Source organism: Mangifera indica, chromosome 2 (genome assembly GCF_011075055.1).
Source record: "Mangifera indica cultivar Alphonso chromosome 2, CATAS_Mindica_2.1, whole genome shotgun sequence".
NCBI lineage: Eukaryota > Viridiplantae > Streptophyta > Magnoliopsida > Sapindales > Anacardiaceae > Mangifera > Mangifera indica.
The window spans coordinates 9,457,668-9,529,756 of NC_058138.1; the positions used below are offsets into that span (position 1 = coordinate 9,457,668).

Here is a 72,089-nt window from a genome sequence, read left to right on the forward strand (position 1 = left end):
ATATCGACGAAATTTTTAATTGGATTCTCGAGAGTCAAAGGTGGCTATAATGCTTTATGGGTTATAGTTGATCGATTAACCAAGTTGGCATATTTTATAGCAGTTAGAGATGTACATCAGAGGTCATCAAAATAGCTCTTTACGAAGCTTTATATGGTAGGAGATATAGATCACAATTGTATTGGGATGAGATAGGAGATATGCCTTAGCTCAATCATTGGAACCTAAGCTGATACAGAGGATGATTAAGGATGTGAGGATGATCAAAGAGAAGATGAGGCATGCCTAGGACCATTAGATGAGTTACATAGATTAGAAGAGATGTGATCTTAAGTTTTAGGGTAGGTGTAACATGTTTATTAGAGTAGCCCTGCATGTTATGAGATTTGATAGGAAAGGAAACTTAATGCAAAGATTTGTGTGACCTTTTAAGGTATTAAAGTGTGTAGGTAAGGTTGCCTAGTAGTTTAGGCTACCAGCGAGCATGGATCACATTCATAACGTTTTCCATGACCACTATTATGCAAGTTTAGACATGATTGTGATGATCTAACTAATGAAATATATTTCATATGCCAATAGGATAAATTATATGCAAGCCTAGTTTCTTAATTGTGTGAAGGTTATATGTTTTGGCTTGATAAATCATTGTTCTTATATTTCATGCCATGAGATTTTGTGTATGTGTGTTATGGATAAAAAGATAGTGAAAATATTATGCCTAAGATGCTTAACGACTACTGTTTATACTCTGGTTGTTCAAGTATAACTAGAATCATGATTAAAAAACCATAGAAACACTAGGACGTGATTTCCAAACCACGACACATAGTTTTGTATGGTCTCATACACACCCGTGTTTTGTATTAAAAAATTTGAAGGTCTGAAGATCTCGTATTCATTCTGAGGGGAGAAACACATGGTCATGTGGCATGGGACACATACTCGTGTATGGCTTTCCAAAAGTGGATGATGTTTGCCAAAGGACATATGGCTCATACACGTTGATCCAAATCAACTCCTCATGCGCATCTGTTCTATACACAACCATGTGTTTTGTGTCACACACTCGTGCATATGGTTCAGGAGGCACATAGGTATAGGTTGAGAAACATACAATTGTGTACCTCTAGACAAAGATAAAAGATAATCCTACAGCTAGGCTATATGCATAAGAGGGGAGAGTTATGTGAGAAAAATAATAAGCTAATATAGGATAAAGAATTCAAGAATGACATAGATAAGGTGCTCGACTATGTGGACAATTACACAAACTCAGATCGAGTCAAATTTAAGTTAAAAGTTAACAACCTTAAGGCTAGTATCACACAATCAGAGAGTCACTAGTTATGTGCATAAGTGATAGTAATTGTCGAGGCAACAGGGTTGGATACCTATGAGATGCATCATGTACTTGACACTAAGGCACATAACCACCTAGTTCAGCCTAGGTGTACATGGTAAGAATATAGCTTTTAGATATTCCTCACGTGATCAATGGGATACAACATATATATACCTGAGGTAAGGTTTGAATGTGGCTTTTAGTAGTTCTAATCAACTTAGTTGGTAAGGGAATGAGCTACTATCAAAGATTTCTCCATGTGATCAGAGTATCTCAATTGATAGCCCAAGAGGTCGTTTAGTAAGTGTGCAAGACATAATAATAGCTTTCACTAGGGCATCAGATATGTTGAGTATAGCTTGGATCTTTACCATCTCTATAGGCAATCTATGTTAGGGAACTAGGGTGTTATAGTGTGACCACATTTAGCTTATGAATAAAATACAAGTTTTACCATCAATTATATATATATTATAGTTTTGGGTGTTGAAAGGTCACCACTTACTGAGTTTTACTCACGTGTTCCTTTCATAAGTTTACAGATATAAGTGAGTAGTAGGGTAGATGGGGAATTCAACAATCTAATTTGTAGTTGTATGAGGAGAGAGGCTTTTTATTATTTAGTTGTATCAGACACATAATTTTATCATTATTATTTTTGCTTTTATCACTACCATTGTGACTAGTAATTTCAAATACTCTGGGTCTTATGAGTATTGATTAATAAAGTGTTTTTATTGTATCACCTTTTTGCAAGCTTTGTGTTTATAATCATGCATTAAAGTTTTTAAATAGTTCAATCATACATGTCTCTTTTGGTATATATCTAGAAAGGTGTGTTATATTTTTGGTGATGGTATCTTCTATATTATTATCTCTCCAATTCCGATAAATTCTCTCAAAATGTTCTATTTTCACTGATTATGTTTGGCCCTTTGATATGCCCTTAGTTCCTTTGCCTGTGTAATAGCACCAGTATTATCACATAACATGGTTATCAAATAAGCCATGTTTGGAACTATACCAAGTTTGGATACAAACTTATGCATCCATACAACCTTTTTTGCTACTTCTAAAGTGACAATATAATAGCATACATAATACAGTTAGCTATTGTTGTCTGTTTGGAACTCTTCCAACAAACCTACCCCTATTATAGATAAAAATGAACCTTAATATAGATTTTCTATCATCATCATCTGACTAGAAAGTTGAGTCTGAGTACCTATAAGTGTTTGACTCTGAAGACCCATAATCAAAACAAGATCCTTAGTCCTTATTAAGTATTTAAGGATTGATTTCACAGCTAACCAATGTTTTTCCCCTAGATTGTCTGATATATGCTTGTAACACTTATGACAAATGTTATATTACGTCTCATACATAACATTGCATACATGAGCCCTTCCACTATTGAAGCATAGGACATATTACGCATGTACTATTACTCTTTATTGGTATTTGGACGCATATCTTTAAAAAGATAAAGACCATGAATGAAAGGCAAAAGTCCTTTTTTTGAGTTTTCCATATTAAACATTTCCCATAATTTTTCATGTACAATTTTTGAAATAATCCAATTATCTTTTTTGTTTTATCTCTACAGACACAGATTCTAAGGACATAAGTCGCATCTCCTAAGTCTTTCATCAAGAAGGTTCTAGATAACCAAATTTTAACTTCATTTATCATCCCAATGTCATTATCCATTAATAATATGTCATTTAAATATAGTGTGAGGAATGTTACGACATGATCTTTAACCCATTTGTAAACATAGGGTTCATCTAGATTCTTTTTTAAACTAAACGATTTGATTATTTTCTAAAAGTTTGCTTCAATCTATAAATGGATTGATGTAGTTTGCATACCTTATCTCTTTCAAAAATGGATACAAAACCTATAAGTTATTCCATATATATGTTTTCCTTAATGAATTCATTAAGGAATGCGATCTTGACATCCATCTGCAAAATTTTATAATCATGGTATTTTGCGATAGCTAGCATTATTCGAATGGATTTAATCATAGGCAAAAAAGCTTTCTTTTAATCCAAACTTTGTTTCTAAGTATAATCGTTTGTTACTAGTCATGCCTCATAGGTCTCCACCTATCCATCTTTGCCAATATTTTTCTTGATAACCCATTGACAACAAATTGGAACAATTCTTTCTAGTGGATCAACAAGTGTCCAAACTTGATTAGCATGCATAGATTCTGTTTCAAAATTCATTGCTTCTAGCCATCTGCCTCGATCTATATCTAATATAATTTCCTTATAGTTTCTAAGATCATCATCATGATTTATTTCTCCGACTAAGCAAAATTCAATGTCTTACTCATAAAGAAATCATATCTATTAAAGGTTTAAATACTCTAGAAGATCTTCATGTTGGAATCATAGTATATGATACTGAGAATCGCTGAGTAGATGGTCTAACTTCAATGATGTCAATTTGAGGCTCTTTGGAATCTTTCTCAAGCTCAACATTTCTTCCTAAACCACCATTTTCCAAGAAGTTTTTCTAAATGTGCATTTCTATTGACAATTATTCTTTGATTAATCGAGAAGTAAAAGTAATATCTTAAACTATCTTTAGGATATCTTATGAACCGACCCTTATCTTATCTAACTTTCAGTTTATCTAATTTAATTACTTTAACATAAGTTGGACATCCCTAAATTTTTATATAATTGAGACTTGGGCATTTAGAATACCATAACTCGTATGATGATTTCTAAACGAATTTTGATAGTACCTTATTCAAGATATGCATAGCGATTTAGAGGGCATATCCCCATAATAACATTGGCAAGTTAATGAAACATACCATTGATCGTAACATATCTAATAAAGTATGATTTCTCAAGATTGTTGGGCGAATCACCTTGTGGCGTAGCAAATTCTTATCTTATGCGGGGAGGCTCATTCTTATCAAGGCAGTCCTTTTTAGCATTCAAGTATATTGGTCATCTATGTTTATTCTCCCATCAAGTGTCCATAAGGAGATAGACGGAATCTTAAAGAACTTCCTTTGGAGTGGTGCTGCTATGGATGGTAAGAAGGCCAAGGTTGCTTGGGATGAGGTATGTGTTCCTAAAATGGAGGGAGGCTTAGGTATTATGAGGAGCAAAACTTGGAACAAAGCTGCCATAATAAAGAATATGTGGAAGATTCTCACGGATAAGAGGCATTCTCTTTGGGTGGAATGGGTTAAAACCAACAAGCTAAGAGGAAAATGTTTTTGGGAAATAAATCCTAATAGTGAGAGTTCATGGGTTTGGAGGAAGATCCTAGGCCTAAGGGCGCTTATGAAGCCCAAGTTTAAGAAGATCATTGGCAATGGGGAAAACACATTTCTTTGGCATGACAATTGGCATCCCCATGGACCATTGTTGGATAAATATGGACCTAGGATTATCTATGATTCGGATATTCCTAAGAATGCACTTGTAAAGGAAGTTGTTGAGGAGCATAGGTGGAAATGGCCGGTGGCAAACTCAAGTCACCTTTTGGAAATAAAGGATGCTCTCCCTTGCTACCCCATGGGTGGAGAGGACTCATTAATTTGGTCCCCCAAATCTAGCGGCATTTTCTCCATCAAATCGGCTTGGGAGGTAATTCAGGTTAGGAGGGAGAAGGTTACTTGGCACAAGCTTGTATGGTTTAAAAGACACTTCCTAAGACACTTCTTCATTGTTTGGTTGGGTATTAGAGGCAAAATTATGACAAGGGATAAATTAGTGAGATTTGGCGTTATCTCTCACAATTCTTGCCCTTTGTGCAATAAAGAGCCGGAATGCATGGATCACCTCTTCTTTAGGTGTGTATTTAGCTCCCAAATTTGGAATGAAGTGCTAAACCTTTGTAATCAACAACTCAATCTCATGCCATGGACCAATTTGATTGAGGAATTGGCTAGCAAATGGAAGGAGGACGATTTCAAGAATATTGTGAGTAAGGTGTGTTTTGGTGCAACCGTCTACCACATTTGGAAGGCTAGGAATGATATTTGTTTTGGAAGAGATGGAGTGCCAAAGGAGAGAGTCACAATTCTTATTAAAGATTGTGTTAGAGTAAGGATAAGTTGTTTGAAGAAAGTGAAGAAGTCTAATGAGAATGTGTCAATTGCAAACAATTGGGGTGTCCCTAATTCAATATTTGAGTAGGCAAAGTATGGTGTTTCCATTTAAAGTGATTGTTTTGAGATGTATCCTTTGATCAATATGATCCATTGTTTGTTTTAGAGATTTCTTGTTTGTTATGGCATAACCTAGGGCTTGTCCTAGGTATGCTTGTGTAAAGCTTAATCTAGGGGCTTTGTCCTAGATAAGCATTTGTATATCCTTTATTTGGTATAAATTTATTATTACTTACCAAAAAAAAAAGTATGATTTCTCTTTTCAGATGCACCATTATGTTGAGGTGTGCATGCAACAATAATTTGGGAAATAATTTCATTGTCCTTCAAGAATTCTTGAAATTTTGTACTTAAGTATTCTCCTCTATGATCTAATCTTAGAATTTTAATACTCTTTCTGGTTTGTTTCTCTACTTCATTTCTTAATTCTCTAAACTTTCAAAGGATTCCAATTTGTATTTCATTAAATACAAATACCCGTATCGAGAATGATCATCAGTGAAAATAAAAAAGTAGTGAAAACCTAACCATATGATTAAATAGTCCACATGCATCTATATGTATTAACTCTAATAATTTTGTGGCACATTCCCCTTTACTCTTAAAGGGAGATTTGGTCATCTTGTCGATAAGATTCACATATTAGATAGGATTTAGAACCCAATGAACTTAAAAACTTACTTTTTCCAAGTTGAATTAATCTTCTTTCTCTAATTTGGCCTAATCTATAGTGCCATAGAACCTTAAGGTTTATATCATTTTGAATTCTTTTATGAGTAATAAGATTTATACTATAATCATTCAATTACAATACGTATAGACCATTTGTATTTAGAACTTTGGCCACTACAATATTTTCACAAAATATCAAACTTTCATTTCCATTAAATTTAACATTGTAACCAAGCTTACATAATACGGAAATAGAAATGATATTTTTAGTAGCTTTTGCAAAATATAAAATATTATAGAGCCTCAAAATGTGCCCTGATGGTAGTCTAACTTGGCAAGTTCCCATAGCTTTGGCTACAACATTTATTCCATTTGTCATCTTTAAAATGATCTTGCTTTATGAGATCTTGCTTTATGACCAAACAAAACTATTTTGCAGTGCTACATAGAAACACATATATTAGAAGGACTAAAGATCTTGTTCTAAGTTATGGGTGTTTAGAAAATTTGAAGAAAGCTTGTTCTTATGAGAGAGAAAATGCTCTCCCTTCTCTCTAGAATCTCACCCCTTTATTTTTAATTTTTTCAATATACCGTCATCTTCCCCCACTGGTTGGAGTCCCTTCCGGCATCAACCTCCAGCCCGGAGACCCCTTGTGGTCACCGGCTCCTCCATTTATGGCTGTCCTTTCTTTGTTTTCACTCTTTGGGTTATCCTTCATTTCTATAGTTTTTTAGCTGTATTTTCTGTTTTGTTGTTCTCTTTGCCTTAGTTCTTCGTTTTTTTCATTCATTGATCTTTGTCATTATCTCTCCAGTTTGCTTTTCTCCTGTGATAAACTTGGTTTTCCAGGTTTGCTTTTGTTCCCTCTTTCTTCTTCTTGGCAGTTTTGCTTAATCTTCCTCTCAAATTCAAAATTTCCAGTTTCTCTTTCTTCCTTTGTGTTCTTTTCCTTTTGGTGTATACAGCAGACCCCCTTTTCTTTTTTTCAGAGCTGTTTTTCCATTTTGGAAGGCTTTTTCTGTTGAGCCTTTCTTTTGCTGTTTCTTTCCAATTTTGGCTTTCCTCATGGGAGAAGTTATGTCAAACAAGGAAAGTTCTTTGTCATCTCACGTTACCTCTTGCATGAAACACCATGATGGCCTTACTCTCTTGTCCAGGAATGCTACTGGAAATGCTTCTTTTATCCCCATAAAAGAGTCTTGCATTGAAGGTTCCTCCCTCATACACTCCACCACCAAGCCCACTGAACTGACTTTTCCGGCATCCTTTTCCTCAGTTCCGGTGACTGAAGGAAAGCGCTCTTGGAATAATTTATTCAAGGAGAAACAAGTTTCAAACCTTAAGCTTGAATACTTTCCTCCTTCGGAAAGCCTTGCTGGAGAAAAGTACTCCATTTCCCCTCCTCCTGAAGTTGCGGATGAAGGTGCAAAGAGATGGGAGAAATGTGCGATTGGTTTTTTCATTGGAAGAAGAATGTCGTTCCTCCTTGTCAAAAGGTATGCAATCCGCCATTGGTCTAGCTATGGGCTTACTGATTTTATATCCATTGGAATGGGAGTTTATCTCCTAAAATTCAAGGATGAAGAAGGTATGATGAAAGTCTTGGAAGAGGAGACATGGATGATTGGTGGACAACCTCTATTTGTTAGGAGATGGGAAAAGAACCTCTCAATGGTGGCAGAAAACATAAAGAAGATAGCAGCATGGGTAAAATTCTATGGAGTTCCCTTGGAATATTGGAGCTTAAAGGGTTTTAGCCATATTGCTAGTGTCCTAGGTCGTCCCCTCTATGTGGATTCTGTCACAGAGGAAGGGAGTAGATTAGAGTATGCCTATATTTGTGTGGAGATTAATGTAAACCATGATTTCCCAGAGAAATTGGAGCTTGTACTACCATCAAAAGAAAAAGTTGAAATTCTGCTGGAGTATGCATGGAAACCGTTAAAATGCAACTTGTGTAATATGTTTGGCCATGGAAATGAAGAGTGTAAAAGGAGAGTAGAAAGAGGAGAAGCTGTAAGAGGAAAATATGGCTTATATAAAGGAAGAAAGGTGAATAATAAGGAGGAGGCCTCAGGTGCAAAGGTGGGGATGGCTACTTCTGAAATTCAGAATACGGCTATGAATAACAATGGGAATGGTCATCTAAACTCAATGACCCCTAGTAGTAAGAAGGAGGGGAAGAAAACCTTTAACAATAGTATGGGGATGATGAATAACAACAAGTTTGCAGCCTTAGCCACCACTGGAAACATTGAGATTAATGCAGCTCAAAACGAAGGGGAGATTATCACGGTAGATGAAACACATGAGAAATTAGGCCCTTCAAATAGATTGGAATCTGTTCTTGGTGCCTCTTCCAGCAACGTGACATCAAAAGTGGCCGATCTTACAAGTGTGGAGCAGGTGGAGGAAATTCCCTCAAAAGAAGGAACTTCGGATCAGGAGCTTTGTGAATCTCCAGCAATTAATCACTTTGGAGGCAAAATTAAGGTTGATGAGGTGGATTTCATAAGGGAGAAAGGTGATGCTCTTAGCAAATCACAACGGAGGAGATTGATGAAGCAAAAACGAAATGCTTCCCCCATCAATTCTATCAAATGACCAATATAGCTTGCTGGAATATTAGGGCCTTAATGCTCCTATTAAGCAAAAGGAGGTTAGTAGATTCATTTTGCAAAGTAAGATTGATATTATGGCCATTCTTGAAACAAAAGTTCGAAGTACAAATGTCAATAGAGTATGCTTTAGCATTTGGGAAGGTTGGGAACATTGTAGTAATATGAGTGATGCTTCTATAGGTAGAATTTTGATTGGTTGGAATAAAGCTACTATTAGACTCAATGTTATTGCGGATGATAGCCAATATATACATTGTGATGTGAAGCTTGTTAAGGAGAATTCTAGCATTGGCTTGACAATAGTCTATGGCAGCAATAATCCTATGGAGAGAAAGGTTCTTTGGCGTAATCTCATAAATCAAGCCCATATGATGCAAAATACACCTTGGATCATACTAGGAGATTTCAACACCATCAAACACCCCTTAGAAAAGGTTGGTGGGGCTGATTGGGGAAACTACTACTGTGAAGACCTTAGTAATTGTATGAGAGATGCTGAATTGGAGGACCTAAGGTTCATGGGTCATCTCCTAACTTGGAGTAATTGTAGTGAAGGAGCGAGAAGGATTGCATGCAAACTTGATAGGGCTCTCATCAATGATTCATGGAAGGATCTATTCCCAAATGCCATGGCTCATTTCTTCAACCCCTCCATTTCCAATCATTCTCCATGTTTGGTGAGAGTTGGTACCATAGAAGATTGTAGGAAAGTTCCTTTTAAATTCTACAATATGTGGACACACCATGAAAACTTTCTCAATGTTGTTGCCAAAGTTTGGAACCAAGAAGCACAAGGCAGCCCCATGTTCATTGTAACAAGCAAGCTTAAAAAGCTGAAAGTTGAGTTAAAGTTCAATAAGGAGCATTTTGGCCACATCTCCGAAAGAGTGTTAGAAGCTAGAAGGCAACTTGAAAATGTCCAAGAGCTTCTCCAGATAAGCCCCTTGGATGAGGATCTTGCTCGTGAGGAAAAAATAAGTTTAGAATCCTATAGATCCCTTGCTTTAGCTGAGGAATCTTTGGCTAGACAAAAATCAAGAGTTCATTGGCTTAAGGAAGGTGATCAAAACACAAAATTCTTTTTCAAAAACATCAAAGGCAGAAGAAATAGGAACTCTATCTATGGGATCCAAAGGGAGAATGGAACTTTTGTTTATGGCATGGAGGAGGTAAAGGAGGAATTTGTGGATCATTTCAAATCTGTCCTAAATGTAAGGAACCATTCAAATGTGAACCTTGAGCAGCTCAAAAAGGTAGTCAAATTCCGGCTTAGAAATGAGGAAAAAGGAAATGCTTATAAAAGAAATTTCAGCAGAGGAAATCAAAGAAACCATTTTTGCCATGGATAATAACAAGGCCCCGGGTCGGATGGATATGGTGCAAGTTTTTTCAAGACAGCATGGAACATTATTGGTGATGATGTTATAAAGGCCATCAAACACTTCTTCAAAATGAGCCACCTTTTAAAAGAGGTAAATTGTACCATTCTTGCACTTGTTCCTAAGTTTCTAATCCTACTCTTTGCAAGGATTTCAGGCCTATTGCTTGCTGCAATACTCTGTACAAATGCATCACTAAAATCATGGCAAACCGCCTCAAGGTCATTCTTCCGCAATTCATTAACAAAGCTCAAAGTGCCTTTGTGGGAGGCCGTAGCATTGGTGAAAACATCCTTTTATGCCAAAAGCTTATGCATAACTACCATAAGGACACTCATGAAAAGAAATGTGCCATTAAGATTGATATTATGAAAGCTTATGACACACTAAATTGGGATTTCTTGCTTGCTGCCCTTGATTCCATTGATATGCCACAAACATTCATAACTTGGATAAGGATGTGCATCACTAGTCCTATGTTTTCGGTGGGCCTAAATGGTGAACTTGTTGGCTTCTTCAAAAGTGCTAGAGGTTTAAGGCAAGGAGATCCTCTCTCTCCTCACCTTTTTGTCATTGCCATGGAGGTGCTCTCTTGCATGCTTAGTGACCTAAAGGAGAATGCTCAGTTTAGCCATCATTGGAAGTGCAAGAAGAATAATATCACTCACTTGTGTTTTGCGGATGACCTCATGATTTTTTGTAGGGCGGATGTATATTCCATATCTCTTATAAAAGAGGTATTAGATTACTTCCATTCTTGGTCCGAGCTTAAATCAAATCTGTCCAAGAGTAATATCTACCTTTCCGGAGTCAATAATGCTGAAGCGGAACACCTTAAATCAATCCTTGGCATTGAGTTTGGCCCTCTTCCTTTTAAATACCTTGGTGTCCCTATGATTTCTTCTAAACTAAAGGTTGATGATTGCAAACCCCTCATTGACAAGATTGTGGCTAGGATATCATCTTGGAAAAGTAAGTTCCTTTCTTATGCTGGAAGACTTATTCTTATCAAAGCTATTCTCTTTAGCATCCAAGTATATTGGTCTTCAACATTCATCCTTGCCACAAAAGTTCATAAGGTAATTGATGGCTACCTTAGAAATTTCCTTTGGAGTGGAGACATATCCTGTAGCAAGAAGGCAAAAGTTGCTTGGGATGATATTTGTCTTCCAAAAGAGGAAGGAGGATTGGGCATTATGAAAAGCAAATCTTGGAACAAGGCTGCAATGATGAAGCATATATGGAAACTCCTTCAAAATGCTGGAACATCCTTATGGGCCGATTGGATCAATGATAATCACCTTAGAAACAAAAGCTTTTGAGAGGTTAAACCAAGTGGCAATTGTTCTTGGGTTTGGAGGAAATTGCTTTTGCTTAGGGAAAGCCTTAAAGGAAAAATCCAAAGAATTATAGGAAATGGGCAGAATACTCATCTTTGGCATGACAATTGGCACCCTTTAGGATCCCTCATTGACAAACATGGTCCTAGGGTGGTTTATGACTCAAGGCTTCCGTTGCATTGTAAAGTCAAGGAGGTGATTGAGGAAGAAGCATGGAAATGGCCATTGACAAATTCTACAGCTCTTTTGGAAATAAAAAATACCATTATGCCTCCTCCCTCTCATGGTGATGATATCCTATGGTGGAAACCAAGCACCAATGGTCAATTCTCCATCAAATCGGCTTGGAATAGCATTAGGGAATCCAAATCAAAAGTGTCGTGGTATAGTATCATTTGGTTCAAAAGACATTTCCCTAGGCACTCTTTCATTGCATGGATGGGTATCAAGGGTGGTATGAAGACCAAGGATAAACTACATAACCTCGACATCATTCCAAACAATGTGTGTGGTCTTTGCAATTTGGCTCCGGAAAGCATGGATCATCTCTTTTTCCTATGCCCCTATTCTGCCGCCATTTGGAATCATTTTGCTAATCTTTGCCGGTTTGATAATCCCCCCTATCCGTGGGGCACTCTTGTTCCTTATTATGCAAATAAATGGAAGGGAGATAATCTACTACACATCATTTGTAAGCTTTGCTTTGGTGCCACTTTATACCACATTTGGGGTGAACGCAACCATGTCTTCTTTGGTAGGAGCAAATCTCCAAAAGAGAGGATCATTGCCGCCATCAAGGATTGTGTGAAGGCTAGAACTTCGTCCTTATCAAACATTCCAAGTTCATGCATAAATGACTCCATTGCATTGATATGGGACTTGCCAAGATCTATATTTTGTTAACTCTTTGAAGTCCGGATATTGGAAGTGTTGTGTATTGTGTTTCTTGTTTCTAGTTTATACTTGTGTGATTCCTTGTATGGCTTGTAGTTTCGGTTGGTTTGCTCACCTTAGCCGTGCATTTGTCTTCCTTCTTAGTTAATTCGTTTTGTTTTGTAGCTTTGGTGCCATGAACACCATTTGTTCCATAAAGTGCATTTGCACTTGAGTAGTAGCTTTGATTCTCTTTGTAATTTTATTTGTGCTTTCTTGTGTTGCATGATGTTTCGGCATAACCTAGGGGCTTGTCCTAGGTATGCTTGTTTTAAGCTTAATCTAGGGGCTTTGTCCTAGATAAGCCATTTGTACATTTTTCTCTTTGGTATAAAATCATTAATTACTTACCAAAAAAAAAAAGTTATGGGTGTTCAGAGTTAAACATTCAAGAGTACTCGAATTCTGATTTCTAGTTAGATATTGATGAAAGAAAGTATACATTAGGGTTCATTTTTATTTGAAATTGAGTGCAATTAGTTGGAAAATTTCTAAATAGTCAACTACAGTTGACTTCATTATAGAAGTTGAGTATGTTATCGTTTTAGAAGCAACAAAAGAGGTTATATGGATGCACAAGTTCATACCCAAACTTGGTATGGTTTTAAACATGGCTTATCTGATAACTATGTTCTATGACAATATCGATGTTATTACATAGACAAAGGAACTAAAGGTGTATCAGAAGTCTAAACATATTCAGTGAAAGTATCACATTTTGAAAGAATTCATTGGAACTGGAGAGATAATAATACAAAAGACACCAATAGCACGAATGACTTTAGTGCAAGCAGGAGTTTTGTTATTGTATGCCCTAGAAACCATTTGTCTTGTCAATTCTAGGGCATTTTATCTCATATTTACATTTATTATAACTAATCAATAAAAAAAGTAGTTTTTTGTTCATATGCATAAGCTATTTCATTTATTTATGATAATATAAAGTATTTATGTGAACTGTCTAGATAACTCACTCAACATACAAACTAAGTCATCAAGTTGTTCTATACAGACGTGATATAACTTAGGCAATTATTCACAAAATAGGTATATTGAATACCTCTATTAAATGTCATGAGATGACATTAGTGCAAGTGACGATAATGGTCATGTCATTAAGGTATTAGTATGGATCAATAGTTAGAGAACTGTTTTTCAGGAATGAACAATAACGATAAATCACACAGTCATTAAATCATAGTCAATGATTTATTGTAAAATCGTACTAGTGTCTGAAGTAATCCTTTGACCTAAGACATCATGGCTGGATCCAATATAGATATGTTTAATTGATATGATGTATAAATATGGGGTTAACCACATCCTATATGGAAAACCATATTGGTCATGTGTTATTTGTATATTGAGATGAATGATGATCAAGAAAGGATACGTTGACTCGAAAAGATTAAATTTTAAATATTCGTTGAATCGACCCAGATTTGAGTTCTTAAGCGAATGTCGATAAATATTGGAAATCAAATCTCTAGCCAGAGTATAATATGACTCATGTGAAGGATGTTCATAATGTCACATTTTGAATATTTAAATTGATGCTTCATAAAGAATCAAAAGTAGGGCTTTGACAATCTGTGAGTATGAAATCAACCTGGATTGGACAAATAAAGGGTATTACCTATATGAAATGTACGATTGAAAATATTAGGTTCAATAAAGGTTTCTTCATCACGGTTTAAGGGCTATGACACATTGTCAAATGTTTACCATAGCTGTTAAGTTTCTAGATGCACTTTTAGATCATCCAAAAGGAAACTCACAACTATATCATGGTGAACCTAAAAGGTCACACCAATAAACCAAACTTTTGATAGGGAGGATTAATTATCTGGGGTTGGCTAGCACCTTCCAAAGGATAATAAAAATCATATAAAAGTTATATTGGTGCATAAATAACATCTTAAAAGTTAAAGTGTATAATAGATACATATGCATGACAAATCTTTAAATTAAGATTTTGATGGGCCAAATAAGAATTTGAAAATTCCAAATGAGCCACCATTATAAAAGGAGGCTTTTTAGTTCATTTAGATGAACTAACTTTATTTTATGCATTGTTGGCCCTAACAAAGGTAGAATGAGTTAGATATATGTTTCAAAGGTGCCTGAATATGTGTATAATGTCATGAATAATGTATTGGAGGTGTCTAACTATATGTATGATGACACAAAGAATGTTTTGGGGTAAACTGTGTGTATGATGACATGACCCCGATCAAAATGATTCCAAGTTGAAAACACTAAATGATATATATCCTTATCTTAGCCACAGATTTGTGTGTAATGTGGTAGTGAAAGTATTAGGTCTAGTTTATGTGACCTTGATACACATATGACTTATTAATCATCAGTGCTAGGTGTTTTAGCATCTAGGATGCTCATGGATACACTGATCTAGGTATCTTAGCATGTGGGATACTTGTGCGATATTGGGAGAGGTTTGGAATCTTACTTCTCATGTGATAAGGTATCATTAGCCTGAAGTTTGACTGACAAGTGTACTAGGTGCACTTTATGTTGGATATTTAAGATGTTGTATACTTTTACTAGGAATTTGAGACATCAATGTACATCTTTTAACATTAGTCAATCGAGATGACATCACTATTGGGGAATGTGCATTGGGTGTCAAAATGATTCTAATAGGCATTTGGAATTTTAGGGAAACATCTATAAATACCACCATGTGTTGAGAATGGAATACATGAGTCATTAGTAATGATGTTGTGTGCAAGGTATTGAGAGGTCACCTATTTACTGAGTGTTAATCACTCATCGTATTCCTTTTATAGTTTTATAAGTAGGTTCATGGCTCAACAGGGTAACAGGAGAGCTAATAGGTCAACTCGAGACGTTACATGAGAGAAGGGCATTTCGATCATTATGGACCTATGAACATTATTTGTATTTATTTGTGTTATGATTATGTCTATACACTTTGGTTTTATATTTGTGGATTTCAGACACTGGATTAGTTGTGAATGATGTTATTTAAGGAATGTTTGCATTATGAGTATGATTCATTATGTTATACCATTTTGCACGTTATATGTTAAGATGAATTAATATCATGCTTTAATTATCTATTGTGTATGTGATTAGGAAAATATTTTAAGTTGACACATCTATTCAGGTCAATATTTCGGGTAAAGGTATATATCTGGAGAGAGGTATTATATTTTTAGTACATATATGAAATCCAAAAGAGGTGTTTAAGTTTAAGTGTTTAAATGTGCAAAATAAGAGCTTGTGCAAAAGCCATAAATGTCTGTGCATAGGAAAAATTTCATGCGTTCTAGTTTTCATTCTTTTTTCCGTTAGATTCCATGTTCATGATTCTAGAATTCTAAAAATGTTTTCAAATATAAAAGAGTAATGGTTGTTCATTTAAAATGAATGTCTATCCAAGTGTCTGTCGTGAGAAGAAAATTTGACTGTTGGGAGCTTTGATCAAGGTTGACTGTGTCTAAAAAGAAGAATTACTTTTTAGGGACCCTTATGCATCATGCACACGTGTCCGTGTGCCTATGTTTTTCAAGAAGAAAACATTATTTTCAAATCTCAACAGATATAAATCTCCATCCAACGGTCATATTAGTTATTCTAGTCATCCAAGAGTATAAATTGAAGCTCTTTTGAGTTGGAAAAGGGTAGAGAATATTCATATAAAATCTTGTACTGTTCTTCTCATCCAAAATTCTTTCCTAAGCTCACAACTCACATTCTTGAGAGAAATATCGTGCTCACTTTGTGTATCAGCCTTAGTAGGGACATTTACAATCATATTTTCCATATTCAATCATACATGGGCGAAATCTCAAATAAATTAATGTATTCGGTGTAATCCCAAAGAATTATTGTAAAAAAATGTTATCTTTTATAAGTAGAACTTCAAGCTAGTTCTTGAAGAACTAGACATAAGAGGCTTGAAAGAGAAAACTCCAAACTACTATAAATCTCAAGTCTTTCTATCACTCACTCTTTATTTTATGCATTATATTTGTGTTATATGTTTCTTGATAAATTGTTAAGTAAATTTTTAATTTGCTTTAAATTTTAAAAAATCTTATTCACCCCCTTTAGGATTATATTAGCTATTAGGGTGTTTCCATTATAGAACCAATAGTTTATGATATGATATTTTTACCTTTAATTTGTTGTAGTTGTTCAATTCTTTAGGGGTATAAATGTCATTTTCAAACTATCAAACTTATATTAAGAATTAAAATTTTCAAAAACCCAAACTTTTTTGAATTTTCGAAAGCCCCTTAAATTTTTTAATTCCCCTAATAATTAAAAAAATTATAGTTTGCCCCTAAATATACAATTATGCATCATTGATATCCCTATATTTATGAAGAGAGGAAGAATGGAGTGTGGGTGAAAGGAAAAAGAAATAAAAGAGTTATTTTATATTCTGATTATTTGAAATGTTTATATTTAATGTTTCTTAATTTGAGGTTACATTCTAATTTTGAAAAATAAAATAGAAAGGATAAATGGTTATTTCACTTCTTAATACTTTTTTTATTAACACAATTTGATTTTGGATGTAAGAGTATTATTTATGTCAATTATGGGTGAAAAATGTTTTAAGACCAAACCCTGGGTGGAAAAATGGAGTACACTCTAATATAAAATACAACAACTTCGGTCTAAAAAGGTTTTTTGGCTATGCCCTTCACAATGTTAAAATTTAAATTATGTGATAAGATAGAATAATACTACAAGTACAAAAAGAATTGTACAAACTGAGTTTACAGTATCTGAATGGTTGATTTTGAAGTAAGAGAAAAAATAAATAATCACATTATCTAATCACAAGATGTTATCTTAGTTTGTACAAATTAATTCGTATATATAGTTTTATTTGATATTTGATAAGATATATCAAATATTGACACGTATAAGCTTTACATGGGGTTGTACAAATTGGTAGTTTTGTTTTTTATTTTATTTAGGAAGCATGTTTCATTAATTGTGGACCTTCTTTTGAATTATTATTCATTCTTAAGTCGTTTCTTTCAACTTATTTGATTATATAAAATGATAAGAAAATAATTTGTAAACCCCCAAAAAATTGATGTGATACCATGCAAAAGGCTTCTTGCATATGATTGAATTTCTAGTAGTCGGATTGGATTTGAATCGAATCGGTTTGATTTAAATTGATGTTCAATTTAATTCGAGTTGAAATTTCAATTTGATAGCTTGACTTCAATTCAATTTAAATTTCTTTCTGTTGATATTATTTGTTTTATCAACGATACTATTTATTTCATCGATGATACTACTTATCTCATTTATAATATTATTTATCCTAATGACCTCTAACGGTATCTCAAAATTGTTTTAATGAGTTCAAGCTCAAATTTAAACTAGCACATCTAACACATTATATCATAGTTCTTTGATGAATGACTACTATGAACATTTGTTAAAAATTAGAATACCAATTGTAATAAAAAGAATTACATATATAATGTCAATTTACAAATTTTCATAGGTAGAATGTTTTTAATTGTATGATATGAACATATATACAATAATTAATTACAATATATCATATATGAGCATGGCATTAAATTTGTTAAATCATTTATATATATAGCATATATTGAAAGAAATTGGATGATGCAATTATTCACTTTTTCTCTCATTTCAAAATCTTTCAATTAAATACTACCACCTCAATTTATACAAATATAATTTGTTTATACATGTAGTATTACTATTGAAGGAGATACCTATTTTATAATTGTAATGTTGAGGACAAAAAAGATTATCAACAATATGAGTGTTGACCATAGGGCCTTCAATTAGGCTTATCGAATTAGGCTAAACTTGTTCAAGCTTAGGCCTATAAAAAAACTTGAGCTTAGTCTTCGAGCTTGCACACTCAAGTGTAAGATTTTTCGTTCAAGCCTAGTAACATTAGTTAAATAGTTTCTGAGTTATTAAGTTTTCAAAATGTGTTTTGGAATATAAAAATGTTCAAAGTGGATGATTTATTAATAGTGTGTCAGACTATCGAATTAGAATTTTAGAATTATAAAAGTTACTATGATTGGATTCAATTTGAATTATTTGAATTCAAACCTAAAATTGAGTTTGTTTTCAATAATCCCAAATTGAACTAATTTTCAATTAAAGTGAGAGTGGTTTAACATGAATTTGTAATGAAAGACAAGGATAATAGTATTGTTGATGTTAAAAAAAAGCCCTATGTCTTAATTAAAAATCAATTTGATTTGAATTAGGCTCAACAATTCGAACTAGAGGCATCTATTGGGTCGGATCGACCCTTGATTCAACCTGAAGCATAGTAGAAAAGCCTAGCATGGAAGGGCCCAGTTCACTACTATAACTGGTAGGGCTAGCCCCTGGGTCTTTCGGGTAGGCTACGGGTCAAGGCATAAGGCTCATAGGCTAGGGGGGTACTACTCCTTTATAATTAAAATAAAAAAATTATTTAAAGGACCAAAACAGCTTTTATACTTTTTAATGTTGTGTGGCAAAAGTTGTTTTAGCTTCTGCCACATAGTAGGTAATCATTCAATGACTACTTTGCTTTTTTTTTTAATCTTTTTATATAAACCCAAACCCCCCTCTTTTCCACATTTCCACACTCACATTCTCAATCTCTCAATCTTTTATTATTCTGAATTTCATTTTCTCTTATCAACTCTCTCTATATTCTCATCTTTCAATCCTTGTTACATTAAACAATTTCTTTATTCAATTTCGACTTCAATTTCTCTCTACATTCTATTCATTCAATTTTTGTATGAATTTTTTTTGTCTTTTATTCAAAATTTGTTTTTAAATAAATTAACCAATTAAAATTTACTTCCAAATTAATACAACCAAGGATCATAAATTGCAAGTCAATCCCCTAGATCACACTTTGTTTATATTTTCAAATGATGTTAAATCATTTTGTATTACTATTGTCCTATCTGATTAAACAAAACCTTTTATTTTATTTGCGGTGTCATAAACGGTTGGCCCTATATACATAGGACTAGGCTAAAGGTCGAGGCAAGGGCCTTACATTTTTTGTGACTGGCTCAACCAGTTACTATATGGGCCTTAGGCGTAACCTGACCCATATATATTATAAAATGACAAAAGGGTGGAGCTCTAATTAAAAAGTTTTTGAAAGAATTCAAAGAACACGTCACAAGACGAATGTGCAAGATAAAAAGTATATATTAGAATTAATGTACAACAACCTGATATCAAATTAAAATAAAATTATATATACAAACAAATATTATAAGTTTATAAGTATAAATTAAAGTCTAAAAGACTAATTTCTATTCAAGGTTTAGTGAAATGACAAATTCCCACCTGTTAACTTTTAAAAAGTCAAATACTCCTCTACCATCCAATTTTATTAGTGTTTTATGTTAATCTAAAAGCAAATTACTAATTACCCTTATGAGTGTAATGACAAAATACCCCCATAAATTTATATATATTTTATTGTTACAATCCCTTAATTGAAAACAATTGAATTTTCTTCTCCTCAGTTCATAAAACATCCTTTCGCCTCCGTTGCTTCCCCCACCCCCCCCAAAACTCTTAATGGTACGTGCAGACAAGAAAATATTTTATTATCAAAATTATAATATTATCTTATAGGTATAAATTATTATTATATTTAATAAAATTTAGTAAAAATTAATAAATATAAATAATTATTATAGTTGATTAAAGGTAATAAAAGATTACTAATATATTATTTTAAAATATTTTTTTATATTATCTGATATATTAATTAGAAAGGAGACTTTTTTTTAATAAATAAATAAAAATATAGTTATAATATAATCAAGAATATCTTAATACTTTTTTAATACCTAAGTTAGAGGTGCTAATAAAATTATCCTTTATATTATCTGTTATATTACTATTGGTAATAGAAGATTATTAGAATATTTTATTATTTATAAACTAAACAAAGTAATATAAGTAATAAAAGATAGATTACTAGAGTAATATTTAATTTTTTCAACCAAACGCCCCCTAAAATGTATCTTAAAATTTTGAGAATGCATACCCCAAATGATCACACTCTCACATCATTTTCAAATTTAAAAGCTCTCTTTATTATGAGTTGGATTTTTTATTATTGTATAAAATGTTTGTTATGCCCTGTTCTGACAGTATTACTTAATTGTAACAGTTAATAGATCGGTATTTGACTTTTTCAAAATTAACGTGTAAAAATTTGTCATTTCATTAAACCTTAGGTGAGAAATAGTCTTTTGGCCTAAATTAAACTGATAACATGTTATTAGATAACGTGATAGTTTACTTTTTCTATTGTTTTAAAATCTTCAATAAAAACCTATTATATCATATTATATAAATAAATTTGTAAGATTTTTATTTATATGTAGTGTGATTTTCTAAATTAATAATCAATAATCATGGTAGTTGTTAAAGAAAGACAAAATAAATAATAAATAATAAATATGTTGTGTGGTGAGTTGTCTCCTTCCATTATGGTACAATATTAAATATATATCATAGTGGACCTAATCATTAGATCCCCACCTCTCCCACTATTTACCTCTACCTGTAAAATATCAAAAAGAAGTGGGAAGTAAAACTCAGTAAGTAGAGACCTTTCGGCATTTAAGGTTATTAAATTATCTAGGGATAAAACTTGCATTCTATTTGTAAGTTAACTATTGTCACACTATGACATCTCCGTGTCGTGACATGGATCATTTACTAAAACTACGAAGAACCAAGCCAGAATCGACACAACTGATGCTCTAGTGAAAGCTACTGTGGTGCCTCACACACATGTCAAACGGACTATTAGGCTATCTAACTAGAACACCTTGATCACACAACATACACATAAGTCTCCAAGATGCGATACACGAGTGTGTATGGACCATACACGGTCGTATGTCTAGTTGCACAACTAAGGTAACTTCCTGTTTTGTCACAATCATAATTTGATCTACTAATTGACTCTCTGCTGACCATACATGGTCATGTATGCCGAAATCATTAAACACTGCATTTAAAACTAGAAAAATGACTAAAATGCCCTTGAGCTCATCTTTGGGTGCTATAATCCTCCCCTCCTAATATGAATTTCATCCTCGAAATTCACTAGAACAAATGTGGGAACCTCTACCACATCTCTTACTTAACCTCCCATGTGGCCTCTTTAATTCAGTGATTTCTCCAAAAAATCTTTTCTAAGGGAATCTACTTACGTCTGAGCTCTTTAACTCGCTGGTCTAATATGTTAAATCTTAATGCTTTGATAATGATATAAATGTAAGTTTAATTTGCTAACAAGTTCAAAGAATGTTTGAATGCATTACAAGATGGATAAAGTGTGAAATTTGCAAATAAATCTAAAGGAAGAAAATATTGGTCGTACTTCTCTTATGACCAAGCCATGCATTAATCGTTCAGTCTTCTAGAAATAAAAATGACCCAAAAAGAGCAAAGGTCCAATTGTGCCATTCATCTTGAGTAAAGTCATCTAGCCATGACTTAAATTAAATATTTTTAACTAAGAATGTCCCAACCATGACAAATATGTGCCACCCATGACCATTAATTATTTTTAAAGTCACATGCATTAAATTTCCAAGTTAGGACACTTAAAAAATGTCCCACCTATGACATCTCTTTTCACAAATTGTTGTCAAGTGTGGCCTCCAACCAATGTCTTGCCACCATGTGTCCAAGGAAGCTACCAATTTATTACTTACTACCACGTGTCTAGTTGCATTAAATGTCCTAGCTGGGACACTTGAAAAAAGTTCTAGTCGTGACACTCTTTCATCTGGATTGCTATACGTGTCATCTCCAAGCTGTCCAATAAGTCACTGCCACATGTCCAAACACTTATTATCCTAATTGTGACATGCTAAAAATCATCCCAATCGTGACACAAAATTTAGTACAAGTGTGACAAATATAAAATTTGTCACTCTCGTGCAGTTTCTCAAGTTTACAAATTTATTCCCACTCAAAGTATCTTCTTATCTCAAGTTTTTACCCCTTAATTTTGAAAATCTCAAATACTCACCCATGAGTGGTTACAATTAACGGTTTTAAGGGCAAAATCATCATTTTTATTTGTAATATTAAAAATCAACCAAAATTTAATCTTTTTTTTCTCCTCTAAACTTTAAAAACTAAAAGTTTTCCCCTAACTCAAGTTTTAAAAAAAGATAGTTCCCTTCTAAGGTTTAGTTTCCAAATCTCTAGTGTCAAATCTAATTCCTTCGTCTGCAATGAATATCTCCCAATGCCTCATTTCTCTTTGACGGTGAAGCTTCTCTTGTTTGGAAGCTTAGACACCATCGATTAATGTTGAAAATAACTCAACTTTGTCAAAAAGACAAAGCTGACTTCATCTTCCCTAACGAAGACAAGACTCTTATCTTTGTCAGGGAAAACGAAGATGAGATCTTTCGTCTTCATTGGAGAGATGATGTTTCATCTTTCCCAATGAAATATCATCTCCTATTGGATTTAGGAGCATTGACTGGAGGGGAAGATGGTGAGAGAATGATCATCGGAGGAAAAGAAAGGAGATGTCATCGGAGGAAAAGAAAGGAGATGTCATCGGAGAAGCACTAGAGATGGTGTCAGATTTTGAAAACCATTAATAGAGGAAAATGTTATTTTTTAAAACTAAGCCTATAGGGGAAATTATTAGTTTTTAGGGCTAGGGGAGAAAAAGAAATAAAATTTTAAGGGGTTAGGGTTCTGTTAATTTTAATCGCCTATAAGTGGGTAAATGAGATTTTCAAAGTTAACAGGTAGGAAATTAAGATTAGAGGATACTTTGGGTGGGAAATAGTCCTTCGGCCATTTCTGAAAACTTCACAGGCGTGACATAAAATTCAATCAAATCGTGACATGTATAAAATTTGTCTCTTCTATATAGTTTCTAAAAACTTTCTAGGCATGACACAAAATTCAATCTAATCATGACACGTGTTAAATCTTCCCAACCATGTAGTTTCTGAAAATTTCCTAGGCATGACACAAAATTCAATCAAATCGTGACATATGCTAAATCTTCCCAACTGTGCAATTTTTCAAAACTTCCTAATCGTGCCCCAGTCGTGCCCCTCTTAAAATCAAACTCATACTTCAATCGTGTGCAAGCTGACACATATCCGTTCAAGCTTTTGGATTCTTTTTAACACAGAAATAAAGCAAGCTGCCAGTGACACGAATATGCCTCTCATGTTGAGTATATTTAATGTTATCCATTGCAACTCTGATCGAGGTTTTTTTCTTCGTCAAATTTTTTAGTCAACTCTCGACAACAACTCAATCCAATGAATACAACTAACACTACAAATTGGTTTCAAATTGAAGAGCAAAAGATTTAGAAAAAAATTTAAAAAGCAGAAAAGGAAAACAAAAAATATTATCACTTTGATTTCTTTCTGTAACTCTCATTAAGCTTCGGCTTTTATTCATTGAGAGTTTTGTGTCCTTAAACTTGCATTTACAGCCTTATAGAGGCATTAATACTTTCATATCTTGTAATTAAACATTGTGGGCGCAATCTTATATCAATTACTGTAGTGGGTGCAATCCCAAATGCACTACGTGTATAAAATTTTTCAAGAGATAGTGGAACTCCAAGATGGTTTGCTTTGAGAAATGGACATAGAAGATTTGCAAGAGAAAGCTCCGAACCACTATAATTGAGCATTTATACAACTTAAACTCTTTAAATTTTGTCTATTGTTACTATTATTTACCATTATTGTTGTCGTTGTTAAAATTGTTATTTATTGCTACTATTGTTATTTATTTCTGTTGTAAAGTTTATTACTATTATGCTTCTGCAAAGTTGTAATCTCTTAATAAATTTATTGTTGGTGTTTCTGTTGTGTGTTTTGTAAAGTTTGCTCTGGAATTAGTTATAGTGTATCATTTAATTTATTGTGAAGAACCTACTCACCCTCATCTAGGTTCACATTAGCCATTGTAAGAGTGTTTAACATAATATCTGAACTGGATGCTCCTTATAGACCAAATTATCCTTAAGCTTGACATCCCCAAAGCTGAGTATATGGGTGAGGTCACTAATATACTTGTGTAATAGCAATACATGGAACATGTTATGAATGGATGCTCTTTGTAGCCATTACTCACTGATAGCGCAAGCTAGTAGGCAACCTTGCCTATGTGCTCTAATACCTTAAAGGTTCCCACAAATTTCAACTCTAACTTGTCTTTCTTATCGAATCTCATAACATGCCTATAGGGGTTATTCTGATGAACATCGTATCACTTACCTAAAACTCAAGATCATATATCCTCTGATTTGTATAACTCTTTTAACAGTCTTGAGCTTGCCTGATTCTTTCTCTGTTATCTTTACATCCTCAATTATTTTCTAGGTTAGCTTGGGTCCCAATAACTAGACTAAGGCATCTCTCTCTCTTATCTCATCCCAGTGTAAAGATGATCTACATCTTCTGCCATACAAAGCTTCATAAGGAGCCTCTTGATGGTTGTCTAGTAACTATTATTATAAGCAAACTCCATTAATGACAACGCATCTACCCAACTCACTCCTCTATCTAGGCAATAAACCTTTAACATGTTTTTGATCATCTGATTGACTCTCTCAGTCTATCCATCAGATTGGGGATGATATGTCATGTTGAATGCCAATCTCATACCTAAGGATTTCTAAATACTCTCCCAAAATATTGAGACAAATCTGATGTCTCGATCTAATACTATCATTTTGGGTACTCTATGAAGTTTGATAATCTCTATCACACTGATCTAACCCAACTAGTATATACTCATGGTGTCTCTAATTGCTATTAAATGTGCTAACTTGGTCAACTAATTAACTATAACCCATAATGCATTATAGCCTCCTTTGACCCTCATTAATCCAACCACAAAATCTATTGATATGTGTTTCTACTTCCACTTAGGAATACCAAGGGACTACAAAAGTCTAAATGGCCTCTGATGTTTAGCCTTAACATATTGACACATAAAGCACTTAGCCACAAAGTTTGTAATGTCTTTCTTCATTCTTGGCCACTAGAACATCTTCCTCATATCGTGACACATCTTTACATTCCTAGGGTGGGCCATGTAAAAGGAACTGTGTACCTTTACTTGGATCTTATCTCTCAAATTTTGCTTTTGGGGAATATATATCCTCCTTTAGAACCTTAAGATGTCTTTTACCATACTAAATTTAGTCTCAGTATTCCCAATCATCTTCTATCTAATTTATAGAAATTTCTCATTTAAAGCTTGTACTACACGAATCTCATCCAAAAAGTTAACTGAATCTGAAGACCTGTTAATTGCCCAGTTATTACCTCTATCTATTTTCTCACCAACTGCTATTGTAACTTAAGGTGAGTGGTAATTTGTGATAGGAACAACTTTCTACTTAGGGTATCAATAACTATATTGGTTTTACCCGAATAGTACTTAATCTTGTAATCACAGTATTTTACCAACTTCAACCACCACTTTTGTCTCATGTTTAGTACTTTAGAGTGAAAAAACATTTGAAGCTCTTGCAATTTGTGTATCTATTACTCTTTATGCCGTAAAGGTAGTGCCACCAAATCTTAAGTGCAAACAACACAACTGCTAACTCAAGATCGTGAGTAGGGTATCTAGTTTCATACTTCTTTAATTGGTGGGAAGCATAGGTTATCACCTTTCTTTTCTGTATCATTACTACTTCTAAACTTTGATGTGAGACATATGTGTATAAATTATAGGTTATGCCCTCTTCTGGCAAGGCAAGGATGAGAGTTGTGGTCAATCTCCTTTTTAATTCCTAGGAACTCTACTCGTAAGTCTTTAACCATCTGAAAAGAGTCTCTGTACATGTCAACTCTGTGAAAAGTTAAGCTAACATAACAAATGCCTTAACAAAGTATTTGTAATAGCTTGCTAATCCTAGAAAAATTCTGGCCTTCTTAACTATCTTGGGCCTCTGTCATTCTAGCACTATCTTAATTTTATTAGGGTCCACTGATATGCCATCTGCTGAAACCACATGACCCAGAAATGACACTCTATCCAATCAAAAATACATTTAGAGAACTTTATAGACAATTGCCTCTATTTCAACCTTCAAAGCACAAATCTCAAATATTGCTTATATTCCTCTCGAGTTCTAGAGTAAACCAGGATGTCATCAATGAACACTATTAAAAACTTATCTAGAGAATTTTGGAATACCTTATTCATAACGTCTATAAATACTATCAAGGCATTGGTCAATCTGAAGAGCATGACCACAAAATCATAATGCTCATATCTAGTTCTAAAAGTTGTCTTTGGTATATCTTACTCTGCTACTCTGACTTGGTGATACCTTAACCTCAAATCTATCTTAGAAAACATTGAAGTACCCTTGACCTAGTCAAACAAATAATCGATTCTTGGGAATGGATACTCATTCCTCATTATCACCTTATTCAACTCCTTATAGTCAATGCACATCCTTATCAATCTATCTTTCTTCTTTATAAAGAAAATTGGTGCACCTTATGGAGAATGGCTCAGCCTGATGAATCCATTATCCAATGTTCTTGTAATTGTTTCTTTAATTCCTACAATTCGATTGGGGCAACTCTGTAGGGGCTTTAGAAATTAGTGTTATTCCTAAGCCTAACTTAATGCTAAACTCAACCTCTCTTTCGGGTGCTAATCCTAAATAAATGTTAAGGAATACATTTGGAAACTCTTACACTACTAGAGTATCTTTTATGGTCGAAACTATCTTTGCTAATTTCTGAACTATGTGTACCAAATATGCCAAACACCATTTACTCAACATCTTCTTAGCTTTAATATTGCTAATCATCATGTTAAAAATTTGACCCTCTTTGAATATAAATTGCTCACTATCATCTATACTAAATCTAACTTTTTTTTTCCTATAGTCTATTTTAGCTTCACACCTAATCAGGAAGTCCATACCCAGTATCACATTGAAGTCTAACATGTCCATGATTATTAGGTCCACAACCTCTCAAAGAGACTATCTCACTTACTAATATTAAACTGTTGTGAACTTGGTCCCTATCTGGCATCTTTATTCTGATTGAGGGAATGACTAAAGGCTCTAATCCTAATCTCTCAACTATGTCTTTAGTAATAAAACAATGCATGACACCAGAATCAATTAAAGCATATAAAGGACAAGTATGAAATAGTAACTAACCTATTACAACTATAAGGCTAGCGTTTGCCTAAGTCAGAGTAGTTGACTCTACCTCTACACTTGGGTTGGTGGTGTAAGTTCCTTAACAATTTTTCATCCTTTGTCATACACTACCTCATAGCCTCAGATCTCAAGGTTTGACTAAAGGCTTTTGAAAAAGTCTTGGGAGGATTATCTCTCATTATCATATCCTTAGCTATGTTTGGTCTTAACCCTCCCATGAACATATCTAGCTTGCCCTTCTCTGAGCTAGTCACGCCAAGAGCATACTTGGCTAACAAGTTCAACTTAGTCGAGAACTCCTTGGCCAACATGTTCCTCTATCTCAAATAGAGGAATTCCTGAGCCTTCATATACATAACATCAGCTGAGACATATTCTGACTCAAAGGCCTATCTAAAGTCTACCTATGACATCTTTAAAACTTGGCAAGTCCTACATAATATCCACCATTAGACCTTAACATCATCTCTCAATAGGAGACTAGCATATTATATCTTATCAACATCCGTCATTAAGTAAATCCTTATAACATATTCTACTAGCTCCAACCACTCCTTGACTAATAGTCCCCCTAACATTCCAATACCTCTTAAATTTAGGGAGTGATGACAACTAGACAGTTAACATATGTCTGTCCTCTGCTACTACCTCTAATCTTTACTTGAGGTACTTTTACATTCCCCTTACTCTATTAGGAAGGTACCTCTATATCTAATTATCTCTTTGGCATTGGCGAGGCCAGGGTTAGATACCCTACACTGGTTGACACCTCTCTATTTTGCCTCAAAATCTCCTCTACAACCTAGCGAATGACAACACTATCAATGGAAGGCTTAACTAGCATGTAAGATACCTGTCCCCAAGCCTTTGTTTAGTTCTTCTCCTGATTAGGGATCTCTAGGACATCTCTAATTAACCTCTTAGATCTTCTTATCCTGAAATCACAACAACCTTTAGACATATTTTACTTTTTAATCTAAAAATAGGTATATTATACTTACAACAGTAGGCATACGGTAGCAGTCGGCACTGCATGAGGGGTTATGTTTTTACATAACTCTATATGCATTTTTGAAACACATAAACTTTTCACCTTTTTGGGTACCAAGATTATACTCTGATACCATAAATGTAACACCTTTTTCTAGATACATCCTTTAATAGGAATATACCAAAAAAATTTTGTATAACTGGACTATTTGAACACTTTAATGCATGATCATAATTATAAAACGTGTAAAAAGGTGATATAATAAAAATAATTGTTTTATTAATCAAACTCATAAGATAATAAGTATTTGAAATCTCTGTTATAAAATAACTATATAAATCTTTAGTAAACCCATGTGTCTAAAGAAATAATAACAATAATAATGCTAAATATATGTCTAGTAAAACACCCCTCTCCTACTGCAGGTGCTTACTGGATCTCTAGATCCCTACCTACCCTATTACTTACCTTGACTTGTAAAATGTACAAAAAGAAGCATGTGAGTAAACTCAATAAGTGGAGATCTTTCGACATCTAAGGGTATTAAATTATCTGGTGATAAAACTCATGTTCCGTTTGTTAAGTTAACTATTGTCGCACTACAACACCTCGGTGTTCCGACATAGATCATCCACTAAAATTACAAGACTTAAGCTAAAATCGACATATCTAATGCTTTGGTGAAAGTTATTGCGGTGTCTTACATATATGTCTAATGACTTATTAGGCTATCTAATTGGGACACCCTGATCATACAAGAAAATCTTTGATAACAGCTCTTTCCCTTACCATATAAGCTAATCGAACTTACTGATTAACCATCCGAAGATGGCCCTTACCTTGGGTACATATGTGGTGTATCCCATTGATCATGTGAAGAATATCTAAAAACTACATCCTTATCATGCATATTTGAACTAAACTGGGTAGTTGTGCGCCGTGGCATTGAATGTATGATGTATCTCATAGGTATCTTACAAATATCATCACTTATACATATAGTTGGTGACTATCTAGTTGTGTGACACTAGTCTTAAGATTGTTGACTTTTTGACTCAAATTTGACTCTTCTGAGTTTCTGTTATCGTTCACACAAATAGGCATCTTATCTATGTCTTTTTTGAATTCTTTATCCTTTATTAGTTTATTATTCTTCTCACATAACTCTCCCCTCTTATGCATATGGTCTAGGGGTATAATCATCTTTTCTTTCTGTCTAGGGGTATACGATTGTGTACTTCTCAACCTATGCCTGTGTACCTCTTTAACCATATACACGAGCATGTGACAAAATCCACATGGTCGTGTATAGAGCAAATACATATAGGAAGTTAATTTGGACACACTTCTATATGCTTGGATCCATGTGCCCTCTGGTGCACGTTGTCTAACTTTAGAAAGCCATACATAGGCATGTGTCCCATGCCACATGACTGTGCATTTCTTCCTTTAGAACAAGCGCGAGATCTTCAAACGTTCAGAATTTCTAGGAGGATACACGAACGTCTATGAAACCATATACAGTCATATGTCATGATCTAGAAATCGTGTCCTAAGGTTTTTATGGTTTTTCGATCACGAATTTAGCAAGATTACTTCTTCTAAGGCATACACATAAGTCTCTACGCACCCTATGCATGATATTCATACAATTTATTTAAGCAAAGTACACATACATGGCTTTTAGGCATCAATCAATCAAAAATACTAACCTTCATACAATCAATAGGTTAAGCATCAATATAACTCCATCTTTGCATCTCATTATCAATTACATCAACAGAAATCATCACTATTCTTTTTAAAAATCCCTAGATCATGCATATAATAGAAATATTTGAAAGATCACGTGATCAAACAAGGGAAGCCGCTCCACTTACTTGGATTCTAGTGACAAATTCTCCATTGCACAGCTATGGTGATTCCAGTGATCCACGATGACTCTTTAGGTGACCATACACTCCTTTCTCACTTTCTGTCACTTTTTAAGTGAGTAAGATGCAAAAGAATGTAAGAGTATTAGGGTTGATTACGTTTTTATATTATCTCTAAAATGCGATACACAAGTGTGTATAAACCATGTACAATCATGTGTCTGGTTGCACAGCTAAGGTGATTTCCTATTTTGTCGTAATCACAATTTTATCCACTAATTAACTCCCTGTTGATCATACATAACCATGTATGCCTCATGCATAGACATGTACCTTCAAAGAAATCATTAAACACCGTATTTAAAACTAATAAAAAAACTAAAATGCCCTTAGGCTTACATATGGGTGCTACAATCAATTCAAACTCGACTTAAATTTGTAATTCCTTAAGTAAATCCTATATTGGTAAAGTATGAGAGATATTATGTATGTATAAACATCGTACATTGTTTAGAAATGTTAAAACAATATCAGTTAAATAGCTTAAGAGCTCATAAACTTTTAATATGCATTTTGATATACAAAGTTCAAAAGTTAAAACTATAATGGACTATATGTCTAACACAGATAATATTTTAACAATGGTCCAAGTTATTGACCCAAAATGTTATGGAATCCATAAGAACTAAAAAAAATGAAGAATCCTCAGGCAGGGTTCAAGTTAAACCAAGTTTTTAAACTTAGATATATATATGTGTGTGTGTATACATATATGTATACACACACACACACACATATATATATATGCAGAAGATCATTGAAAAGACTTGTATCTATTAGTAAATTAAATTTACCATTCCAAGCAAACTATTTCATGCGATTGAATTTTTCTTCATTTTTTAAGAATATAATTAACTTCATTACAATTCCAACACTTACATTAGTCCAATATCATTTTAAAGCTTCATTTTGTAGTTTCTTTTTGTTTATTTAATCTATTCTTCTTACATGTTAGCATACTTACTAATTTTTCAGTGTCATTTTGAAGGTTCATTTTTTTTCTTAAGGGCAACTTCACCTTGCAATTTTCTCTTTGTTTGTTAAATCTATCCATCTTACAAGTTAGCATACTTGTTCAATTGTGAAATATGCATCTATCACTAGACCTTAAAAGGATTCAGGTCATTCTCTAATTGTTGCCTATTCTTGAATGCTTAGAATCTTTTAGAAAAATGCACGAGAGCTACACCAAAATAAAGGTGTAAATGAGTTGAGTTGGTAATGAACAACTTGTAACTCAGCTCATCTTGAGTAACTACAAGCATATGGGTGTTATGGTTCATTTGAAATTGATTGTTAACTGAAATATGTTAATATAGTCCTTCGCTGCTAAGACTTCCTTCTCATGAGTAGGATTTCTAACTTCCCATGAAGAGAATTTTCTTTATGCATATAAAACTATCCGTTTGATATTATCATTGCCCTTTGCCCTTAAGAACTTCTTCCCAATATAGATTAGTTGCAAAATCCCTCAAAATAGTGTAATAGGTTCTTCATTCCTTCTAAAGGATCATCTTTAATTTTAGATTCTTTGATATCAGAGATTAGATTTTTTAAATACTCTATTTTAGGACCTAGAGAAATATTATGAATACTTCAATTTCTATCTAATCATAATATTATGAATAATGAACTAAATGGAAATAAATACTTGAATAAATCTTATTCTCATCTAGTTCATGGAAATGAAAATAAACCTGAAATTGGTTTATTAAATACTATCATAAATAAACTAGAAGACTTAAATTCTAAGTTGAATAATCTTGATAAGAAAGTAAATTATACGATTTACCGTATATTTTCAATGAACCAAGAGTTGACTTAGATTGAAGAATCAATTGCAAAAGTTAGTTCTGATTTACAAAGGATTATCACTCTGGAACATGTTTTGACTATTCTTTTGAACAGGTAATAAAATTATGGAACTCTGACTAGGAACGCTAGTTTTGAGGTAACTATCATTCAAATAGGAAATTACTGTATGTCATTAACTCTGATTAGCATAAACCAAGTATGCTTTATTAAAGGATATTCTAAAGAAGAGGTTAAGAAGTGTATATTAGATGTTTATAATAGAAATCTAGATATCTGAAAGGATTATTTGGAATGGCTAGGAGTTAAAAGACGGTAAGATATGGTTCATCTAGCGTTAAGGCAAGGTGTTATGTGGATTTTACAGTTTACTAGTAGGATAGCAACCATTGAAACACAGAATTAAAATTTCAGAATAAATGGTTCGATAAAGTTGAAGCTATAATCGAATATTAGTATAGGTAATTATAAAACCTAGAGGAACCAATGAGTGTACCTAACTTATATGTAGATTGTAGGTCGCATGGTAGATGAAGAGGCTCTAAAGCAATTTGTTGCCATCCTACAAAGTAAATATCCTAGTTTGCCACGAAGATATGCAAACTTTGTAGCTTAGGAATCCCAAGGTGATTGGGAAAAAGCTAAAAACTTGTATTTAAAGGCCATAAAGGAGGACTACTTTGTTTCAAAAGAAGAAGGAAAATGGAAGGTAGAAAAAGGACTTTTAGAAATTAGTCTTTTGGATGCTGAAAAAATCAGCAAATATTATGAAAAAGAATTAAAGAAAGAAAGGAAAACTTCCGAAAAAAGAAATCAAAGAAGATTTCTCTAAATCCTAAAATAGAGGATTTAGAAAATCTAATCTTTGATCTCAGTGAATCTAAGATTAAAGATAATCCCTTAGAAGGAATGAAAAATCCATTACACTTTTTTGAGAGATTTTTTAAAGAAATCTATAAGTCTGAATATACAGTTATGACTTATTCTACAAGGATAAAGTTGAAATTTACGGTAAGACCTACACCAAGAATGGTGAAAATCCTATCTAGTAGAAGTTTTCTAAACATAGATTGTGTAAGCAATATAACTTATGCAATCAAAGTTTGAGAAACTGTTAACGGGGTCCATGTACAAAACAAAGTCTTTGACATAGGTCAAACTTATCATTTCTTACAAACTACATTGTAGGGAGCTATAGGAAGCTTTTGGGTAAGTTTAGAAGCTAGTACCAAAATCTTAGACATGGTTAGAGACTTGAAAAGTTGCAAAGGAATTTTTGCCTTTTTTAGGGATATGATCTCAAGAGAATTTACTGGAATAACCATAACCAATATGAATCTTTCAAAGGTGGTAGCTTTAGAAACTTTGACTAAGCTTCAACTTTGTGATGTGCTAACTTGAAAATTTTGTCTATGAATATATACATTATTTTTACCAATTACTTGGAGGCACACAATAAGTTATGAAAAATACCTTCTTTCTAAAGTTACCCAATAGATAGGATAAAGCAACAAATAAGGCTTACAAGCTACTTTGAGAAAATAATCAAATGTTAATTCTTTAAGAGGAAAGATAGAAGCTATAAGACAACTAGTAAGAACTAGGTGTCTTAATGCTAAGCTTGATAAGGAAGCCAAGAAGCTTAACTTTGACGATATTTGTTGTTACAATTTTAAGGGAGTCTTAGGACAATACTATTGTAATAAACAGGTTAAAACTCAAACTAGAATACTCATAGGAGATGAGGAAACTTCCACAAGCGAGATAAATTTAAATCTAGATGTTTTTGTACTATAAGGAAAAGACTTGTTTATAATAAATCAAAACTTCCAAATCATGAAAGGTTTATTAGAAAAACAGGGAAAACTTCATTTTCAGTAAAGGAATGAGGAGCTAAGAAGTATTGTGCCACTTGCCGTTGGGGAAAAAATATAAAAGATTATAATTGCTACGAGATATGTAGTAGCAAAGATTATTATGCAAACAAATGCCTAAATAAAGATAAAGAGAAGGTTAGTGTAAAACTACTAAACGTTGATTTAGGAATTAGGACTTTTGAATGCGAGCCTACATTTGCATACAAGCTATAATCGAATGACAAATTAGTATAAAACTCATCTAATAATTCTAACGAGGAATACTCATCAAGATTAGATGACGAATCTTCAACTCTTAATCATTTAAACATTTTTATGAATAGAATAGAAAATTTAAATGAGTCTTATACTCTATTCAATGATGACTAGGAACTCATATCATTAGATAATGAGGTTACTCTTAACTAGGTAATTAGTTATTCTTGATACATCAGTAAGCCTATGGGCTATTCCAAAGCTTTCACTTTTACAAGTCTTTACAAGAACTTCACGATAGATGTTCAAGGCTTAAGGACTAGAAGACGTACATGAAAAACCTATAAGAGTAGCCCTAAATTAGTCAAATGAAGGGGAAATTATTCTATCGAATGATGAATAGCTACTTAAGGTGCGTGAACTTGTTAAACGGGCTAAGAATAACTATCACTATGTACAATTAGGAGCTATAGAAGTATGTGTACAAGGGTTATTCCTTGGAAGAATGAATGTTCCTATTCAGGTTGCTTTACTGGATAGGAGATGGACCACTTTTAGCAAAGCTCTGGTTGGAGGATTTCATGCCAACTTAGCTTTGGAAGATTTTTATGGAACAATTCGACTAAGATATGTAGTCAACTTTAAGGATCTAAACCTTAAAAGGATAATGGTTCTTTGAATTCTTGCTTTTGGATTAGAAGATCTACTACAATCTCGTAATAGGATAGTTATTCAATATAAGATGATATACAAACTAGTCAATTCGATTATTCCTATTTCAATACACTCTCACTCAAATACTGAAGTGCATGACCTAGGATCAAACTCTATTATTCTAATAAATCTGACAATTGTTAATCCTTGACAATTAACTTGGCTAAAAAATTGGATTTTCACATTCAGTCCACAACCTAGGTGATGAATATGAAAATAAACCTTAGAATTAAAATAAAGGAAATTGGTGATCAAGTTGATATAACCTTTCCTATTCAAAAGATTTTGATTTCAAAAAATAGCATAAATGAAGATATTAGACCTAGTGAACCAAGGATCAATATATTAGAAAAAGATAAAGATAGAGCCGATGACTCGGATACGAAAAGTATTTCAAGGAACTTTTCTTTTAAGAGGATAATTAGTTATAAATCTATATAAGTACCTATATATAAAGATGAAATTTCATCTATATGAATGATAATGAATCACAAAATTTATTGTCATACTTTGGTATAAAGAACAATAGATACTTTTACAACCACAGAACTACATTTCCCAAAATATGAACCATATACATTAAATCTTTTGGTATATACAAAAACAATGAAATGTATAGCCAAAAAGTACTGTTTTCCATGGGAACTATAGAAACAACTTGATCAGCCTATCATGAACATTGTTACAGATAGAGGACAAAGTTTGATTATGGAATATGTCCAAAATGTAACTACACTTTTAAACAAGAATAAATTTACTCTAAGAGAAGTCTTATTGTTAGATTACTTAAAAGTTGATTTTATTCTTGGAAACTCTTTTTTGCGTGGACAAGCAAAAGTAAGGCCTTTTATCCAAGATAATGATCATATTAATCTTAGAGGATATACAATCCCAATCCTAGCAAGGCCAGAGGTCTCTAAAGTCACAAATGGCTTTAGACCTAAGAAACTATAGCTAGAAATTGATCACATTATATTTTCCTTGAAACCTAAGGAAAATTGATGGATACAAAGTTTTAAACTAGGAACAGAGTATAAAATGACTTGTAATATGGTTTTTTAAAATCTTGTGTACAGTCATTATAAAAACTAGACCACACAGGTAAATCGTAGGAAGAAAACACCTCTAGAGCATACCTTGACAGCACGAATAAGATAATACCTAAGAAAAAACTTTTGAGGCAAGAAAGTCATGATGACCCTTTAATTCTTAAGAGAATCAAGAAATTTAAAAGGAATTTTCTCCATGTTTTGATGAATTACCATTAAAGGTATGGGAAAGGTTTAATATACTTGCTAAGATAAAATTAAAGAATCTTGATTATAGGATCAAAAAAGATTCTTACAGGTACTCCCTAGATACTGATGAGGAATTTAGAAAGCAAATATCGAAGTTATTATCAAATTGATTAATACGAGAAAACAATAACCCATACTCTCCACTAGCTTTCATGGTTATTAATAGAATGAACAAATAAAAGGAAAAACTTATATGGTAATCAAATATAGGTAGCTTAACAACAAAATTATAGACGACCTATATAAAATCCCAAACAAATCTGCTTTACTTAATAAATCAAGGTTTGGAAAAGTCTTTTCTTGGTTTGATCTTAAGTTAGGTTTTTGGTTGATGAGGATGACAGAGGAAAACATACCTTTGATAGCATTCACGTTCCCTAAAGGGTTATATGAATGGTTAGTCTTGCCATTTAGGCTAAAGCAAGTACCATCCATATTTCAAAGGAAGATGGACAAGGTTTTTTTTTACTGACTTTTATATTGTTTATATAGATGATGTACTAGTTTTTAGCAAAACTAGGGAAAAACATGTTAATAATCTTAAACAGGAAATCAAAAGGTTCATTGATCATGGAAAGATCCTATCTAAAAGAAAGATAGAATGGTTCTAAACTAAGGTTAAATTCTCAAGAGTAGAATTTAGAGAAAAAGGAATCCAACTCTAAGACCACATTTCAAAGAAGTTGTTGGAATTTCTAAATGTGTTAGAATCAAAACTCATGTTACAACAATTTCTTGGATTGGCTAATCAAATAAGGGAATATGTCCCAAATTTAACCAAGGTAATTAACGAATTAATAAAAAAAGTTAGTTCATAAGTTTCATGGGATTAGACTGATGAGGATACTAACTATGTTATCCAGACTAAAAACTTGACTAAGACTTATAATACCTATCACTCATGGAAGACTCGAACTCTATGATTATAGAGAGTAGTGTGTATGATATATATTAGGGAAAAGTTCTTCAGGCCAAAGGCACTGATAATATCAAACAGATAGTTTGATATGTATAAAGAAAACTCTCTTCACCATAAATTAGATATCTTACTCATGAGAAAGAAGTCTTAGCAGTGAAAGAATATATTGACAGATTTTGATTATTTGTTATTAATCAAGAGTTTACTTTAAGGACAGATTCTAAATATTTTACGTTTTTTGTAAAACTCTTTTTAAAGGATGATAAAACTAGATTGATTAGATGGTAGCTTGTGAAATATAGCATGAAAATTGAATACATATTTAATAAATCTAACTCTATTGCTGACTTTTTGTCTAGACCATTATAGGAAAATGGTCCAGAAGGAAACTAGAAAGCATTTCTTATGTTCTACATGCAAATCGTGAGGACATTTGCGAAGAAACTACCTATCTAGGAAGAATGTAAAGTAGGAAGATGCTCCAGCAATGGAAAATCTTGATATTGTGATAAAATAAGTCATGATTGCATTATAGGAAAATATTGTTTCTAAACACGAGAAACTTGCAAAATCGCAAGGACTCATATGTTTTAGGTCTTAATAATCACTGGATTTGGATACTTTTAAAAGGAGAAATCCAAAATATCAAAAGGCAAGCATAACTATCATGGTTAAATAAAAGCAGAAACATTAGGTAGCGAATGTTCACAATCAACGGATCAACTCTAATACAAGAAATCTGTTAAGAGGAACTTTGAAATTAAAGAAACTAGCAACACAAATGCTAAAGAAATTAAAGGAAAATAGATAACTACTGATGGTAAAACTAATAGAAGGAAAAAATCTAAGAAAATTAGAGGAAAATAGATAATTGCTGACAATATTGCTAAAAAGCAGGATACTAGGAAAAAAAAAATCTACAAGAAATCCATAATACTATAGAAAAGTTTGAAATTCTAGGAAACTTAAAGCTGAAAAAAGCCAATAGAGCATTATGGGAAATTCTAGAAGCTCAATGTCGAATTGCATTAGTGATAGGAAAAGGTGAAGTAGAGCTCGATTGATTAATGCAAAAAACTTGCAAGGAGACTTGCATGGCTTGGAGTTAACAAGGTATATTACAAAAAAAAGGAATTTCTTGGTCGTCCTATTCTTCATAATTAGACACTTCAGAAGATAAAAACAATTGATGAAATATCCATGTTTGAGATGCCCAATCTTAAAATAATAACTTTAAAGGACTTAACAACTCATTTGGAAAAAGAAGATTTAAGAGATTTTTTGTCAGGATTATCTATCAATATAAATGAAGCTATGAAATTACATGTTCTATGGAAACTCTATAAGAAACAATATTGTGGAAATATTCTACAAAGAGGATGGATAGATGTAATGGAAATCAACATATAAGAACCAATGGTGGACCCAAACATACCAGATGCTATAAAGCAAGCGCCTTGCATACTATTTAAGAGAATTCACACATTCATTTGCATGATAACTTTTTTATTGCAAGAAATGGATAATGTTCAACTTGTACAAATATGAGAATTCCTTGTAGGAGAACCATGGCATTTTACAATGGTTCAATATGATGTCTCTATAGGATTGTATGGACTACAAGAAATCCATACGAGACTTGACAAAAAGGCCTGATATTGGACCAAAATGCATATTGTAAAAAAAGAACTACATGATCTTCTAAAAAAGAACGCTACTATCCATATTGACAAACGAATTATTGTCATATTACTAGATAGGTATACAAAAATTCAAGAAACTTTTATCAAAGAATATAAAGCTAGATTGCAAAACATAGTGGATGGATTCAATCTCGCTAACCTTTCAAAGCAGGCTTTGATGAAAGAAACAAAAGATATTGTAACCTTTCCTAACCAATAGGTGTGTTACAGAAAAACGGCAAAAGTTCCCCTATTTTAGAGGGCCTGGGAAATATTTTTTTCTTTTTAATTATGCCTTGTAACACTCCCAATTAGCAATTCACACAAACCAGTCTTACCAACCGATTGGATTTTCATCAACTTAATCACAATTAATAAAATAAGTACATAATAATAACCATCATAAAAATTATCACCCACAGAAACTTTATAATCAATTTTCATAACTAGCCATATATATATACATGTATAGATATAGCTATACACAATCACATATATACGTATAGCAAACAAAATATATACATATCCACCAATATCTACATCAAGTATATATATATATACACATATATTCACATATACATCAAAACATATAAATCAACAAAATTATGGTGCCTTCCTCCCTCAGTCTCATGTCTCACTAGTGCTCCCTAGGAACCTTTGCTGCAACTCTTTACTTGTAAAATATTAAATTAAATGGAGTGAGGGACCATGACTCAGTAAGAAGATCATACTCAATACTCAAAGTATTTCATACCAATACTAATCTCTTCCATACTCAGCGTGTCTGGGCTATTCATATATCAAATAATTGACACGGAACACGCATTAAACACATATCAAAATTCTCTTCTTTCACCCATTTATTCATTTCCTTACTATACAAATATGATTCACTCGTTATGATTTATGCATGTATGAATGTCATGACTTTTTTATTTTCTGATCGTACATCTTTCTCGACTATTTATCAGCCACATAGGCTTGCATATATAATTCCAATGCAAATGACTTTCATAAAATATTTACTAATTTTTTCTCTCTTTCTTTTTTTCAAATATTTTCATTGACCGGTTTAGACTACATATGACAATACTTGCAGTCACCATACAAGGTATAATTCTCTCTTACACGCATATTTCACTATTTTTTCTTTGTTGTCCACACAGTACAACTGATATTTTTCTTTGTTGTCCACACAGTACAACCGATATCTTTCTTTGTTGTCCACACAGTACAGCTCGCGTGTAAGGAATTTTAAGCATGTTTTCTGCTTTCCTGTATCATATGAGTCATTATAAAACCAAAAGCACTTGTTTTCCATTTTTCGAAAACATGCATAACTTAGAAAATGTTTTTTTCCTCTTTCTTTATTTTTTCTGAAATCATGCATATGCTATGATTCCTCATGTATGCATGTATAACCATAATATGAAATATTTCCATTCATTGTTTTCCCTTATTTTTTTCATTCCTTATCAAATATTATATTATTTTCTCATGCATATATATATATATATATATATATATATATCTCGTGCATCAAATTAATTTCAAATATACAATATAGGCTTAATATAAGGGTTACTCCACATATCATGCACATAATTAAGTAAAAATTAACCTACATCACATAAAATGACACTTTTGCCCTTATGGATAAAATTACATGCTTACCCTTAAAGCAAATTCTTTCATCAATTCATCATTTCTCATATATTCAACACACAAAAACCATTGAGCTAACCCTAGGAATATGAAATGTCTAAAATACCCTTATGGCCAAAAATTATATCATGAATCCTAATAAATTTCTTTATCCTTTTAAGCATAAATCGTCTTAATTCTAATACCTTGCACACTTATATAAGTAAAGGTTATTTAAATAACTTAACTCAAATTACTTCACGTATATAAAGTATGAAATTCTTACATTTTCTTTGCTAATTAGGTGATTTAAGCTTATCCTCCTTCTTTTCTTCTTCCTAGCAACCTTAATCAACCAAAAATATAATCATCCATCAAAACCTTAAACTTGACATCTCTTAAAAATTAAACTTTTTACCTTAAAACTTACCAGAATTGATAGATCTATACTTTTTATAACTAGAGCCTCTGGAAATTAGGTGGTTTAACTAGGTTTTTTGATGAATTTTGTTTGAAGGAAAAATTTTAGCTAAATTATGGAAACTCTCGGCTAAGGAAGAAGAAAATAAATAGTTGATGGGTTTTATAAGCCTTTTGGACCAATTTGCTCTTAACCTTTTCCATAAATGACTATTTTATACTTAGTCAATTACCAAAAACCCTTAGCACCACCATATAATTTCAAGTGTGCCATTCAATTTTCATTCCCACTTTGTCTCTTAAATCCTTCTAAAATGACCATTTTACCCCCTTTAAAAATTATTGCTCATTTAGTAGTTTTCTATAATTCTTTTGCAATTTCTTTAAACAAGAAGTTATAAAATCAACTATAGGGGTAATTTTGGAAGTAGAGTTTACTGGCATACCTGAATCTGGGTATTACATTTCTTCCTCCCTTCAAAGAATTTTGTCCTCGAAATTTAAACAAATAGGTTGGGAAATCTCTCTCTTATTTGTTGCTCAACCTCCCATGTGGCTTCTTCCACCTTATGATTCTTCCATAATACTTTGACTAATGGAATTGTCTTATTTTGGAGCTCTTTTATTTTTCTGTCTAGTATCTGCACCGGTTGTTGTTCATAAGCTAAATCTTCTTTTAATTCCACATCATCTGATTTCAATACATGTGAAGGATCGCTAATGTACTTTCTCATTAAAGAAATATGAAATACATTATGAACTCGATCCATACTAGGTGGAAGTGCAAGTCTATAAGCCACCTTGCCCACTCTTTCTAAAATTTCAAATAGGCCAATAAATCTTAGAGCAAGTTTCCCTTTTCTTCCAAATCTCATCACATGCTTGTAAGGGGCTACTTTCACAAAAACTTTGTCACCCAGTTAAAACTCTACTTCTTTCCTTTTCAAATCTGCATAGCTCTTTTGTCTGTCTTGAGCTTGCTTCAATCTAGTCTTGATAGTCTTTATATCTTCCACCATCCTTTGGGTTAACTCAGGCCCAAGAACTTGACTCAAATCATCTCGTTCTCCTATGTCATCCCAATGTAATGGGGATCTACACTTTCTTCCATAAAGAGCCTCATATGGTGCCATTTTAATAGTGGACTGGTAGCTATTATTATATGCAAATTCTATCAATGGAATCATTTCATGCCAGGTCATTTTATAATCTAAACAACAGGCCCTCAACATATCCTCTAGTATTTGATTCACCTTCTTTGTCTGGCCATCTGTTTGAGGATGCTATGTTGTGCTAAATGCAGCCTAGTACCCAATGCTCTCTGTAAACTACCCCAAAAAGCTGAAACAAATCTGGGGTCTTTATTTGACACAATAGTTTTGGGTACGCCATGCAATCTCATAATCTCCCGTACATAAATCTAGGTCAGTTGATCTGAAGCAAAACTATCTTTCACTGGAATAAAATGTGTCGATTTAGTCAATCTATCTACAATCACCCATAGTGCATTATAGCCTTTTTGTACTCGAGGTAGGCCAATGATGAAATCCATTGAAATATCTTCCTACTTCCATTTAGGAATACTAAGTGGGTGGAGCAAACCTGAAGGTCTCTGATGCTCGGCCTTGACCTGTTGACATACCAAGCACTTAGCTACATATTCACCAATATCTTTTTTCATACCTATCCACCAATAAGTATTCTTTAAATCCTGATACATCTTTACTCCCCCAGGGTGGGCAGTGTAAAGTGTATCATGTGCTTCACTCAAGATTTTCTTTCTCAATTCCAGATCTTAGGGAATACATACCCTGTTTCTAAACTTAAGCACGCCATCTATCATTTGAAACTCAATTGTTTTCCTTTCACATATCTGTTAACTTATTTTCTAGCACCACAAATCTTCTACTTGCTTCTCTTTTGTTTCATTGAAGAGATTAGGTTGAATTTCCAATCTAGTCGCCCGACTCCCTATCACTTCAATTTGTTCCCTCTGAAACTCTTCCTGTAACTCTATCTGAGTGGTGAGATGAGCTATGACAATCTTTCTACTCAAGGCATCGACTACCACATTTGCTTTACCCGATTGATATTTAATATCACATTCAAATCTTTGAATAGCTCCAACCATCTTCTTTGTCTCATATTCAAGTCTTTCTGAGTGAAAAAATATTTTAGACTTTTATGGTCGGTGTAGATATTATATTTAACTCCATATAAATAATGCCTCCTCTGGTAATACTAAAATAGGAGTTGTAGTCAACCGCCTTTTTAGCTTTTGGAAACTCTTTTCACAAGCATCAGTCCATAGAAAAGGAGTTCCTTGTCTAGTAAGAGATGTAAGTGGCTTGGCCAACCGGGCAAAACCTTGTACACTATAATAGCTAGCTAGCCCTAAAAAGCTTCTGATCTCTTTCACCATCTTCGGCCTCGCCCATTCAAGTATTGTTTCCACTTTACTGGGGTCTACAACTATACCTTCCTTAGTAACCACGTGTCCCAAAAATATTACTCGATCCAACCATAATTCACACTTAGAGAATTTGGCATACAATTTCTTTTCTCTCAATCTTTGTAGCACAAATCTCAAGTGTTCAGTATGTTCTTCTTCTGATCTAGAGTATATCAAGATATCATCAATAAATACCACCAAGAATTTGTCAAGACAATCATGAAATACTCAATTTATTAAATCCATAAAGATTATTGGGGCATTAGTCAATCCAAGGGGCATCACCACAAACTTGTAGTGCTCGTAACTGGTCCGAAAAATTGTCTTTGGAATATCTTGCTCTACAATCCTCACCTGGTGATAACCCGACCTCAAGTCAATTTTGGAGAACATAGAAGCTCCCTTCAATTGATCAAATAAATCATCAATTCGAGGCAACGAGTATTTATTCTTCACTGTAAGTTTATTCAACTCCCTGTAATCTATGCACATACGAAGCGACCCATCTTTCTTTTTGACAAATAATATGGGCGCTCCCCAAGGAAAGTGGCTAGGTCTAATAAAACCCTTATCTAAAAGTTCTTGCAACTGTTTTTTTAATTCTTGTAATTCAGCTGGAGCCATCCAGTAAGGGGCCTTTGAAATTAGGGCTGAGCCAAGTTCTAACTCAATACTAAACTCCAACTCTCTCTCTCTGGAGGTAAACCTGGTAGCTCATCAGAAAAAATATCTGAAAAATCTCGTACTATTGGGACATCCTAAATACCTAATCTTTGAATATCACATTCATGTACCACATGAGCTAAATATCCCATACACCTCTTTTTCAACAATTTTTGTGCCTTTACACTGTTGATCGTCATACTTGGTTGATGGCTCTCTCCGAAACTGAAGTGATCCCCATTGTCAAGTTGGAATCGAGCCTTTTTCTTTCTACAGTCAATCTCAACTCCATATCTTTCTAAGAAATCCATGCCCAGGATAACATCAAAATCGGGCATATCAAAGACAATCAAGTCCACCTTTAACTCTCTCCCCTGTATCACTACCCTCTGGTCCCTTAACATCTTATTAGTAATCACACTCCCACCATTTGGCATCTCAACTCTAATGGAATGGGCAGATCTAACAGCACTAAACCTACCCTTTCAATAACCCCTGGTGCAATAAAAGAGTGTGTAGCTCCTAAATCAATCAATGCATATAAAGAAACAGAGTGGAATAAGAGCTGACTAGTAACTGCAGATGGGCTAGCCTCTACCTGACTATGGGTAGCTGTATAGACTTGTGCATTAGTACCTCTCTCTGGTTGCATTGGCGAAATCAAGATTTACTATGGCTGTATCGGGATTGGCACCTCGGTACTCTGGCAATCCTTTGCTATATGCCCTGGCTGTCGGCATCTATAACAAATCACCTGTTTCTATCGGTATCAATATTCCCCACCATGACGTCTCCCACAAATCTGACATTAAGGAATATTTTCTTTTTTAGGCTTCTTGTCACTTTTCCCGCCTTTTCTACTCGCTTTTGACTGGAATTTTCTTTTTCCCCTGTTGTTTATGAAACTGGAGCCAATTGAACTACCCCCTGATGCTATAGTAGGTGTTGAAATAGTTAATGAAATAGGTAAAGCTGACCGACTTGGTATCACTGTCTGGGGTATTGTCATTGATGGAGGTGTTGTAATGGAGGGTGCATTCCTGGGTAGCTTATTAACATATACCTCTAACCTCAATGCTTTCTCCAATGCCTCTTCATAAGTTTGAGGAGGTTGTGGTCTAGTTAGTACATGTAAGGCTATCTCCGGTCTAAGGCCCTAAAGAAATCTGTTCAATCGGAACTAGGTGTACTCATAATACCTAGAGCAAAACTAGATAGAACATCAAAACGGGTAGAGTAATCCTTAAGTGAACCCTCCCTCTGCTGCAAAGAAATAAACTCTTGAACTTTGACTGTTACCACATCAGCTATTCTATATTGGGCCTCAAATGCCCTTCTAAAGTCCTGCTAGGTCATCAAATCTACATTTCTGGTTTCTTTAACTAGGTCCCACCATATGCGAGTCTCTCCCCTCATCAAGAAACTGGCATACCAAACTTTTTCTGTATCAGTCATAGGAAATAAATCCATGGTACTTTCCACCTGTTTGATCCACTCATCAATTACTAAAGGATCTTTAGTACCTTTAAATTCATGAAGGGTATGTTGAATAGGTAAGGAATAAATGGGCTCAAGTTGCCTTTAGGCTCCAATTTCTCCTCTCCCTTCATTCCTCATTTCATTTCTGATTTCTTCTATGACCTCCTCACAAATCTCACTTCTAATCTTATCTCGAATGGCATCTCTAGCTATATTTTCAGGTGTAGGTCTATCTTGACTCTCGGTCAACACCTGACGGACTATATCTCTGATTTTTGCTAGCCCAAATCTTGAATCACCTGATGGGGTAGGGTTATACAGTTCTCCTGTCTCTCTCTGAATACCCCTTCTACGACCCTGTTTTCGTCTTGTGGTACTCTTCATCTATTAACTGCATAAGTGTAACTATATAAGGATTTTATCATTCTATTATTTGAATGTAGGCAAAGAAAACAACTTACTGCAGTCAAATCTCGGGAGCTGATCTATGAGACATGAGGGGCACCTGTGTAATACCAGAATGCAAAACTATATATAAATATTATATTATATTATATTACAACATATTCTATTATATCCATCTTTAAGCACCCAAAATCGCGCTCTGATACCAAAAATGTAACCTCTCCTAACCAATAGGTGTGTTATAGAAAAATAGCAAGAGTTCTCCTATTTTAGAGGGCCCAGGGAATATTTTTTTCTTTTTAATTATGCCCTATAACACTCCCAATTAACAATTCACACAAACCAATCCTACAAACCGATTGAATTTTCATCAACTTAATCACAATTAATAAAACAAGTACATAATAATAACCATCATAAAAATTATCACCCACAGAAACTTTATAATCAATTTTCATAACTAGTCATATATATATACATGTATAGATATAACTATACACAATCACATATATACGTATAGCAAACAAAATATATACATATCCACCAATATCTACATCAAGTATATATATATATATATATATATATATATATATATATATATATATATATATATATATATACATATATTCACATATACATCAAAACATATAAATCAACAAAATTATGGTGCCTTCCTCCCTCAACCTTATGTCTCACTAGTGCTCCCTAGGAACCTTTGCTGCAACTCTTTACTTGTAAAATATTAAATTAAACGGAGTGAAGGACCATGGCTTAGTAAGAAGATCATACTTAATACTCAAAGTATTTCATACCAGTACTAATCTCTTCCATACTCAGCGTGTCTGGGCTATTCATATATCAAATAATTGACACGGAACACGCATTAAACACATATCAAAATTCTCTTCTTTCACCCATTTATTCATTTTCTTACTATACAAATATGATTCACTCGTTATGATTTATGCATGTATGAGTGTCATGACTTTTTTATTTTCTGATCGTACATCTTTCTCGACTATTTATCAGCCATATAGGCTTGCATATATGATTCCAATGCAAATGACTTTCATAAAATATTTACTAATTTTTTCTCTCTTTCTTTTTTTCAAATATTTTCATTAACCGATTTAGACTACATATGACAGTACTTGCAGTCACCATACAAGGTATAATTCTCCCTTACACGCATATTTCACTATTTTTTCTTTGTTGTCCACACAGTACAACTGATATTTTTCTTTGCTGTCCACACAGTACAACCGTTATCTTTCTTTGCTGTCCACACAGTACAGCTCGCGTGTAAGAAATTTTAAGCATGTTTTCTACTTTCCTGTATCATATGAGTCATTATAAAACCAAAAGCACTTGTTTTCTATTTTTCGAAAACATGCATAACTTAGAAAATGTTTTTTCCTCTTTCTTTATTTTTTCTGAAATCATGCATATGCTATGATTCCTCATGTATGCATGTATAACCATAATATGAAATATGTCCATTCATTATTTTCCCTTATTTTTTTCATTCCTTATCAAACATTATATTATTTTCTCATGCATATATATATATATATATATATATATATATATATATATATATATATATATATATCTCATGCATCAAATTAATTTCAAATATACAATATAGGCTTAATATAAGGGTTTTTCCACATATCATGCACATAATTAAGTAAAAATTAACCTACATCACATAAAATGACACTTTTGCCCTTATGGATAAAATCACATGCTTACCCTTAATGCAAATTCTTTCATCAATTCATCATTTCTCATATATTCAACACACAAAATCCATTGAGCGAACCCTAGGAATATGAAATGTCTAAAATACCCTTATGGCCAAAAATTACATCATGAATCCTAATGAATTTCTTTATCCTTTTAAGCATAAATCATCTTAATTCTAATACCTTGCACACTTATATAAGTAAAGTTTATTTAAATAACTTAACTCAAATTACTTCAAGTATGTAAAATATGAAATTCTTACATTTTCTTTGCTAATTAGGTGATTTAAGCTTATCCTCCTTCTTTTCTTCTTCCTAGCAACCTTAATCAGCCAAAAATATAATCATCCATCATAACCCTAAACTTGACATCTCTTAAAAATTAAACTTTTTACCTTAAAACTTACCAGAATTGATAGATCTACATTTTTTATAACTGGAGGCTCTGGAAATTAGGTGGTTTAGCTAGGTTTTTTGATGAATTTTGCTTGAAGGAAAAATTTTAGCTAAATTATGCAGACTCTTGGCTAAGGAAGAAGAAAATAAATAGTTGACGGGTTTTATAAGCCTTTTAGACCAATTTGCCCTTAACCTTTTCCACAAATGACTATTTTATCCTTAGCCAATTACCAAAAACCCTTAGCACCACCATATAATTTCAAGTGTGCGATTCAATTTTTATTCCCACTTTGTCTCTTAAATCCTTCTAAAATGACCATTTTACCCTCTTTAAAAATTATTGCTCATTTAGTAGTTTTCTATAATTCTTTTGTAATTTCTTTAAACAACAAGTTATAAAATCAACTTTAGGGGTAATTTTGGAAGTAGAGTTCACTGGCATACCTGAATTCGGGTGTTACAGATATTCTTCAAATAGTTCTGATTCATGAGGCTGAAGCCCAAAACAAAGCCCAAAGTGAGGATGAAAAGGCTTTAGAAGAATCTTTTGGAAACTTCATGGACTTGATAAACCGAACCAATTCTATTTAAGCCCAAGAAGGAAGGAGATTTTATCAACTTACAGATGATCAACACATGGATGCAAAATGTGTGCCAAAGATGTAGATAGTAAATGGAGGATTGAGATGTTGCCAACAATTTAGGATCAACGATTTAGATATTGCCAACACTCTTTTTCACTTGGATAAAATAATTAGATATTATTAGATACTTTATACTTTTGTAAAACACATGGGAGACAGATGAACCCTAGTGTTGTATGTCGTATGTGTTAGCTAGTCAACCAAATATATCTTTTTACTATTTTCTTTTTTACTTTTGTTAAAGCCAAAATTATTAAGTCATGCGGATTTAAAATCAACTGAAACCCAAACCCTTACTCTCTTCTATAAAAACCGAGAGGATGTAATATAATTTTCAAGAGTTTAAAATTTAAGGAAATTCTTCTAATTTTTTTCTTCTCTCAAGGATTCTTTTTACTTGTTTTGAGAAGTAAATACAATGTATACTTAAATCTCTTCCAATTATATTATGTTCATGTATTTAATAATATAATTGTTAATTTTTCATGATATATGTACATGATATAAATGAATGAAAAATGAAAATTTATCCTTGATTTTGATTGTTGAACTTATGTTAGGCTAACACCACTTTTAGGTGAATTGAAATTTTCACGACCAATGTAATTCCACGAATGCCTTATGTGACCATTAATTTTAACGCATACAATAACCACCTTTATGTAGGAAATTATATGCATCAAATTGAAGAATGTCTCTTTTACCGAATGTGAAAATTTTGCAAGCTTCAATTAATGCACTGCTTTAATGATTAAACATTCTACAACTTACAATAATTTATATTGAGACTAAATAATATTGCCAAAATAAAGATTTCATGAGATACAATACTAAATCATCTCTGACAATCTTAATTAAGCATTTCAACAAATTCGTATTAGACAATAATCAAAATACCTTTAAAATCGTATAAACCACATTTATAAGGTTCCTTAGTACATCATCATTATAAAACCTTTGGGCAAAAGAAATGACATGCTATTAGATCCCAAACACAAGGTTACATACCCATATGAAGATCTTCAAAACATATGATTTTTGAAAGAAATATCACCTTTGGGTAGATAAAACTTTCTTAGCCATTATTCCTCCTTTATTTAATAGGAAAGCACATGTCAATCAAATAACCTAACCACCTTTGGGTGTATTGAGTTCCCCACAACCAATGCATTTCCAAAATTAACCTTATGCATCAAAAATGAATAATGTATCATTACCTAATGGAAAATTTTGTAAGTATCAATAATGTACTACTTTGGTGATTAACATCATGAAAACTCACAAAATATTCCAATGATACTAAATATTATTGTCTTAATTAAGATTTCATGAGACATGATATCATATTATCTTTAACAGTCTTCTTTAAATTGTTACATCTAATCTAGTAAACAATAATTTTGACCTCATGTGGTAACTTAACTACACACGATAAAATTGATACTTAAATTTATCAATCCTAATGATAGGAGAGTACTTTATGTCACAACATTTATCTAAAATTCAATTCACCTTCAAATTGAGACTTACAAGTGTCTCATATACCTTTATATGTCACCCTAAGCCATTCACGTGCTTCCATAAGTCCTTAATGGATGTTAGGGATTATTGTTTGCCTTTCACGAGTTCTAATACGCATCCTAAAACCTTCAATGTTTGTTTGCTTACTGTCACATCTCTTTATTGTGTTTTATGCATTACCTCATAACATTATAAATGGCTTATGAACTCATGTGCACTTTCTAAATACCTTTACACAATAATGTGTGTCTAAACTAGCCTTTATGCCCTCTCATAAGATATTCACACACATTAAAATGTTCAAGTGATCTTATATGCATGCACACACACCTACTAGGAATTGCTTACCTTTCAACGAAAAAATGAAAGGTAAGCAATTGGTAATCATAGAAAATGAAGAAGCTCCACAACATGTCATCGACATCTAATTTGATGTCTCCAACTTTGAATTTCGTTGAAAAAAGCCAGACATATTCTATCGCCAATTACAATTTTTCTACCTAGTTACACTACCCATTGGTTGTACTAGTCGACAAAGATAGGGCATGAGCACATGGCTCATGTTGGTTGTAGCTCAAACGCCTTTAATCTTGTTGAAATTCATGAAAACAATTAACATGATATTTTCAACGATGACTATTCAAGGTTGAATCAAGCTAAAAATTCAAGTTTATAACGAAATTAGATTCAACCAAAACGGAATTTCAATCTGTAATTTGACTAATTTCAAATTATTGACACTTAATTTTGATGTTTGATTTATGAATTGAAAACCCTAATTTCAATTTCAAAGTCTAATTGAAATAAACCCTAATTAGATTTCAATCCCAAATTTCAACCTAATTTTGATTTCCATATTCAAATTTTATAACCTAATCCATATTGCTTTGATACCATATGTAAGATTTAATACACATGAATAACATAAAGTCACACAATCCTAGTTCTCAGGATTTACACATAGGTTACACAATATTGAATTAAATTTAGAGTTATAAGAATATTTGGATCGTCATGTAATTTAAATCTATAAAGTTGCTAAGATTGTATGTCATACCTGTCAAGATAACCTCTCAAAGTGATTTAGTCTTTTACTCTAGAAATCTCCCCAAATGATAACTTTTAATGAGGTGAGCTATACTACAATTATTGCATTAGATTTTGAAGCAAAAACTTAATTAATTTATAGTAGGTTAATTAACCCTCCATCAAAGTCTAATAAACTTCAAGACTTACACTTATGTTATCCACGTCGATCATAACCTCTAAGTGTATTGGACTTATTTTTATTGATCACTTAAATCTATTTGTAAACTGACATTAGACTATTCAATTGTCTAGTTTTATTAAATCAAAATCATAATTAATATTAGCCCACATAAAAAAATTTCCAACATTCTCCTGTCAACTATTGAAGAAAATAGAAGAATTGCAAAAACCTAGATGATCCACATGGAGATAGAATGACTAGACATTTAAATTAATCAATGTCCATACTTCACAATGTGATCGAACATATTGGTTGAAACAGAAGAAGAATGCTCATGAAACAATCCTATACTTACCTATGCTTAATTATATGAATAATTCAATTAAAAAGAAACTAAAGAAACATCAATTTATAACAAAGTTTTGATCTTTGTAAAGACCATTCCAACGTAAAGATAATGCAAATCAATAGTGTTGACCTAGAAAGGATTATTTCAATCATGAACTCTGTTAACTTGACTAAATAAAAGTTTCTGTTGGACTTATGAAACAAGGTGCAAATCAATAACAATAATTTTTCTTTAATCATCATTCATGAGTCGTTGCCAGCATCAACTTCATCCCGAGTCAGCTTCATGTATGAGATTGTGATCCTATATAAAAATGAGAATAACATAAGCAAATTAAGATGAAAAATTTTAAAATATAATATATATGAAATAGAAGTTAGTTGTTGATGGAAAACATTACAAAACAATAAAAAACCTGTGTTCTTTACAATGTGCTTCTCAACCTTGGGAAATGAACCGGGCGTCGTAGCTAATTGAGTAGCTCTAGAAGTATATGTCCAAGCTCGTAATGAACGAAAGTCTAAGAACATGCACAATATAAATGAAACAAATGCAACCGATGCAGGAAATATAAATGTGCTATTCCTCAGGGACTTGTAAGAAACTAACTTCAGTAGGCGCTCCAACAGTCGAAAATTAGTCTAGCCTCTGTCAGATTTCAAGAAGCCGCCAGCAGCTAAATGCATGGGCTAAAAAATCTCTGTGGCATTTTTTAACCATATTGTGCAATGCCATAAGCCAGTGTTCCCCTTCAACATTTTTACCCCACTACACAGACATATGACCAACTGTACAAAATCACCTGTCGGCAGGAATCCAAATTTAGGATCATGCCATTGCTCCCCTACAATTTTATTTACCCTCACTACTTTTCTAGTCATACATAGGAGGTAGTCAATTCTGATGGGTAATGAAGAACTTTAAACAGTAATGACAAAGAAGATGCATATTCTCAACTATACCCAAGAATTCAACAATGCTAGCAACCCGACTAGCTGCTTGGACCGGGTTTTACTCAGATCGGCCCCTTGACTGGACAGGTTAATAAAACATTGGTTAAGTACTCTTAACATAAATTTGAGATACCACCACATTACACAATTTTTATTTTAGAACAGTTTATTTAATTTGACATTAAGTATGAAATGAATAATTCTTTTATTTTAAAATTGCTAATGGATAAAACTATTATTCCTAAGAATTCTAATAAGTTTTTCTAACGCACATATAGAAAGAAATTCCTTACCTTTCATTCTTTCGTTGATTCTATCTCGAAAGATTCACTAATCTAGTAATTGCTTAATGTTTATTTATGAAAATGTTATATTCTGATCTAAAGAAAATATTTAAAAAATCTTGGGACGACTATCTGCGCATAACAAACAATCACAAAAGACATTCCTCTGTCTAATATATTGATTCTCGTACCCATTTTACCTGTCTTCCAAATTGCCACATTGTATAATGGAAAACTGGTTCGTCATTCTAGCCTTAATCTCCTTCCCTGCTCTGCTCATCAAATTTATATACAACACAAAAAAGCTCTCCCCAAACCCTCCACCAGGGCCCCTTTCCTTCCCCATTTTCGGCAACTTACTGTTGCCCTGCAAAGTTGCCAAATTGGAGCCCATTCTCCTCAAACTCCACGCTAAATTTGGTCGAATTTTAACTCTTCACTTTGGTTGTACGCCTTCCATCTTCATCGCTGACCGCACTCTTGCCCACCAAGCCTTAATTCAAAATGGAACGATATTTGCTGACAGGCCACCGGGCCCTGACGGTAGATACAAAAATACTATTAGCTCCGCCGCTTACAGCCCTACGTGGCGACTTCTTCGGCGAAACCTCACTTCACAGATTCTGAATTCATCACAAGTGAAATCCTATTCACATATACGCAAGAGGGTGTTGCGTAATTTACTAGAATGTATGAAATCTCAGTCTAGCTCATGCGATTCGGTGCCGGCGATTGAGTACTTTCAATACTCCATGTTTAGCTTGTTAGTCCTCATGTGTTTCGGGGACAATATTGAAGAGAAACAAATCAAGGAAATAAAAGGCGCCCACGATCGTTTGATGTTGAGTGTTGGTCGAGTCAATACACTGAATATGTGGCCGAGAGTGACAAGGATTTTTTTTCGGAAACAGTGGAAGGAGCTATTTGTGGTAAGGCAGCAATACAAAGATTCTATGATCCCTTTGATAAGAGAGCGAGAGAAAGTAAAGGAAAACAATTTGAGAAAAGATAAATATGTTTTATGTTATGTTGATACATTTTCAGGCCTCCGAATCCCGGAGGATAACAGGAAGCTTACTGAAGATGAAATGGTGGATCTATGCTTTGAGTTTCTGAATGGGGGTACTGATACAACGTCGGCAGCATGGGAGTGGATTATGGCAAATTTGGTGAAGTATCCACATATCCAAGAGAAACTATACATGGAGATTAAAGGAGTGGTGAGAGATCGACAGGGGATTTTGAAAGTTGAAAATTTACAGAAGATGTCGTATTTGAAAGCAGTAATACTAGAAGGTTTAAGGCGACACCCTCCAAGCCATTTTTCATTGCCTCATGCAGTAACAGAAGATGTGATTTTAGGTGGGTTTTTAGTGCCAAAGAATGCCACTGTTAATTTCTTCATAGCAGAGATTGGATGGGATCCTGAAGCCTGGGAAGATCCAATGGCGTTTAAGCCGGAGAGGTTTTTGAGCAGTCATATGAATAATAGAGAGGAAATATTGTTAAATGCAAAAGAAGGGAGTATAGAGATGAAGATGATGCCATTTGGGGCAGGGAGAAGAATATGTCCCGGGTATGCATTGGCAATACTTCATTTGGAGTACTTCGTGGGGAATATGGTTTGGCATTTTGAGTGGAAAGGCGTTGGTGGAAATGAGATTGATATGGAAGAGAAGCAAGAGGTTTTAACTGTTAAGAAGAATCCATTGAAGGTTCTTTTATGTCCCAGAATAAAATTTAATTAATTAAGTCCCTCTTTTCGTTTGGTAATTTCTTTACAACAGTGTGTATGTTTTCACATTAAGATAAAGTTTTATATATTGAACTTATTATATCCATGGCTACCATGCCTGATGGTTTAATTTGCCAGGCAAAAGTCAGATGCATGTATTTTGTCTTTTATATATTCTTACTTTACAAAGGTTCTTAATGATATATTCAGATTTAAATTAGATAAGAGACGACATCACATAATTTCCTATTTAGGAATTGATAAAGTTTCAGCCCTTGAGATTATAAAAGAGAGAAAATAAAAAAAAAATTGTAATATCCAAGAAACTAGCTCAAATAATATGAAAATGTTCACTGCATAATAAGCTTTTCAGTTTATATAATATTCATGATTTGAGATTGAAATATCCTAATCCCTCGAAAGCGTTACAAAGTAACTAATATAATTATAATTACTTGGTAGACATATATAATTCCGACAACATTTTATATTATCATTTAAAAGAAAAAATGCCTGATATTCTTATCAATCGTCTAAGTAGTACAATGATCATATAATTAAAAGATAAAATTCTTGAGGAAGTCGCACCACACCTTTGTCTAATTAGCCTAATAATAACGATAAAATAAATCAAAGAAATTTGGGGTACACCATGCATGGGCCATGGCTTCTTGAACTCATCGCCTTCCAACTAAATTCTGTAATATCAAAGCTATATATATAGCAATAGCCGAAACGACAGTTTACCCCCTTGTTGTCTCCCCCTTTCAAGACTAAATTTGTTCTCCTATACCTTTTTTTTTTGGGTAAGTCTATATATATATTTTTTTTCCAGATAAAAATAGGGAACTAGATAAATTTATTAACATACGTTTAAAAAAAATTAATAAGAAAAAAAATAGCTAAAAGTAGATTTTCTATCCTTACAAACTTTTAATTATAAAGAAATTCATCATAATCCGTCATTTAATTAAAAATAATAAAAACAACCAATATTTTATTGATACAATAATATATATAGTCATTGAAAATAATAATAGTAATAATAATAATAAATATTCTGATCATTATAAAAATATTTATGTATTACTATATAGAACATTAAGAATTAATATTTTATTTGTTATAGTTATATTTATTAGTCATGAAACATAATACCAAGATGAATATTATAGTTATATTTACTAATCAATAAATATAATATTAATGATAAATATTTTCATTACTATAGCTATATTTATCAATCACTAAATATAATATCAATAATGAATATTCTCATTCTTATTTATCCATTATTAAACAAATCATCAACATTGAATATTCTCATCATTATAATTACATATACCAGTCATTAAATAAGTAACAATAATAAATATTTTCTTAGATATAATTATATTCATCTATCATTGAAATAACGATAGAAGTTTTTTCATTATAGTAATAGAGATACTAATAATTCAAATTTGATTCTCAACTAATTTACTTCAAACAAGATATTTGCAAAATATGATTATTAATATTTATCATGTACTAATTACAATAATCTTAAAAGTGTCCATATGATTCACAATCATAAAAAATTAAGAAAAAACTATAAGTTTCATATGGTCTTAATCTCCCTATAATTTAAATTACAAATTGTTATAAAATATCACAATAATCTATGTATTATACTCAATTAATACCAATGTCCCTTAATTGACTTGTATCTTTAAATACCTATAAATTGTGAGAAGAGATTATGAGATAAAAATTCATAACATATACATATGCATTTAGACTTGTCTTTTATATCCTCACTAATTATTGATCAAAGTAAGTCAAGTCAAAACTAATCTGTTCGACTATAATATCAATCTAATAACTAAACAAAAATATAAATTATATAATGAAAAATATCCATGAGAATTCTTTAATTTGTCTAGTATCACAAGTTATGAAAGAATCATGAAAAATTATATAAGAACAAAAATAGTTTTTTTTTTTTTTTAAAAGACAAAACAGACTCCATAGAAACAAAAAAACATCAATCCTATGATTAACATTATCTCTAATCAACAAATAATATTTTAAGCAATTAATTAAGTTCACCATGAATCTCATCTACGTGGTTTAAGAATATAAAACCTATCAAACCAAAAGTTGATAAAATTTTTCATATAGAATAGCTTTGAACATCACCATGCAAAAATTTAAATCATGCATTAAAAGGAAAAAAACTATAATCATGTATCTAAAAATTGTCTTACATCTCAATGCCATGAATAAATAATAAATCCCTACGTAAGTATGAAGAAAATATAACCTCATGAAAAGAAAATAGATAAATAAACAACTTTCGTAATTCTTTATTTAAATGTTAGAGATAGACATCAGTACTATCCTTTGGACCTTTAACACCGTATATGAGTATTGATATAATGAAATTAAAGTTTTTCATGCACATCCAAGGAGGAAAATTGTATGAAATATGTGATACCCACAAGTGCATAGTAAGGTCATTTTTGTTAATTTAAAAAGAGTTGAGTTCATATTGTTATGTGCTTAAGTTTAATTGAGGTTAAGTTAGAAAGATAATGAAAATAATGTTATGATATGTAATTTAGTTTTAGTTGCATGACTTTTGTCACTCAACTAAAACTAAAGAGTAAGAACATAATTACTCATTGGGCATTCTTCCCTTTCCAAAGAGTAAAAACATAATTTTTAATTGAAAAGAATGAAAAATGGTTGTGTTGAACTTAAGAAATTCTAGCAAATTTTGTCAATTTTGTCACTCTAGATACTATAAAATGGTCATTCCAAGGATAGGAACAACTATCCCTTGGTAAAATTAGGGTTTTATATCATGATCAACCATCCATTCAAAAGACATGTACAATATTTCATGCTCGTATTCAAGTATGGTACGATTGTTCATATATAGAAAATGATGAATATACTTTTAGGTTAATGTATGGTCATAAATGAAAAGTTAGGAAGACATTCACAAAGAAATTATGAGTGCATGTTCAACGGCGCCAAAAACTTGTTGCCTTTGGCTCGCAAGTATACGAGTCAATCAAGTAATATAGAAAGATGTCGGTCCCACAGAGATTGGTTGTTGAATACTAGTTTGTTTTGTAATTTAAATTAGCTAGAGAAATAAAAATGCTATGGATTGGGATTGAATTAAAAACAATAAAATAAAGCGACTAACTAAATAGAAATTATCAAAGGAAAATAATTACTTAACAAATTATAAGTGAAATACCAATTATAAAAAAGCCTAGGGTTTATGATTTCACTATCAATCACTCAAAAATCAGTAACGAATCCAATTAAAATCAATGATAAGATGAATTGTTGATAGTTGATTATCCTATTTTACCCAATTCCTCTCTCAAGGTTAATTAGGCGTGTTAAGATTAAAAGCTTACCGACTTTCGTGGTATGTTGTTAATCAAAACCCATTAATTTCTATGACAATCAATTTACCCACAAAAAGTTTATATTTATCTCTAAATAAAACCCTAGGTTTAGCAAAGGCATGAACTAAATGGGTATGTATTTCTCAATATCACACTCCAATCTACAAACAAGCATGGTATTAGGCCCTAACACCAAGCAAGAAGTTAAAATCACAATTGCTAAATCGAACATTCATCATCATTAATTAAAATCAAAACCCATTACATAATCCTTGAGAATTTATAGATTCATCATAAACCCTAGCAAAGGAAATTAGCTATTCATGGTTATAAAGTTCAAATTACAAGATAAAGTTTGAGAGATAGACATTTTGAATCAATGAAAGAAGATAATAAGAGAGACAAGAAAAACTTTAAGGTCTTCAAATCTTGATTCTCTTGGGTCTTCTATCTTTCAGCTTGGATCTTCCCTCTTCTACTTGTTTCTTGAAGCTTTTTCTCTCTAAAAATCCTTTGAGTTGTTGTATATTTTGTTCTCCCCGGTGAAGAAGACGTAACTTTCTTTTTATACCTATCACTAAACCCTATTTTCTGTTTTTTTCTTTCTTTTTTTTTTTTTATTTTACGCCCAGTAATTATGGGCACCAATTATGACCTTAAGACTGCCCATAATTGCTCTCTGCCTCTTGATGTAAACTCTTCTCATTTGCTTCTTTAAGTTTCCATTTTCACTCTAAAAGGGGCTTGAATGACTCCAAATCATCTACAAATATAATTCAAAGAACAAAATAAGATCAAGCCATCAAGATTAAATAAAACTTAAAGAATTTGACAAAATGGACCAAAATTCACTTTAAAACTATACTATTATAACCCTATTTGTATGTATGAAATACACACATCATTCATATATAGAAAATGATGAATATACTTTTAGGTTAATGTATGGTCATACATGAAAAGTTAGGAAGACATTCACAAAGAAATTATGAGTGCATGTTCAAGGTTATGAACGGTCATACGTGATGATGAAGGCATGAACGATTGTTAATTGAACACATTTGCCTTTATGATGAACAATCATACGTTAAGTATGAAAACATAAAACATTCTTAGAGAAGAATAATCATTTAAGAAGTACCATAAGTTTTAAAAGGTAATTGAGGGGTACATAGTAGTATGAAAACATGCCTAAAATGGCTTAAGAGGTAAGGCATGAGACATGACATGAATTATGAAAGGTGAAAGTGATATGCTAGCCTGAGAGAAAAGTATAAAGGGCTTGAGTTCATGTTTAATGAGTTTCATGAAAATACATCACCAAATGTTATGCATGAGGCTTATTCTATGGTGTTGCATATTTTCTAAATTCCTAGGGTGTAGAGCCATGGTTGGAACATAATCTTGTAGTACACATGTAGGTCTAAATTCTCATAGGACATCTATGAGACTCGACCTTGTAGTACACATGTGGGCTAAGGATACCAATAACACATGTGTTGGATGTGTTTCGCATGTTTTCATAGGTTTATGACACCTACAAAACATGTCTTTATCATAAACATTTTTATGGATATGTTTTTAAATTAGGGCTGTTGAAAGGGGGAGTTCTTGATATTCTTTATACACATTTTTGCAATATGGCACATTTATGTTAATTATAGTCTAATAAATATGTATATGGAAAGGAAAGGACACAACTATATTACTCATTAGGCTAGGGAGCCACATATGGGCTGAGGATACTCATAGTACATGTGTGGGTTGTGTTTCGTATGTTTTCATAGGTTCATGACACCCACAAAACACGTCTTTATCATAAACATTTTTATGAATATGTTTTTAAATGAGGGTTGTTGCAAAGGGAGCCTGTGAGATTCTTTACACACATGTTTGTAGTAGGACACATATATGTTAATTATAGTCCAATAAATGTTGGGAAAGGGACAACACAACTATGTTACTTATTGTAAGGTGCCAAATTTTTGTCTTAATCTAGTCTGATCAACATAGTAATGTTTAAAAGAAAAACGATGCTTTAAGAAATAAAAGGTTTTCAATGCTATATAAATGGTTTTTTACATGCATTGCATATTGTGTTATCAAAGTTTTGAGTTCAAAGTTGTACCCTAAATGACAAAGTAAATGTTTTAAAGCATAGTATATCATCGAAATTGTGGAGAAGTACCCTAGATGAGTAAGTAAAAGTTTAAGGCAATTCACGTCCTCAAAGTTTAGTCGAATATGTGCCTTAGATGACTAAATTCAATGTCCAAGGAATGTTGTTGCATTTCGCTTGCAAGTGCATAAGTTGTCAAATAATACTTAAGAAATCGATCTCACATGGAGTAAAAGCTAACTACTAGTTTATTTTGTAACTTATATTATTTCGGGTAACCTAATTTAATGTCGAATTATATACTAAACTAAACCTAATTTAATTAAGTTAATCTAATGCTTGAAATTAAATAATCTATTTAATAAACTTTCCTATCTATTCAACGAATCTAGAAGTTAAAATTTCACTATTAATCCCAAATAACTAGTAGTGCTTGCACTTTTAAGTAATTAATGGTTTCGATGTGCTTTGATAGTTAATTATCCTATTTTACCTAATTTCTCTTTCAAGGTGGATTAAACGTGTAAACATTAAACGAATATCTACTTTCATGGTACTCAATTAATATAAACTCATTAAGCTTTTGTTATAATCAATGACTCCACAGGGATTTAATGTATCTTCAAACTTAAATTTCTAGATTTAACGATTGCATGAACTAGTTGTGTTCCTATCTTTCGATAACCTACATAACTTACAAACATGTATGATATTTGTCCATTAACATCACACAAGACTTTAATTCCCAATTAGTAAATCAAAAGCAACATCATAAATTATAAAATAAATAATAAAAGCAACTACATAACTATGGGGACCAAAAGATCCCTTTTAATCCCTAGAAAATATAATTAGCCACTCATAATTACAAAAACAAAGATTAATAATTCAAGATAATTTATAATGCGTAAAAGAATAAGAAGATGAATATATACAATCCTGGTACAATGCTCTAGCTTGATCATTTTGAATCTTGATGAAATCCGCAAGTCTTGGCCTTTAATCTTGTGTTTTTGTGTTTAATCCTTGATTCTCATTGAATTTTAGGTGGCTAGAAGGTTGAAGAGGTGGAAAAGAACTCATATTTTGCTTGAAAGACGTCTTTAAAAAGTTTAGGGTTGACAGCTAGGGTGTAACATCCGAATTCAGGTGTGTCAGTAAACTCCACTTCCAAAATTACCCCTAGAGTTGGTTTTATAACTTGTTGTGTAAAGAAATCGCAAAAGAATTATAGAAAACTACTAAATGAGCAATATTTTTCAAAGGGGGTAAAATGGTCATTTTATAAAGATTCAAGGGACAAAGTGGGAATTAACATTGAATGGCACACTTGAAATTATATGGTGGTGTTAAGGGTTTTTGGTAATTGGCTAAGGATAAAATAGTAATTTATGGAAAAGATTAAGGGCAAAATGGTCCAATAGGCTTATAAAATATCAATTATTCATCTTCTTCTTCATTTTAGCCGAGAGCTCCATGAAATTAAACTAAGCTTTTTCCCTTAACCAAAATTCACCAAAAACCTAGCTAAATCACCTAATTTCCAGTGCCTCCAGTTATAAAAAGTATAGATCTGTCAATTCTGATCAGTTCTAAGGTAAGAAATTTAATTTTTAAGATATGTGAAATTTGGGAGTTTGATGGATGATTATATTTTTGGTTGATTAAGGTTGCCAGAAAGAAGAAAAGAAGGTGAATAAGCTTAAATCACCTATTTAGCAAAGAAAAGGTAAGAATTTCATACTTTACATACTTGAAGTAAATTTGAGTTAGGTTATTTAAATAACCTTTACTTATATCAGTGTGTAAGGTATTAGAATTAAGGTGATTTATGCTTAGAAGGATAAAGAAATTTATTAGGATTCATGATGTAATTTTTGGCCATAAGGGTAAAAAGGTAAATTTTGGCCATAAGGGCAAAAATGTCATTTTATGCGATATAGGTTAATGTTGCTTAATTATGTGCATGTTATGTGAAATAACCCTTATATTAAGCCTATATTGTAAATTGAAATTAATTTGAGGCATGATATATATATATTTATATAAATGCATAAGAAAATAATATGATATTTGAGAAGGAATGAAAAGAATAAGGGAAAATAACAAATGCGCATATTTCATATTATGGTTATATATGCATACATGAGGAATCATAACATATGCATGATTTAGAAAAATAAAGAAAGAGGAAAAATATTTTATAAGTCACGCATGCTTTTATAATGACTCATATGATACAGAAAAGCAGAAAACATACTAAAAATCCTTACACGCCAGCTGTACTGTGTGGACAGCAAAGAAAATAATCGGTTGTATTGTGTGGACAACCAGCTGTACTGTGTGGACAGCAAAGAAAAAAAAATATACGTGTAAGAGAGAATTATATTTTGTATGGTGACTGCAAGTACTGTCATATGTAGTCGAGACCGATCAATGAGAAAAAGAGAGAAACAAATCAGAAAATATTTTATGAAAGTAAATTGCATTAAAATCATACATACAAGTCTATGTGGCTAATAAAGAGTTGAGAAAGATGTACGATCAGAAAATAGAAATGTCATAGCACTCATACATGCATAAATCATAACGAGTGAATCATATCTGTATAGTAAGGAAATGAATAAATGTGTGAAAGGAAAGAATTCTGATATGTGTTTAATGCGTGTCCGTGTCAATAATTTGATATATGAATAGCCCAGACACGCTGAGTATGAAAGAGATTAATACTGGTATGAAATACTTTAAGTGTTTAGTATGATTTTCTTACTGAGCCATAGTCGCTCACTCCGTTTAATTTAATATTTTACAGGTAAAGAAATGCAGCAAAGGTTCCCGGGGAGCACTAATAAGACATGAGGCTAAGGGAGGAAGGCACCATATTTTTATTGATATATATATGTTTTGATGTATATGTGAATATATGTCTATATATATATATATATATATATATATATATATATATATATATATATATATATATATATATATATATATATATATATATATATATATATATATATATATATATATACTTGATGTAGATATTGGTGGATATGTATATATATATATACAGCTAGTTATGAAAATTGGTTATAAAGTTTCTGTGGGTGATAATTTTTATGATAGTTATTATTATGTACTTATTTTATTTATTATGATTATGTGATAAAAAAAATCCAATCGATTGGTAGGACTGGTTTATGTGAATTGTTAATTGGGAGTGTTACAGGGCATAATTAAATAGAGAAAAAATTCCCCGGGCCCTCCAAAATAGGGGAACTCATGCCGTTTTTCTGTAACACACCCAATGGTTAAGAGAGGTTACATTTTTGGTATCAGAGCGCGATTTTGAGCGCTTAAAGGAAGATATAATATAATATGTGGTAATATAATACAATATATCTATGGTTTTGCATTCTAATATTGCACAGGTGCCCTTCATGTCTCACAGATTAGCTCTCGAGAATCGATTGCAGTAAGTTGTTTTCTTTACCTGTATTCAAATAATAGAATATTATGTAATTACACTTATGCAGTTATTAGATGAGGAGTACCACAAGTCGAGGATGAGGACGGGGTCATGGAAGGGGTATTCAAAGAGAGACGGGAGAACCGTCTAATCCTGCCCCGTTAGTTGGTTCAGGATTTGGGCTAGCAGAAATAAGAGATATAGTTCGTCAGGTGTTGACTGAGAGTCAAGATAGACCCACACCTGAAAATATAGCTAGAGATGCCATTCGAGATGAGATTAGAAGTGAGATTCGTGAGGAAGTCATAGAAGAAATCAGAAATGAAATGAGGAATGAAGGGAGAGGAGAAATTAGAGCTCAAAGGCGACTTGAGCCAATTTATTCCTTACCTAATCAGCATACCCCTCCTGAAGTTAAAGGTACTAAAGATCCTTTAATGGCTAATGACTGGATCAAGCAGGTGGAAAGTACTATGGATTTATTTCCTATGACTGATAGAAAAAAAGTTCGGTATGCCAATTTCTTAATGAGGGGAGAGGCCCGCGTATGGTGGGACCTAGTTAAAGAAACCAGAAATGTGGATCTGATGATCTGGAAAGACTTTAGAAGGGTATTTGAGGCCCAATACAGAACAGCTGATGTGGTAGCAGTCAAAGTTCAAGAGTTCATTTCTTTACAGTAGGGAGAGGGTTCAGTAAAGGATTACTCAACCCGTTTTGATGTCTTAGCTAGTTTTACTCCAGGTATGGTGAGTACTCCTAGTCTTCGGTTGGACAGATTTCTTCAGGGCCTTAGACCGGAGATAGCCTTGCATATGCTAGCTGGACCTTAACCTCCTCAAACTTATGAAGAGGCATTGGAGAGAGCATTGAGGTTGGAGGTATATGTTAATAAGCTACCCAGGAATACACCTTCCATGTCAACACCTTTATCATTAACAGTACCCCAAACAGTGATGCCGAGTCAGTTAGCTTTACCTACTTCATTGACTATTTCTGCACCAGTTACAACATCAGGGGGTAGTTCAATTGGCTCCAGTTTCAGAAACAATAGGGGAAAAAGAAAATTCCAGTCAAAAGCAAGTAGAAAAGGTTGGAAGAGTGACAAGAGGCCTAGAAAAGAAAATATTCCCCAATGTTAGATTTGTGGGAGACGTCATAGTGGGGAATGTTGGTACCAGCAGAAACAGGTGATTTGTTATAGATGCCGACAGCCAGAGCATATAACAAAAGATTGCCAAAGTACCAAAGTGCCAGTTCAGATACAACCACAACAAAGCCTAATTTTGCCAGTGCAACCAGGGAGAGGTACTAATGCACGGGTCTATACAGCTACGCATAGTCAGGCGGAGGCTAGTCCATCTGCAGTTACTGGTCAGCTCTTTTTCCACTCTATTTCTTTATATGCATTGATTGATTCAGGAGCTACACACTCCTTTATTGCACCAGGGGTTATTTAAAGGGTAGGTTTAGTGCCTGTTAGATTTACCCATTCCATTAGAATTGAGATGCTAGATGGGGGGAGTGTGATTACAGATAAGATGTTAAAAGACCAAAGGGTAGTGATACATGGGAGAAAGTTAAAGGTGGACTTGATTGTCTTTGATATGCCCGATTTTGATGTTATCCTAGGCATGGATTTCTTAGAAAGATATAGTGTCGAGATTGATTGTAGAAAGAAAAAGGCTCGATTCCAACTTGATAATGGGGATTACTTTAATTTCGGAGAGGGCCATCAGCCTAGTATGATGATCAGTAATGTAAAAGCACAAAAATTATTGAAAAAGGGGTGTACGGGATATTTAGCTCACGTGGTACATGAGCATGATGTTCAAAGATTGGGTGTTCAAGATGTCCCAATAGTACAAGATTTCCCAAATATCTTTCCTGATGAGCTACCAGGTTTACCTCCAGAGAGAGAGTTGGAGTTTAGTATCGAGTTAGAACGTGGCTCAGCCCCAATTTCAAAAGCCCCTTACCGAATGGCTCCAGCTGAATTACAAGAATTAAAGAAACAATTGCAAGAACTTTTAGATAAGGGTTTTATTAGACCTAGCCACTCTCCTTGGGGAGCACCCATACTATTTGTCAAAAAGAAAGATGGGTCACTTCGTATGTGCATTGATTATAGGGAGTTGAATAAACTGACGGTAAAGAATAAATACCCGTTGCCTCGAATTGATGATTTATTTGATCAATTGAAAGGAGCTTCTGTATTCTCCAAAATTGACTTGAGGTCGGGTTATCACAGGTGAGAATTGCAGAGCAAGATATTCCAAAGACAGCTTTCCGACCCGCTATGGGCACTACGAGTTTGTGGTGATGCCCTTTGGATTGACTAATGCTCTAGCAATCTTTATGGATTTAATGAATCGAATATTTCATTATTGCCTTGACAAATTCCTGGTGGTATTCATTGATGATATCTTGATATACTCCAAATCAGAAGAAGAACATGCCGAACACTTGAGATTTGTGCTACAAAGATTGAGAGAAAAGAAATTGTATGCCAAATTCTCTAAGTGTGAATTCTGGTTGGATCGAGTAGTATTTTTGGGACATGTGGTTACTAAGGAAGGTATAGCTATAGACCCCAGTAAAGTGGAAACAATACTTGAATGGGCGAGGCCAAAGACTGTGAAAGAGATCAGAAGCTTTTTAGGGCTAGCCGGCTATTACAGAAGATTTGTTCAAGGTTTTGCCCGGTTGGCCAAACCACTTACAGCTCTTACTAGACAAGGAACTCCTTTTATATGGACTGATGATTGTGAAAAGAGTTTCCAAGAGCTAAAAAGGCGGTTGACTACAGCTCCTATTTTAGTATTACCAGAGAAAGGTGTAGATTATGATATTTATTGTGATGCCTCGTATAATGGCTTGGGAGCCGTGTTGATGCAAAAGGGTAAGGTGATAGCGTATGCCTCTCGGCAGTTAAAAGATTATGAAACACGCTACCCTACCCATGATTTAGAGTTAGCAGCAGTGGTTTTTGCTTTAAAAATTTGGAGGCATCATTTATATGAAGTTAAATGTAATATCTACACTGACCATAAAAGTCTAAAATATTTCTTCACTCAGAAAGACTTGAATATGAGACAAAGGAGATGGTTGGAGCTAGTCAAAGATTATGAATGTAATATTAAATATCAACCGAGTAAAGCAAATGTGGTAGCCGATGCCTTGAGTAGAAAGATTGCCATAGCTCACCTCACCATTCAGATAGAGTTACAAAAAGAGTTTCAGAAGGAACAGATTGAGGTGATAAGAAGTCAAGTGGCCAGATTGGAAATTCAACCTAATCTCTTCAATGAAATAAAAGAGAAACAAGTAAAAGATTTATGGTGCCAGAAGATAAGTCAACAGATATGTGAAGGGAAAGCAACTGAGTTTCAAATGATAGATGAAGTGCTCAAGTTCAGAAACAGGGTATGTATTCCCCAAGATCTGGATTTGAGAAAGAAAATCCTAAGTGAAGCACATGATACACTTTACACTGCTCATCCTGGGGGAGTAAAGATGTATCAGGATTTAAAGAAAACTTATTAGTGGATAGGTATGAAGAAAGATATTGGTGACTATGTAGCTAAGTGCTTGGTATGTCAACAGGTCAAGGCCGAGCATTAGAGACCTTCAGGTTTGCTTCACCCACTTAGTATTCCTGAATGGAAGTGGGAAGATATTTCAATGGATTTTATCATTGGCCTACCTCGAGTACAAAAAGGCTATAATGCATTATGGGTGATTGTAGATAGATTGACTAAATCGGCCCATTTTATTCCAGTGAAAGATAGTTTTGCTTCAGATCAACTGGCCCAGATTTATATACGGGAGATTGTGAGATTACATGGCGTACCCAAAACTATTGTGTCAGATAGAGACCCCAAATTTGTTTCAGCTTTTTGGGGTAGCTTACAAAGAGCCTTGGGTACTAGGCTGGCATTTAGCAGAGCATATCATCCTCAAACAGATGGCCAAACAGAAAGGGTGAATCAAATACTAAAGGATATGTTGAAGGCCTGTTGTTTAGATTATAAAATGACTTGGCATGAAATGGTTCCATTGATAGAATTTGCATATAATAATAGTTACCAGTCCATCATTAAAATGGCACCATATGAGGCTCTTTATGGACGAAAGTGTAGATCTCCATTACATTGGGATGACATAGGAGAGCGAGATGATTTGAGTCAAGTTCTTGGGCCTGAGTTAACCCAGAGGATGGTGGAAGATATAAAGACTATCAAGACTAGAATGAAACAAGCTCAAGACAGACAAAAGAGCTATGCGGATTTGAAAAGGAAAGAAGTAGAGTTTCAACCGGGTGAAAAAGTTTTTGTGAAAATAGCCCCTTATAAGCACATGATGAGATTTGGAAGAAAAGGGAAACTTGCTCCAAGATTTATTGGCCCATTTGAAATTTTAGAAAGAGTGGGCAAGGTGGCTTATAGACTTGCACTTCCACCTAGTATGGATCGAGTTCATAATGTATTTCATATTTCTTTATTGAGAAAATATATTAGCGATCCTTCACATGTCTTAAAATCAGATGATGTGGAATTAAAAGAAGATTTAGCTTATGAGGAGCAACCGATGCAGATATTAGACAGAAAAATAAAAGAGCTCCGAAATAAGACAATTCCATTAGTGAAAGTATTATGGAAGAATCATAAGGTGGAAGAAGCCACATGGGAGGTTGAGCAACAAATGAGAGAGAGATTTCCCAACTTATTTGTTTAAATTTCGAGGACGAAATTCTTTTAAGGGGAGAAGAAATGTAACATCCGAATTCAGGTGTGTCAGTAAACTCCACTTTCAAAATTACCCCTAGAGTTGATTTTATAACTTGTTGTGTAAAGAAATCGCAAAAGAATTATAGAAAACTACTAAATGAGCAATATTTTTCAAAGGGGGTAAAATGGTCATTTTATAAAGATTCAAGGGACAAAGTGGGAATTAACATTGAATGGCACACTTGAAATTATATGGTGGTGCTAAGGGTTTTTGGTAATTGGCTAAGGATAAAATAGTAATTTATGGAAAAGATTAAGGGCAAAATGGTCCAGTAGGCTTATAAAATATCAATTATTCATCTTCTTCTTCATTTTAGCCGAGAGCTCCATGAAATTAAACTAAGCTTTTTCCCTTAACCAAAATTCACCAAAAACCTAGCTAAATCACCTAATTTCCAGTGCCTCCAGTTATAAAAAGTGTAGATCTGTCAATTCTGATCAGTTCTAAGGTAAGAAATTTAATTTTTAAGATATGTGAAATTTGGGAGTTTGATGGATGATTATATTTTTGGTTGATTAAGGTTGTCAGAAAGAAGAAAAGAAGGTGAATAAGCTTAAATCACCTATTTGGCAAAGAAAATGTAAGAATTTCATATTTTACATTCTTGAAGTTAATTTGAGTTAGGTTATTTAAATAACTTTTACTTATATCAGTGTGTAAGGTATTAGAATTAAGGTGATTTATGCTTAAAAGGATAAAGAAATTCATTATGATTCATGATGTAATTTTTGGCCATAAGGGTAAAAAGGTAAATTTTGGCCATAAGGGCAAAAATGTCATTTTATGCGATATAGGTTAATGTTGCTTAATTATGTGCATGTTATGTGAAATAACTCTTATATTAAGCCTATATTGTAAATTGAAATTAATTTGAAGCATGATATATATATATTTATATAAATGCATGAGAAAATAATATGATGTTTGAGAAGGAATGAAAAGAATAAGGGAAAATAACAAATGCGCATATTTCATATTATGGTTATATATGCATACATGAGGAATCATAACATATGCATGATTTAGAAAAATAAAGAAAGAGGAAAAATATTTTCTAAGTCACGCATGCTTTTATAATGACTCATATGATACAGGAAAGCAGAAAACATACTAAAAATCTTTACACGCCAGCTGTACTGTGTGGACAGCAAAGAAAATAATCGGTTGTACTGTGTGGACAACCAGTTGTACTGTGTGGACAGCAAAGAAAAATATCAGCTGTACTGTGTGGACAGCAAAAGAAAAATATCAGCTGTACTGTGTGGACAGCAAAGAAAAAAAAAATATACGTGTAAGAGAGAATTATATTTTATATGGTGACTGCAAGTACTGTTATATGTAGTCGAGACCGATCAATGAGAAAAAGAGAGAAACAAATTAGAAAATATTTTATGAAAGTAAATTGCATTAGAATCATACATACAAGTCTATGTGGCAAATAAAGAGTTGAGAAAGATGTACGATCAGAAAATAGAAATGTCATGGCACTCATACATGCATAAATCATAACGAGTGAATCATATCTGTATAGTAAGGAAATGAATAAATGTGTGAAAGGAAAGAATTCTGATATGTGTTTAATGCGTGTCCGTGTCAATAATTTGATATATGAATAGCCCAGACACGCTGAGTATGAAAGAGATTAATACTGGTATGAAATACTTTAAGTGTTTAGTATGATTTTCTTACTGAGCCATAGTCGCTCACTCCGTTTAATTTAATATTTTACAGGTAAAGAAATGCAGCAAAGGTTCCCGGGGAGCACTAATGAGACATGAGGCTAAGAGAGGAAGGCACCATATTTTTATTGATATATATATGTTTTGATGTATATGTGAATATATGTCTATATATATATATATATATATATATATATATATATATATATATATATATATATATATATATATACTTGATGTAGATATTGGTGGATATGTATATATATATATACAGCTAGTTATGAAAATTGGTTATAAAGTTTCTGTGGGTGATAATTTTTATGATAGTTATTATTATGTACTTATTTTATTTATTATGATTATGTGATAAAAAAAATCCAGTCGATTGGTAGGACTGGTTTATGTGAATTGTTAATTGAGAGTGTTACAGGGCATAATTAAATAGAGAAAAAATTCCCCGGACCCTCCAAAATAGGGGAACTCATGTCGTTTTTCTGTAACACACCCAATGGTTAAGAGAGGTTACATAGGGCATATTTAGGAATCCTAGATATACTAGGATTGTGTAGATTTTTTCAGATACATTTGCATTAGTTTCCTGTTTCTATTCTCTATATCAAGAAACTCTTGCCTGTATTAGGAAATCTTGTTTGCATTAGGAAATTCTACTGGATTATTTACAAGTTGTCAAATTCTTTCCAAATTCTTTTCGATTCACTCTAGATTTGTTCCGATTGTTGCTAATCTGCACTAAATATTCTATAATCACAAAATACGCATAAAATAAGTAATATCATGAAATTAAGATTAAAATTAAATAAAACCAACAAATCTAATTAAAATAAGGAAATATCATGAAACAAACTTTAAATTAATTAAAACTAAAATTATTCTAACTAAAATGCCCTTAGAAATCTAATAACTAGACACTAAATATATGTAAATTATGCACTTAACAAATTCCCCCAAACTTAAACTTTGCTTATTCTCAAACATACTGAGAAAATCAATTTAGAACAATAGAGTATGTCACACGAAATAACAAAAGCCATCCATGAAATGTTTTTGGGAAAACCATGCAATTAAAACCAAGAGAAAGATTTTCCTCAAAAGCTTAAACCACTTGAACATCCAACCTCAACATTGAAGGAAACTCAACCTGTAACCTCTCTTAACCATTGGGTGTGTTACAGAAGAACGCATGAGTTCCCCTATTTTAGAGGGCCCGGGGAATTTTTTTCTCTTTTTAATTATGCCCTGTAACACTCCCAATTTGTAATTCACACAAACCAGTCCTACCAATCAACTGGATTTTCATCAACTTAATCACAATTAGTAAAATAAATACATAATAATAACAATTATAAAAATTATCACCCACAGAAACTTTATAACCAATTTTCATAACTAGCTGTATATATATATACGTATCCACCAATATCTGCATCAAGTGTGTATATATATATATATATATATATATATATATATATATATATATATATATATATATATATATATATATATATATATAGGCATATATTCACATATACATCAAAACATATATATATCAATAAAAATATGGTGCCTTCCTCCCTT

General features: G+C 32.9%; 1 protein-coding gene across 1 annotated transcript; it reads left to right on the plus strand.

Annotated features, from left to right (window-relative positions):
- The first annotated feature begins 8,860 nt into the window (after positions 1-8,860).
- Positions 8,861-55,035, plus strand: LOC123208528 (cytochrome P450 89A2-like). The gene is made up of 2 exons (XM_044626061.1): positions 8,861-9,488; positions 53,540-55,035. The coding sequence occupies exons 1-2, from the start codon at positions 8,861-8,863 to the stop codon at positions 55,033-55,035; spliced, it is 2,124 nt and encodes a 707-aa protein (XP_044481996.1).
- Positions 55,036-72,089: the final 17,054 nt, after the last annotated feature.

Coding starts and splice junctions, on each gene's coding strand:
- LOC123208528 (XM_044626061.1), top strand. CDS start 8,861: ATGGCCATTCTTGAAACAAAAGTTCGAAGTACAAATGTCAATAGAGTA. Junction 9,489..53,539: donor AGTTGGTACCATAGAAGATT/GTAGGAAAGTTC, acceptor TCGTCATTCTAG/CCTTAATCTCCTTCCCTGCT.